This window comes from Primulina eburnea, chromosome 9 (genome assembly GCF_022965805.1).
Source record: "Primulina eburnea isolate SZY01 chromosome 9, ASM2296580v1, whole genome shotgun sequence".
Classification (NCBI taxonomy): Eukaryota; Viridiplantae; Streptophyta; class Magnoliopsida; order Lamiales; family Gesneriaceae; genus Primulina; species Primulina eburnea.
The window spans coordinates 595078-666744 of NC_133109.1; the positions used below are offsets into that span (position 1 = coordinate 595078).

Below are 71667 nucleotides of genomic sequence, written 5' to 3' on the forward strand. Positions count from 1 at the left end.
AAATTATGTGATAACGTTTGATATGTGGGAATTTTCTTGTACATTTGAAAATTTTATTTGTTTTTTAGTTTACTTGTTATTATTAGTTAATAGTCCAATTAAATTTAAAATGTATTTATTTCATATTTTAACTCAAATAAACATAATCTTAGAAGTTTAGCTTTTTTATAAGTTGCAAAAATTTGTAACCTGTATAAGTATTTTAATGTATTCATTAAATTTATAATAATTATAGTTCATAATCAAATAAAATATTCACTTAACTTCTATTAAATTCAATTGCTACTTTTTTAAAATTAAAATATCTCATACACCAATTCACTATGAAGCTGAAAATTTAAAATTAGTCATTGAAATCGAAATTCATGGTTCGATTTGTTTTGTTATAAAAATTAATGGTTTGGTTTAGTTCGGTTTATAATTTATAAATTGGTTTGAATTTTTATCGAAAAGTTCAACACCCCAGTCATACATGTAATAATTAAAATATAAAAATGTGATTCTAAAAGTTGAGGCTGGCTAGCCTTGTAGGAATCACCATTTTTTAGAATATTACTTCATAAGATTCCTCACGACAATTACTCTAGAATCAAAAGAATGTAAAGGTGTCGTCAACGGCCGGACTTGGTCGAGTTCATGTCCAAATTTTGTAATACACCAGGCTAAAAAAATTTTAGCCTCAACTTTTAATCCCGTTTGTTTTCAAAATTTTATGAAATTATTTTAAACATAATCGAAACAAGTTACAATTTTTTTTAAGGAAATATATAAAACGGAAATTAATGGAACCGTGATAGAGTCGAAACAACATTGCTTAAGTTCAGTTTGAAGACTGATGATTTCATATTATCTCCTTTTGTTCAAAGTCTTCGATTCCACGGACTCACAAAAATCAACTGAACAATCATATTCGAGTTGATGAAAAATCAGATCACTTCCCAATCAAATCCATGGTGCCAAGTTAATACAGCTTTTTCCAACTCTTGTATATCCTCAGTTTCGTTCAGGAATCTGCCCCACAGGTACTTTCCTCTTACTTTTCGTCGTGAAACTTGCCGCCGAAACACTTAGTAGCTTATTAATCGACAACCCTTCGTCCAAGATCATCCGGTCATCAAGCTTGTAACCAAGAAAACAGGAAAACCCAGCAGCTCTCGCACATCACAACCCATTTCCTCGATCAAGTAATCCAGCTTCTCCTCTAATGACTCGTGGTTGTACTGCAAAACTTGCTGATGTTTCTTGCTCATATCTAAGATATCATCACAAGTCAAACCATAGTTCAAGAAACCTCTAGTAAATTCTTACAGCTGCACCTTGAAACAGATCCCATTGCCAAAGCCAATTCCTCAGTTCGGTTTTCGTATCCAATCTTCACCAAGAGAATCAATTTATGGGATAGATTTCCCTCAAATGACAGACTCAGAAAAACGGTGCTTTTATCAATAACTTAAATATGTCGTTGGAGCTCAAACGACATTGCTTAAGAAAATCGATTCTTGGCTGCAGCTTTCTTTGTCTGCTGGCACTAAACAGACTAGATAAAAAGAAAAATTATAAAGATTTCCTCGTTGCTCAACCCCGCATACAAATTCAAGAATTCAACATGATCTTTTACATGGTCCACAGTATAAGACAGCACAAATGGGAATTTACACAAAACCGAGGCAGTGGCAGATTCATCGCCCCCACTCAAGTCCAAGAGGAACCCGATTCTTGGTATCAACTGAGTGTCCAAATCATAATTCAGAACAGCAGGTTGTCGAAGAATTAAATGAACACCATCGTAAAGCTGCAAGTACGAAAGCATTCTCTCAATTTCTTCCAGGGATTTAAGACACAATGCTTTTGTCATATTAACGGTATTAAGCACATGAGCTTCTTTAGGAGTTCCATACAGAAAACACCATCGCACCTTTCTCTCAAAACCTACAAGAGATCGAGGCTTTGTTGAATTCAGAAGCCGCTCAATTCGCGGTGGCTCGATTTTCACTTTCAAGTCTAGATTCGCATAATCATTTACAAGAAAAGACAGCAACTCCTCTATTTCGTGAACCTCCAAAGACCGAAACCAGTGACTCCCAAAGACTGCAGGGCTTGACTTCTACGTCGAACATATTCGAAAGGCGTAAATATGAGAGATGTATGGGCCTGCAAAAGGGCTTCAGTGTCTTTCTCATTGAACCCCATTTCTTGAAATAATACAAACAGCATTGTACCTAAAATTAAAATAAATAAATTCAGAGGCCTTCCAATATCCCTATCATCTAAGTCCTTTCTTTTTAAACAAGGAAAATAGTATCATAACAAAAATGAATTCAAAACTGTATATGACATAAGATTTAAATTAAATACAGAAGCAATACTTCATCTTTCACACCCAAACAAAACAAGAGAGTTGCATTACGAAAAAGAGAGAGTCTTTGCATACTCGAATCATTGAAAATTTTAGAAGAGTGGTGTTGTTAGTGGTGCCGATTAAGAGAACACAAAATAGGATATATATTATAAAACTGAAATAACATATTCCGGTTACAACTCTCTCTCCACTAACAAGCTGTTAGGGAATCTCTCTCTCAAGTTTTAACTGAATGCCTTCTATCTATTTCTTCCCTCTCTTTTTATACATTTCTCTCACGTGCTTCTCCCTTCCTTCTTCTAGAATATACGTTGATAATCTTGGGCCCTTGTTTATTGGTTACTTCAGTCCCTGGGCTTGTTACTGCAGCAGCCACTGGGCTTACTGTATTTGGGCCCAATGTATTTGGGTCCGTAACATGCCCAGCCTCTTCAAGAATCGCCTTGTCCTCGAGGCGAAATTCTGGAAACTGTGCTGCGAAATCTTCTTTATCTTCCCACGTTGCTTCTTCCTCTGTCCTTCCTTTCCACCGCACCAACAACTGTTGGCACCAATGTCTTCCTTTGCTTTTCGTCCTTTCAGCTAGAACTTCTTCGGGTTCAAAATTGAGAAACAAGTCTGTGTCAACCTCTCTTGGCAACTTAACTTCATTCGGGCCTCGACCTACTGCTTTCTTCAGACAAGATACATGAAATACCGGATGTACTTGGATCCTTCTGGTAATTTTAGATGATATGCTACTGGCCCCACTTTCTTCAAGACTCGATAAGGCCCATAATACCGGGCTGCCAACTTCTGAAAGATCCTTGTACTGACAGAGTTCTGGCGGTGTGGTCGCAACTTCAGGTACACTACATCACCTTCTTGGTAATGGACCTCACGACGTTTGTTGTTAGCATATTTGGTCATTCTCTGTTGGGCCCTTCTTAAGTTGTATTTAAGCTGCCTCAATAACTCATATCTATCCTCTAATGCGTGCGAAACGGCTGATACCTTGGTTTCTCCAGGAAGAAATTTAATGAGAGTCGGGGGTCTCCGTCCATACACCACTTCGAATGGAGTCATCCCCGCCGCCGTTTGATAGGAAGTATTGTACCAATACTCCGCCCAATGCACCCACTGCGACCAGCCCTTCGGTTGTTCTGAGCAGAAACAACGGAGATATGTCTCAAGACATTTGTTCAATGCCTCACTTTGACCATCTGTTTGTGGATGGTATGCCGTGCTCATTTTGAGGCGAGTCCCTTGTAGTTTAAACAATTCCGACCAAAATAAACTCATGAATACTGCATCTCTATCACTGACAATGGTTCTTGGAACCCCATGCAACTTGATTATGTTGCGGGTAAACACTTCTGCTACTGAGCAAGCCGTGTATGGATGCTTGAGGAGTAGGAAGTGCCCATACTTAGAAAGCCTGTCAATCACTACCAGGATCACCTCGAACCCTTTTGACTTTGGAAGACCTGTAACAAAATCCATAGCTGAATCCTCCCAAATTGCCTCTGGAATAGCCAGAGGTTGTAGCAAGCCAGCCGGGGTAGCCGCCTCATATTTTTTCTTTTGACAGACTTCGCACTCTGACACAAACTTGTAAATATCCTTCTTCATTCCTGGCCAAAAGAAGTTGTTTGCTATCCTTTTATACATCCTGAAGGCCCCCGAATGTCCCCCAACAGGAGTGGCGTGGAATTCCTTCATTAGTGCCGTAGCCCAGTGTGATGTTCGAGGAATTACTATCCTTCCTTTGAAGAGTAAACACCCATTAGCCAGTGAGTAATGCTTGCTACTGCCTTGGGCTGTGTTCATATTCTCAATGATCTTTTGACAAGTTGGGTCATTTTCCACTGCCTTTTTAATCTCCCGTGCTTCCATCCACTCTGGCCTCTGCTGTGGTGATAGCAGCCAACACCCCAATGTCTTCCCTCCTTGACAAGGCATCTGCTGCCCCATTTTGAATCCCAGCTCGATGCCTTATTTCAAATTCATATCCAAGTAGTTTTGCCAACCAATATTGTTGTTCCGGGGTGGTTATACGTTGTTGCGGCAAATTTCTCAATGGCTTATGATCTGTTACTACTTGGAACTTGCGTCCTAGTAAATAGTGACGCCAATGTTGAACTGCCAAAACCAGTGCCATCAATTCTCTTTCATAGGTTGACTTTGCCAATGCCCGATCTGCCAAGGCCTTGCTATAAAAAGCTATAGGCCTTCCCTCCTGAGCTAGCACTGCCCCTACTCCCGTACCGGAAGCGTCACATTCTATTACAAATTCCTTAGAAAAGTCCGGCATCTTTAACACAGGGGTCGTCACTACTGCTTGTTTTAGCAGCTCGAAAGCTTCTTGAGCTTTTTCATTCCACCCGAAACTATTCTTCTTCAATTGTTTAGTGAGTGGTCTTGCGATTTTTCCATAGTTCTTAATGAATTTCCGATAATACCCCGTCAGCCCCAAAAATCCCCTCAATCCCTTGGTGGTCTGCGGTTGCGGCCACTGTACCACACTCTCAACTTTATTAGGATCCACCTTGACCCCCTGAGATGTGATGATATGCCCCAAATATTCCACTTGTCTCAACCCAAATTGGCATTTCCTTTTGTTTAGAACCAACTGATGTTGCTTTAGCAACGCCAACACTACTTCGATGTGTTGCATATGTTCTTTCCAACCTTTACTGTAAATCAAAACATCGTCAAAGAAAACTAATACAAATTTCCGTAAGTGAGGGCGGAATACCTCATTCATGGTTGCTTGAAATGTTGCCGGGGCGTTTTTTAGTCCAAAAGGCATGACTAAAAACTCGTAGTGGCCTTCATGCGTCCTGAACGCTGTTTTGTGTATGTCTGTAGCTTGAACCCGAATCTGGTGGTATCCAGATTTGAGGTCCAGCTTGGTGAAGAACGTTGCTCCATGTAGTTCGTCAAAAAGTTCCTCCACCACTGGAATTGGATACTTATCAGCAACAGTGATTTCATTCAAAGCGCGGTAGTCAATGCAAAATCGCCAACTCCTGTCTTTTTTTTTACTAATATAACCGGGCTTGAGCAGGGGCTGTTGCTGACTTGTATCACCCCTGATGTCAGCATTTCTCTCACCATGCGTTCAATCTCGTCCTTCTGGTGATGTGCATAACGATAAGGCCTTACTGAGACTGGTCCACATCCCTCTTTTATGCATATAGCATGATCTTGCTGCCTACAAGGGGCTAATCCACTATGTTCTTGGAATACCACCTCATATTTGGCAAGGATATTGTTTATGGCTTCCTCTGCACCCGTCATGTCTCTCCCTCCTTCCTTGTCTCCACTGTATTTGAGCAATATTGCCCCGCAAAACTCCACCTCACTAATCTTGGAGATACCCTTGAATGAGACCATGGATCGGCTGAGGGAGGGATCCCCCTTTAGAACCACTGTTTGGCCGCCACAGCTAAATCTCATCTCCATCTTGCTCCAATTCAGCAAGAATCCCCCAAAGTGCGAAGCCAATCAACTCCCAAAATAAGATCAATTCCCCCTAACTCGAACAAATACCCTTCAATCTCGATTTGACACTGTCCCATGTCCACCTCCAAACCTCTGCATACCCCCTGGCAGGACACTCGACATCCATCCCCCAAACACACTCCAAAAAGAACGCCTCTGTCACACCCCAGCCCCAACTCCTCAATTAATTTTTTTGAGACGAAATTGTGGCTTGCCTCACTGTCAACCATCGCTACCACTTCTTACCCCGCCACCTTCGCCCTCATTTTCAATGTTTGTGGATGGTTGATGCCATTAACAGAGTACAAAGGTAGTTCTAACGTGTTGTATTCAACGTTGGGTCCACCTTCTTCCCCTGTTGCTTGCATCGCCTCATCCTTTTGTTCTTCTAACCCCCCTGCTCCCACTCAGCATCTTCTCCTTCTTCCTCTGCCATGATCGTCACCCTCAAACTTTTGTTGACACATCGGTGCGTTGGGTGGTATGGTTCTCCACACTTGAAGCACAATCCCTTTTCTCGCCTTTAGGAAGTCAATAGCTATGAATATTAAAAAGATTTATGTTTTATTTAAGAATAATCAAGTGCATCTAAAGAGAATCAGTGAACATATTGACCGTCGTAAAATCAACTAAAATGAAGTCCTTTGCTTTTACATAACCAAACCTCCATAATATATGTGCTACATCCATCATTTCCATACAGGATGACAAACAGAACAAAAATGAGATATTCAGTTCCATGACGGAGGAAATCGGGCGAGGTTAGTTACATTACCAGTTTACCACATGAAATGACAATCTATTGATTCCGGAACGCAGGAAGATGAAATTAATTTTCCCGTCATTGACTGACACTGCATAAAATGTCCCGTGTCGCACATGACAAAATTCAGTAAACAAAACTAACCCAAAATAAATCCGAAGTTGATCCTTCAAACCCAATAAAATCTACATCTACAATAATGGGAAACGACTGCAATTTAACAATAATCAATTAATTCCTCCAACCATATAGAAAGAAAAAAAAGGAACCAGACCACATGAAAACAGTTAAAAAGGGGAAGGAATAATCCAAAAGCTAACAAAATCAGCCGAAGCTCTCCGCTACATAAACAACTTCAGAAAGCAATATGATCCATCAACATATATCGACCCCAACTCCCAACTAAGATTTTCACATTCACAAGTAACCACTGCGGATCATCAATCCCTGAGCAAGTTGATCAGTACAATACAATACGCGGATACAGTAATCAATCAACAACCGAAGCTGAACTCCACTAGATTGCAACGAAACATAATAATACATCAAATAACATAAAAACAAAAACAGCTCAACCAAAAATTACCTGAGGAAAGTTGTTTGCCAGCAGAAGAGATTCCACTCAAGGATCGAGGAAATCCAAAAACGGCGCCGACCGCAAACCCTAAATGAAGTGGTTCCTAGAGAGTGAGAGGTGCAATTGTACAGCAGAGCTGAGACCTTAAAAGCTTAAATGAAATACATCTGCCAGTAATCATTCCATATTTCCACGTATTTCCCTCCCAAGTGGATTTATCGACTACGGATTGGACCAGCAATTTTCCATTTATAGACAACATTTAATACATTTTTTTTAAAAAAATTATTACAAGTATTTTTTTTTTCTATAAAAGTCTTTTTTATCTTCTTTTCTCATCTTCGTTTTTACCGATTAGATTTCGAAAGCAATTTTACACATTATATTCTAACGTAATATATATTTAATTTAATTTAATTTAATTCAATTCAATTCTTCATGTATTTTCAACAATATTAAAAACTATTTACCATGAAAAATGCCTCTTTTATAATAATCATTCTAATTTATCAAGCAAAATGTCATCATAGTAACTGATGGTCTCTTTGGTCGGCAAATTTTAATTTATAAATCTCAATTATATTTTTTAAGACAGAGAGATAAACACAAATTATTCTAAATTCACTTCAAAAAAAATCATTTCCTCTTTTTACACATGCAAATCACGTGGCTAGTAATATCATTAAAGATACGTATTATTCAAATTTTATAACTTCTTCAAATGTGGTTCTAGAGAAAGTTTAGACATATAGTTGAGCTCTAATATTAATTGTAAGATTGAGTGTTGCTGTTTTATTCAAAATTATAACTGATAATAATATTGTAACAAAAATATTGTAATCATAATGAGGAGACTTTAATCGGCAGTATTCTATTAATTTGATAGTATAATCCAAACGTCACGTATCGATCCTGATAACATTACAATTCACATAATTTGAGCATGTTTCAAACTCCTACAACTTACTCATATAATTTATGAATAAAAAAGATGTTATGTCACATTTTTTATATCTTTTTTTATATCCATAGTGGCAAAACAACAAAACAAAACAATAACACTTGCATGGTTAGTGTTATCAAAAAAAGCTAGGGGCGAGTTGAGATATTGTCAATCCAACCAGCGCTATTTGACGGGATGAGGCGGACAAATATGTCAATTTTTAGTTATATTTGACGGGTTGATTGCAACTTGTCATAACCTATAATTTGACGGGCAGACATCTATTTTGACAACTATAGCGACGGTGACACGTGGCGTAATCTTTCAGCCATGTACGCTGCTCACGCTATCCCACCCTTCATTCACTTCCTTTCCAAGTGATGAACATCGAGCCCTGAACACAGGCTAGGTCAAGTTTTAGTATTCCTTTGGCAGTCCAACCTTAGAATTGGACCATCAATCGATCTTCTAGCAAATATAATTATCTCCACAGTTCTTTGATCTTTTATTAAAAATGACAGAATGCAACTTTTAGGAGACTAGTTCTGTTGAGCAAAGGTTAGGTTGTGCGGGCTATTATTACCCTTAATTATTTATATAAAAAATTATTAAAATTAAACATTTTAAGATAAAAAAATCACAATTAAAATTATGTAAGTTTCACAATATTCAATTTTTACTAAGTTAATTTTTTTAAAAAAGATTCACACACGCTTTTTTTGGAAACAATTCAGAAAATTTTAATTACACTGCTGAAAATTTAAAAAGCTTGCAAATTAAAATTTTGGATCTAAGAAATTAAAATTAAATATATATATACATATAAAAAATGAAAATTTATTTCTCTATTTTTTTTAAAAAAAAATTCCTAATAAATTGTTTAATTTGGATACAAGTCAAACTAATCAATTTTAAGTCGGTTTGATTTTTTTGGTTTCAATTTTCGAATCAAATCGGTTCTATTAATCATCTTGATTTAATCAAAATTTTGTTCATCCTTAACTCTGATAATAGTATTATTTGATTTTGTAAATTTCAAAAATTTTAACATCATTATTATTTTATTAATAAATTATAAATATGATTATTATCAACATTATTATGTCTCTTTAAAAAAATTAAATTTTATAATAAAAATAAGTTTCAAAAATAAAAAATGGGGCACGGGGTTTCAAATCGCCGCCACTGGTAAATAATTACAATTTAATATTACTTATTTTAATTAATTAAGTAAAAAAACTGGTTATGATTATATTTCCATTAATGATTTCGTCAATTGAATAATGATATAATTAATATTATATATATAAATTGATCAACAGAACTAGTTCTCCAAACCAACGGTCACGATGATCCCAACTCTCAGACGAAGCCCATTGGTCAGCTACTCAACATTCCGATTCTGATTGGTCCACGTCAGTGCGAATGACTCGATTATCCTCTACAGGTGGCGTAGCGAGCACCCGTTTCCCGATTCAATGGTCACACGAAGACAAACATCATACACGAGAGATCATTGGTCCACGTCATCACCTGTGGCGAGCCATGTCTGCATACTGTTTTGCTATATAACATCCTCCACCTTCAGTCTCCCCCATTCCAGATTCATTCAGAAACCCACACACAAAGCTCACATTAGAAAAACATAGTATTCTCCATTGTTGAGCTTCACGGATATGGCTGCCGCGTGGGAGAGACGCGCATCTTCGGTCGTCTTCGGGATCATATTGATCGGTTCGGATATTCTCTCCTATTTCCATGGAAATCATCATGTTTAGCTGAAATGTTTGCGTACTGATTTGATTTTGGTTCATATTTCCTTTTTAGCTTCTTGTGTTGCATTTCTGAGAATAATGCTTTTTGTTGTTGAGGAACTGTTATTATATGGCTTCTAGATATGTCGATCCAAATTTATGTCGTTGTGAGGGCTGCCATTTTGTAGATCTGAAGTCGGAAATGATCTTATTTTGATTTGGTGGTGATGCTATGATGATTTACTGGTGAAATAATCGTTGATCTGGCGTATTGCTTCTTGTTTTCTAGTCATGGTTGTTTTTTCTAATGTGCTAATTATGACAGATTTGGTGTGGTGGTGTTGCCATTTTTTTCCTAAAAAAATATCCGTTTTTTGAAGGATTCAAAGTGCATTTATCGTTTATGGATTATCTTGTGTGTTTATTCGGTGTTTTAAGGTGATGAAATTATTAAATATCTATATAAATCAAATGAATTAGGAGTAGAATTTATGAGATTACTTTCTGACGAGACGGAATGTATTTTTTTGCTATTTAAGCAACTCATTTGGTTAATTGATGTGATTGCTCTGACTTGTACAATACAAAGTGGCGTATCTTATGTCATGATAAAATTCATTGTAATTAACGTGTCGATGTATCTCTTGAAACAGGAAGTTTATTTGCATTTTCCATAGCTAAAGAGGAGGCCGAAAAAATTGGAACAGTTATTGGCATAGACCTTGGGACAACTTATTCATGTGTTGGTGTCTACAAAAATGGACATGTTGAAATCATAGCGAACGATCAAGGAAACCGCATCACCCCATCGTGGGTTGGCTTCACCGACAATGAGAGGTTGATTGGAGAGGCTGCGAAAAATCAGGCAGCTGTTAACCCCGAAAGGACTGTCTTTGATGTCAAGCGACTTATAGGAAGAAAGTAATAAACCTTTTTTTGGTGGCATTAATTTCTACGTATTATGTCATCAATTGTTAATAAGAGTAAAAGCACGATTGTTCTAACTCTTGCTATTAAACAGGTTTGAGGATAAAGAAGTTCAAAGGGACATGAAGCTTGCCCCCTATAAGATTGTGAACAAGGATGGTAAGCCTTATATTGAAGTCGAAATCAAAGACGGTGAGACTAAGGTCTTCAGTCCTGAAGAGGTCAGTGCCATGATTTTGACAAAAATGAAGGAGACAGCAGAGGCTTACCTTGGAAAGAAGATAAAGGATGCTGTTGTCACTGTCCCTGGTAAATAGTTGGTCCTTATGTCTTTTACTTGGAGAGGAAATATTATGTCATTTATTGATGATTTGTATCTTCTTTTCTGCAGCTTACTTCAATGATGCGCAGAGCAAGCCACAAAAGATGCTGGTGTAATTGCTGGGTTGAATGTCGTAAGAATAATCAATGAACCCACGGCAGCAGCAATTGCTTATGGTTTGGACAAGAAGGTCGGTGAAAAGAACATTCTTGTCTTTGACCTTGGTGGTGGAACATTTGATGTCAGTATTTTGACCATCGATAATGGTGTTTTTGAGGTTCTTGCTACAAATGGAGACACTCATTTGGGAGGTAAGCTGTTTTTTGAGTTTCTTTGCTTTGTTTTTAAATATTGATTCCATGATATAATTAAAGCCAAAAAAGGAGAGAAATCATTGAACTTTATATTCATCTGAAGCCAAATGGAACCTTAGGAGGCTATATACTTATCCACATGTATTTCACTACAAGGCCCTCTCTATAATAGGAATTGAAAATAAAACTACCAATATGATTGTTAAATGAGTCGAGCTGATGCCCCAACCTGTAAGATATTATATTATTGTCTCTTCTTGATGAATTTTCTTGTCTACTATTTCACTACTGCAGCAACATCTTGAACTTGGGAGTTTGCATGTGGGATAAATGATGTCTGGTTTAGCGTTTTGTTTTTTTCCTGGGGTCTAGTGGTAGTTTGAGTACCATATTAGGAATCTCATATCAATATTGACACATTTGATTGCTCCCCCAGGTGAAGATTTTGATCAGAGGATCATGGAATACTTCATCAAGTTGATAAAGAAGAAACATGGAGAGGACATCAGCCAGGACAAAAGAGCACTTGGCAAATTGAGGAGAGAATGTGAGCGAGCTAAGAGAGCATTGAGCAGTCAGCACCAAGTCCGAGTGGAGATTGAATCTCTCTTTGATGGCGTAGATTTTTCAGAACCTCTCACAAGAGCTCGGTTTGAAGAATTAAACAATGATTTGTTCAGAAAGACCATGGGGCCTGTAAAGAAAGCCATGGAAGATGCTGGATTGGAGAAGCGCCAAATTGATGAAATTGTTCTTGTTGGTGGAAGCACCAGAATTCCTAAGATCCAACAGCTACTTAAGGATTATTTTGACGGGAAGGAGCCGAACAAGGGTGTTAACCCAGATGAGGCAGTTGCTTTCGGCGCTGCTGTTCAAGGAGGAATCTTGAGCGGAGAGGGAGGTGATGAAACAAAAGGTAATACCTAACATTTTCTTTTTTTTGCTAGCTGATTTTATCTGTGAGTTGAATTTGTGAAAAGTTTGGAAAAAGGATTTAGTCTCTAACTAGTAAATCGTGCCTATGTCAGATATTCTTCTATTGGATGTGGCTCCACTGACCCTCGGTATTGAAACTGTTGGTGGGGTGATGACCAAATTGATTCCAAGAAACACTGTGATACCAACCAAGAAGTCCCAAGTTTTTACGACTTATCAGGATCAACAGACTACGGTCTCAATTCAGGTAACTGACATTTCATTCTTGAAAAGTCGAATGAACTGTAGTACTCTGCTTATTTTGCAGTTGATGACTTGAATTCAAATCCATGACAGGTCTTTGAGGGTGAACGAAGTATGACAAAGGACTGCAGATTGCTTGGGAAATTTGACTTGACGGGAATGGCCCCTGCCCCAAGGTTCGTATGATTGTATTTTTTTGGTCTAAGGATGCAGAGCTGAATTTAACCTGACTTGCAATTTTTGGTTTCGTGGAGTCACGAGACAAGCTTTAGCTTAAAAACAGTTCATTTTCCCCCTTACGCGCGGTTTTTATCGTTTGAAGACTTGATCTTACTAGTTATGCATCTTTTCTTTCTGAACAGAGGAACCCCTCAGATTGAAGTCACATTCGAGGTTGATGCCAATGGTATTCTAAATGTCAAGGCAGAAGACAAGGCCTCTGGTAAATCGGAGAAGATCACTATCACCAACGACAAAGGTCGTTTAAGTCAGGAAGAAATCGAGCGGATGGTAAGAGAGGCCGAGGAATTTGCTGATGAAGACAAGAAGGTCAAAGAAAGAATAGACGCCCGTAACAGCCTAGAGACCTACGTCTACAACCTGAAGAACCAAATCAACGACAAGGACAAACTCGCCGACAAACTGGAGTCAGATGAGAAGGAGAAGATCGAGACAGCAACAAAAGAAGCCCTCGAGTGGATGGATGACAACCAGAACGCCGAGAAGGAGGATTACGAGGAAAAGCTGAAGGAGGTCGAAGCAGTATGTAATCCTATCATCACAGCTGTTTATCAGAGATCCGGTGGCGCCCCGGGTGGAAAATCAGAGGAAGACGACGAAGATGCCCATGATGAATTGTAGAAGATTGGGTATATGGTAAATCTTTTAGGTTTGGTTCCTTGATACTGATGACTGAGGGATTAAGAGGAACTTGAATTTTTGTTTACAGGAGGACAGTGTATTGTATTTTAAGGGGATTTTTCATTACATTTCACGCCCCGATTGGATTTGGATTGGGATTATTCGAGGTCAAAGAGGGGAATCCTTTTGTGTTTGCTATGATTGGGAATTGAATGAATTTGGGTCCTTCAACTCTATTGTCTCTCTTCAATGTTGTAACAGACATCATCCATCAAGTGTGCATATGTGTGCGTGCTATATACACTTCAAACAGCCATCATCATGAGTTGTCCTTGCTAAATTAAATTAAAATTCGACCATGTTTGTGTGCTAATCTCTTATTTAAAAACAAAACATGATATTTGAAAGTTGAGATCATATATATATAAAAATAAAATTTGAAACTCAGGTTCGATAATTAAAAGGCAAAAACTTGTGTGAGACGGTCTCACGGGTCGTATTCGTGAGACAGTTCTCTTATTTGGGTTATCCATGAAAAAATATTACTTTTTATGCTAAGAGTATTAATTTTTATTGTGAATATGAGTGGGTTGACCCGTCTCACAGATTAATATCCGTGAGACGGTCTCACATGAGACTCACTCTAATTAAAAATATAGATCACATTATAATAATGAATTGGTCGACCGATTTTTTTTTCTTCAAAAAATTCTTTATTTGAAACATGTTAGGTGATTTATTTTTTAAAATAATTTGTACTTTTTTCATTATTTAAAAAATTTGTAAGATCAAGCGCTTGCCGCTTTACAAAAAGCTAGTGGTAATGATGCAACTTAAATCTTTTAAACCGCACAGCAGCTCAAGCACCACGGTTCAATCGCTCTACCAAGCAGGAACAATTATTGCACCCAACAATCTTCTTCCCAATAATTGCACTATTTGTAATCAATGGGAATTGAATCTGTGACCTTAGCTCTGATACCAATTGTAGGACCGAATGCTTGCCGCTTTACCAAAAGTTATAGTTATAGTTAGTGGTAATGGTGCAATTCAAATCTTTTAAACCGCACAACAGCTCAAGCATCACGGTTCAATCGCTCTACCAAGCGGGGACAATTATTGCACCCAACAAAATTTATTTATTTATTTAAATAATAATAATAATATTTGGAATATTCTTGAAATTTTTTTGTTTAAAATTATTGAATTTGTGTATTTTTTAAAACAAATTATTTTTTTATTTAAATATATGTTGGTTTATTTTTTTTAAAAAAATAGAACACGTGTATGATGCACTTATTGTTTTATTTTTCGAATTTATAAATTTGAGCTTCGACTTTCATTTTTAGTATATAAACTAATTTGAAACATAAATCATCTTAAAATAGCGAATTGATCAACTATTTAAAAAAAAATTTGTTATTTTCAAAATATTACGGAATTTATCTTTCGACAAAATATGCTATCTTTTTTAAAAAATTAAATTTATTTTATTATGTCTTGGATTAGTATTCGAAAAAATAAAAGATAGTATATTGTGTCGGTCTACTTATTATTATTTTTTCTACTAGTAATATGATTAATAAAAAATGATGATAATAATAATAATAAATATATTTTTTAAAAAAATCACAAATTCGTTTGCAAGAATTCAAAAAAAATTATATTCCAACTATTACTATTTTTATTAATAATATTAATAGTAAAAATAAATAAAAAAATAAGTGGATCGATACACATATATCTTTCTTTATTTTTCGAAAACTAAACCAATGTATATTTAAATAAATAAAGATTTTTTTAAAAATATTAAAAAGATTACTAGTTTTTTTAAAGATAGATTAGCTAATATTTTACAAATAAATAATTTATTGAAAAAAATTGGTTGATCATTTATCATTTTAAAATGATTTATTTTTCAAATTATCAAATTTGGATTTAAAATGACATGGACTCTCAAGTCTCATTTTTTTTTTAAATTAAAGATTTGTCAGGTTCTGAAAGAAATTTTTTTTAAAAAAATAATAAAAAAAGAAGCAGCTAATAAATGAATAATCTTTAATCGCGTATTTTAAATGTTAATTTGAATCTGAGGGTTGGATTGACTTGTAATGTTGATTAGCATCCAAATGTCCAAAAGATCAAACATAGCCAAGAAACAAGACTAGATGAAACTATGATATCGACAGTGGAAGAAGCAGGAATTAGATTCTTCAATCGATTTCGTTCTTATTCTTCATCTATACAATCAAAAACTTGTCACCAATCTTTGAACATGACCAAATTCTGGATGGTTGAAAAATAAAACAGCCCAGAAAGTATACCGATGTAACCATATACATGAGTGGAATAGTAACTCTACGAGCATTATATGTTAATTATAATTAGCTGGAGTCATTGACTATGCGTTGCATCCAAGGCCATGGGCGGATTTAGTGTAGGGCGAACGGGGGCCACGGCCCCCCAAAAAATTTAATTTTTTTTTTAGTATATACCTAATAGCGACGGTTTTGTTTATACCCGTCGTTATAATAGCGACGTTGTTTACACAAACTGTCGCCGATCTAGATCGGCGACGGTTTAGTTAAACCCGTCGCAATATAGCGACGGGTTTGCAAAAACCGTCGCCGATCCAGATCGGCGACGGTTCTTGTCAAAACCGTCGCTATATTGCGACGGGCTTCTTATCACTGTCGCTATATAGCGACGGTAACATGTTTTACCGTCGCTATATAGAGATGATTCTTAATAAAACCGTCGCTATTTTTCTATATATACCGCCCTTGCCGAACATTTTTTTAAACGATTTCGTCCATATCAGGTAGTTGTTATACTCTTATCAATTTTTTCGGAGTATCGATTTTTTTTATTTTGTACTGACATTATTTCGTATTTATCTCGTAGATTTGCTCGTCGATGCGATCTTCCATCTGGTTCTTCGTGGGCTGTATTGCTGTAATTAATTAGTTTGTTCCATCTTTTAATATTTTGCTCTTTGTTTTATTGCTGTAATTAATTAGTTTGTAATTTGTTCCACATGTTTCCAGATTGATTTCCTCACTATTTCCAGTCACCGGCAAAGCTCCGGCGTCTTCTTCGGCGAGCCGCCGTCCCGGGTCAGCTAACAACTGGATTCAGCTGCGTTTTTAGTAATTATTGCTGGAAATAATTGACAGTATTCATACTTATTTTCAGAAAGCAGATAATTCTACATCCTCTTGAACTTATGGATTATTGAATTCATGTTTGATTTATGAGATTTTATTGTGTTATGATGTTAGTTGATTTAAACGATCAGATTTTATTTATTGTTTCAGGTGTAGTTTTTTTTTCATAAATGGGAAAATCTGGTACAATTGATTGTAAGTCGGCTTATTATGTTCATTGCTTTGCCCATAGACTGCAGTCGGCTCTTGTTGGAGCAGCAAAAAATGTAACTCTCATTCATCAGTTTTTCGAAAAATTAACTTTCATAGTTAATATTGTTGGTGCTTCGTGCAAGCGTAATGATGAATTGAAGGAAGCTCACACAGATGACATTGCTCACTTGATTTCTATTAATGAACTTGAGACAGAGCGTGGACTTAATCAGTTGTCCACTTTACAACGGGCAGCTGACACGCGTTGGAGTTCTCATTTTAGATCTGTGTCGAGCTTGATCAAGATGTTTAGTGCATCATGTACGGTATTGCTCAAAGTTATGGAAGATGGGCTTCCTTCCCAACGAGCAGATGCAACATCTGTTTATGATGAAATAACTTCATTTGATTTTGTATTCATCTTGCATCTTATGAGAGAAATTATGGAGATCACAGATGTTCTTTGTCAGACATTGCAACGTAAGTCTCAAGACATTTTGAATGCAATGGAGCTAGTGTCATCTACAAAAAAATTACTTCAAGAGCTAAGGGATGACAAATGGGATGATTTGCTTGAAAAAGTGAATTTTTTTGCGTGGCTCGTAATATTGATGTTCCTGATTTTAGTGCTCAATATGTTGATAGGCGAGGTAGAGCTCGTCGTCATCAAGGCAATTTCACCAATGAGCACCATTATCGGGTAGACTTATTTTATGCTGGATTTCTCATCCGCATTCATTATGTAACTTTTAACATCTTTAATAAAATTTGTTTCTTATCAAATTTTTTTTTTTTTATGCTACGATAGATTCAAAAATGCAAGAAATTAAATTGCGTTTTAATGAAGATGCGATGGAGTTATTTATGCTTAGTTCTGCCTTAAATCCTCAAAATGCATGTGACTCATTGAGATATCTGGATATATGCAAATTGGTTGAAAAGTTTTATCCACAAGATTTTACTAGTGACGAAAAAGAGCGACTAGAGATGCAGTTGAAGCATTATGAGCATAATGTAGTTATAGGGTCATACTACAAAAGTCTTTCAACTCTTTCTGAGTTGTGTCAATGGTTGGTGAAGACTAAAAAAGCTGATATATACGACTTTGTTTTTAGAGTGATCGTGCTTGTGTTGACTCTTCCAGTTTCTACAGCTACTACAAAACGATCATTCTCAGCTATGAATATCGTCAAAACTCGGCTTCGGAGCAAAATGGAGGATGTTTTTCTCTCGGATGCATTGATGATATTTATTGAAAGAGAAATTGCTAAAAATATTTGTATTGATACTATCATTGAAGATTTTGAAAACTTTAAGGAACGTCGAATTCCTTTTAGTTAGAAATACTTTTGTTAAGAAACGTACGGTTGATGTTTTGTTCAATATAACCCGTAGAATTTTTGTCTTCTCCCTTCTAAATTTTTGTTTGTCTTTTGTAAGCAGCCCCCAGTGTCGAAATCCTAGATCCGTCCCTGTCCAAGGCCAGTTCACCTCACAAAGATCGGATGGAGTGTTTCCCTCATTGTCTTTTATCTCTAAATCACCACCATGCTTCACTAGTAACTCGGCAATGGCAGCTCTCTCACAGATAGCAGCATAATGCAATGCAGTTTGACCTTCATTATCCTTCCAAAAACGGACATATGTTAGAAAATTTGGCCAGCAGCTCTCATTTTCTTCGCGCTTAGGGTAATTTGAAGAGTTTACGAAATCAGATAAGAGTGTAAAACAGTCGAAAGATGGAAATTAATACTCATGAGCAAATCTTATAATGAGGCTCAAAAAAATTCAAATCCTCTACTTATTTATGTCAGGGTGAATAATCAATTGGGGGAGGTTTCCCATTTCAGAAGTTGAGATTCAAAAAGAAGTATCACAAGATAAACTATCATCTACCTTCGCATTCACATCAGCATTCTTGTTCAGAAGCAATGCTGTAGTATTCATACGGCCTCGATCTACAGCCCAATGCAAGGGTGTGCGACCCTCTCCATCTACAATAATTTAAGAAATCTGTTTAAATTAGAGGCTCTTATTAGATCCAAATACATATATTTGACAGCAAAAAAAACTTTCATACCCATCCCGAAATTCAAGGCTGGCATTTAATTATGTCGAACCACTAATGCTGAACAGAAATGCTAATTGATTCTGCTAATTTCTTTTCAACTTTGCAGAACATGTAGGACATACAAAGGACATTGACAGCTTAATATCAGTTTTAATATCTCATCTTTTTTTCTCTCCTGTTTAGAGATATCTGACTTATAGATAGTCACCAACTGATCCGAACTTTACAGTGTTGCATTGTTATCATAACCATAATTATGCCAAGGGAAAATAGTCGAGGGTTTAGAGATTAAAGTCTACCTACCTTTCAGATTCAATGGGACACCGTTATCCATGCACTTGATCAGATTCTCTTCATCTCCTTCTTGTGCAAACAAATGTATAGAATCCAACGCTCTTCAAGAAAAACCAGAGAGATTGAATTTAAATTCTTCTCTCCAGATCATTGCAAATGAAAGGCACTACTAATAAGAATGGTTTCATTGAATTATATTTGATGTTTTAGGTGCATTATATTCCTATAAAAAATAACCTGTCTGTCCAGTTAATAATTGATGAAAGGAATGCGAATTCACCTGTTAAGCTTATACGCAAGGTCAGCAGGAAGGGCATGGATATAGGGTGCCCAAGAAAACAAGGAAATCTGAATTGTAATTTCAGATATACCACTTTTGAACTAAATATTGACCTCATTCAATTTGAAAGTCCATGGTAGTATCTTGTCGTGATTCGAGAACATGGTTAAGATCTCCATGAATTATTGTACGACCAAGTATGCAGCATCTTATCTTATGCTTGCATATGGGGGGTTAAATATTCTAAGGAAAGAGACTGACATATGCAAATAGCAGACTCTCGTTGATGCTCACATGCAACCACATAGACGATAATGAGACTAAGCTTAACATGATGTAATATATTGTTAATGATCGTAAGCATATAAGATAAGTTTGGAATCCTTACATCTCGCTTCCAGGTTCTTCTTGATATACAAAGGTGCTAAATACAGGACCCATCGGTCCTTTGGATCCTGAATTAGAGACATCACTGCTCTCATTTTCTCTCTTCTTCTGCAACAAGTGACGGCCATAGTAACCGAAAAACGACAATGTTTGAGACGAGCGTATCAACGGATAAACTCGTTAAAAATAAAAAATGACTCTATTCTCACAGTTGAACCAGCAGCCCAAGAGGGATATAACTCCGTAACAATGTCGATGTACTTCTGCATTGCTTCTTCAGGAGGCATGGCACCCAACTTTTGCCAAGCTTGCCTAGCAGATGAAAAAATTTAGCCAAGAACAGTCAAAAGACATCCAGTTGCAAAAGCAGTACATTACGCGTGGAAATTCCATGACAGAGAAAAATGAAAATCGGCATTGATGGCGAAAAGTGAGAGTAAAACTCCTATAAACACAAAAAGATTCAATTTTTCTTTACCGCTAGTATCAAACAGCAATCAAAGTCCACAGGAAGTCATTAACTAGCACGAATAGAGAATAAACGTTGCATTATTTAAATGTCAATACCATTTGGCACGAGCGGTCATTTTCAGAGCGGAGGGCTGTGGAGCAGAACACGGTCCTTCGGTTGCAATCTTATACAACCCATAAAGCTGCAATTGCACCTCATTTGATGTCTTCACCGCCGCACGATCAGCTGCCTTGGCGGCCACAAATGCTGTAGCAGCACTGAAAGTTTCATCCAGCTCGGTGCTCTCTACTCCCTCCCAATCATCATCGGTATCACTGTGATCGTTGATCTCAGCTGCGATTCTATTACCCGATCGCACATCTTCATCAATCAACGGCTCATTTTCTCCCAGAACACCGGGTTCAGGTTCGGCTTCGGGTGTATGAGATCGAGTGATGCCGAGGTTCTCTTCACGAAACGCAAAGATCACAGAGAAGAGTTTCGCGAGGAGAAATGAGAAAACCACCCCGAAGAACACCGATTGAAGGTATTGTTGCCAGTCAGCCATTAAAAAACCAAAAAATAAGAATCCAAAGCAAAAAAAATAAAAATAAAAATTGAACCCTAAAATGGAGAAATGGAAGAGAAAGAGAAATTATATAAATATATATATGCTTCGTATGCGTTTATTCAGAGAACATTAATTAAAGCAAAAATCTGAAAGCCGGCAGTTGTGCTGACGGCGGAGGACCCGACAGCGCCGCTTTCGCCACCTGGATGAGTAACTGCTTTCGGGGCAATGCTTCTGCTGTTGTCTTCAGTGCGGTTCTCTGCAGTCCAAATTCCAAATTAATCTCAAATTCCTTCGTAATCGTGAAAAAAGTGGTGATGATAACACGATTTTTAAGGAGAAACAATTTTTAAAATCCCTAATAATTTGTCAAATCCGTAACGTTATCATTTCGAAAAACCCCATTCATTCATCATGTTTAACTAAAGCTCATTTCAATTGTAGGACCGAGCGCTTGCCGCTTTACCAAAAGCTATAACTAGTGGTAATGGTACAACTCAGATATTTTAAACCACACAACAGCTCAAGCATCACGGTTCGATCGCTCTATCAAGCAGAGACAATTATTGCACATAACAATCTCCCTCTCAATAACTGCACTCCTTGCAATCAATGAGAATCGAACATGTGACCTTAACTCTGATATCAATTGTAGGATCGAACGCTTACCGCTTTACCAAAAGCTGTAGCCGGTGGTAATGGTGCAACTCAAATCTTTTAAACCGCACAGCAGCTCAAACACCACGGTTCGATCGCTCTACCAAACAGAGACAATTATTGCACCCAACATCAATTTTTTTTCTTTTAAGTATATCAAACTAGTACTTTTATGTTTTAAGAAAGTTGCTCAAATCGATCCTTAAAGATAAGTATTTTCAAAAAATATTCAAGATACCCTTGATTATATTTTATTAAAAAATTATTATACAATGCTATAAAAATGATATCAGAGCCGTAGTAAAATTATTCAAACATACATAGTTATTGTACTATGTGATTAAATATTTGAGGAAGAGATTTTCAAAAAAAAATTATAGATCTGAACCTAGGTTCGAAATTAAATATTCATAAAAAAATTTCCAATACTTTGTAATATTTACAAGAATATCTAACTAAGATTAGATATTAGAAGCAAAGATGAACAAATCAGAATCCTAAGGTGAATTTATAATTCAGAGTAATAAATTTCTAGAAATAGTCTTGGATTTCTCTAAACTCTCCGGACATCTTATAGAGATCCAAAGAAAGTACAAAACTATGACAATTAGTTATGTACCACGTAAAATTGAAAAAATTCTTGAAAAACAATAAGAAATTCTTGGAACAATAAAGAATATTCAATCAAGAATCCAAAATATAAAACAACAACTCAGTTTTAGTAAAAAGATCTCGAAAGGAAGATTATCACCACCTTTGGTACTGAACCTTTAATACATCACAGATGGAAGACCAAAGTGATACAAAAACATTTAACTAACGATGAGAAATTGATCTATCTCATCAAAGTTGTCTCAGAAAAGTCAATAATCTGATGACAACTATAGAGAATATCGGTTTGAATGATCTACAAGGCCTTACAGATTCTTTTGTAAATATTAAGGTTGTAGATATGAAAATAGCACAAACCGAGGTGGTGAAAAACCCTTAGTTAGTAGAATACAAGAATCACCAAGGGAAAGTGTGGGATCCTCTGACATAAACATGGAATGACCCCAAAATGATTTTTAGATTGGTGGAGAAGCAAACCCAACGGTAACCAGGTCAAGGAGAAGTTAAATTCCCTTACACTAAACACCCTATGAGAAATCTGTTTTGGAATCAATACATTCTTAAGTGGTTATACTTAACCATGATATATTGGACTTCAAAAATAGAGAAGATCTTATAGATGATACATCGGCTATGAGAATCGCAACATGAACACTTGAAACTTTTAGAAATGAGTCTTATGAGATCAACTAAAATTGCAGAAATGATTTCAGTAGAAACCAAAGAGTTAGTCCTAGTCGGAGAATCTCTTAGCGAGATATCAAGAATGATGACTATCTTATTTAAAACACAATTAATAGGGGTATATTATTTTAACAGTCAAGATATATAGAATTTTAAAAAAAATACTCAAGCTCTGTATAGTCTTGATTTATATGACAAATATACACTAGATGAATACATTATGTTAGAGAGAAATGCTAATAAGAGAGTACGTCCTTGGAAATCCAGATACAATTGCTAGACGAGCCTATTTTCTTGAAGGAAAATTGACAGAATGATGTCATATGACAACAATACAAAAGAATTACAAAATATTAAAGGATATAAATAAGCATACTCCTTTATGTTGTAAAAAAAATATTCTTCCAACGATAATTGGAAGTAAGTCACAAAAAAAATGAAGAGCTTTAAATCTCATTCTTATACCATAAGTGAAATAAATAGAGATAGTTCTTGGAAACCAAAAATAGTATGATCTAGACAAAAATTCAGAGCTTATAAATCTAGGCAAATAAATCGACCACCAAAAAGCAGGATGTCATCCCAAGCATAGAACACATCTTGAAGGGGCTGATCATCTATTATACCTTCGTTTGTTGACCCAGAGTACACCTCTGGTGATGATTCAGAGGACGTCGATTATGAGTTTGTTCCTAAGGAAAATACTGCTCATGTCCCCGCAAGTAGCTCCACCGACGAAGATGAAGAAATTTCCTCATCCACTGAAGAAAAAAAGGTTCCCAAGGAACCGAATTTCTTTGACGAGGAGGTTGTTTCCCTCCCTCGGTTTTTGGTCAATTTGAAAAAAGAAAAGGGCTCTGCATCTTTGCCTATTACTGAAGAATCCGATGACGAACTGGATCCAGAGATGCAAATGGAATTTGTCGAAAACAGGCATGACCAGACTAATAGTTCCTCTTCCACCTCTGATGATGAAGAATTTGTTGATGATGATGATATTTCTGCTGAGAACAAGGTTGTTGAGGGGAATGTTGCCGACACAGAAGACAAGATAAATGAAGAAGATTATGAGTTTTCCCTCGCATTCTCTCAGAAGTTCTACTTAGAGAAGTCCGTAGCTCTTTGGCCTCTCTACACTAATATAGGACTTATTGATGAGAAGAATATTGATCCAGATGAGTACGAGAGATATAATTTGGATGAATTCTTCAAAACTAGAGGATTTTTGTCCATTATTTCTGCAGTTGCTCTTTACTGCCACTAGCCATCTTAGAGTTCTTCGCCAATCTCACATCCAGCGTGAGTGATGAGAGATCTGCCAAGTTTGATATAGATTTTGTTTTGAGATCATGTCTTTCAGTTCAACCCCGACACCATCAGTGCTCAATACAACACTCCCGCCAAGAATGAAGAAGGGGATTAGCCCGACATTAATGAGGTTACTGTTGTACTCACTGGAGGGTTGATGACACAATTACCTGGTCATCCAAGCCGTTTCTCCACCACCAACCAAACTTCATTATACTATGTGCTTCACAAAACAGCCGTGAGCAACTTGACACCGTCAACCAATTCCACTGTGGTCACCAAGCCACAGGCTTTTGTGTTGTTTTCCATTGACACTAGCAGAATTTAACTTTGGAAAGATGATTTTTAAGGTTGTGTTACAGTTTTTTGATGGAGGATTAAAGTCAACCAAGTTGCCTTTTCCTTCGCTTATCTATGGGATCCTGGAATCACAAGGATTCATCCAAGACATCGATGAACATTTGTCCATGGTGACGGAAGATTTGAAGATTTCCCCTGCCCTCTTTAAAGGAAATCGGAAGCTAGATCTTCCTTGGTCAGAATACAGTATTGCCCCAAATGTTGGGAACACATATTCAACCTATGACTATATATAGCTTGCCCTTACTGTTTTACAAGTCAAGATTGACTTTGCACTTAAGCAAATCGTTCGAGCCAAAAGATTGATTATTCACTATGAAGCTCAAGTGGATCATTCCATGCTTTTATTGGACATGGGTGTCCATCTTGGAAAAAAAAGGGAGATAGCAGTGCACAAACTTCAAAGGCTGGACCTTTTGGTACTCATGAATATACCGAAGAAAGATGAAATTGACCGTTGATATTTCGTCATTCCTTATATTCTTAATTGTGCTTAGTTTTGTTTATTATTATTTGAATAAGGTGTTAGTTTTTTTCTTGCTCTGATTAAATCTGATTGATGAATGTTTTTATCTTCGTGTTGTCAGCACTGTTAACAACACCTAAGCTAATGTTTTAAAATTCAACGGAATATATGTTTTCAAATTCATGAGGAGATAAATGGAGTTGCATAAACTTGAATATGTGCTTATTTTATCCCGAAAGACAAAAGAGAGAGATTGAAATGAAGTGTTTAAAAACAAGACACAAATTTATCTCCTGAATTCTTTTCTTTTTTGATAAAATTTTGCATATGAATTTTGTCTTTCTAAAATATCGAGTTTCTTAACTCTAGATTATTTATTATTTAGAAGAATTTGTTTCCTAATTAAAGACTACTTCCTTATTTTGTAGGAATATATTCAAGCTTAGCAAGATCAATACAAGTCTATATATTGAAGAATAACTACTACACAATCGTTGAAAGTGCTAGAGAGGAGAGACAAGCGAGATACACGAGATTTTTTTGAATAACTCGTAAATACGAATGATCGATGTTTACTGTGTTGTTATGATGTGTTAGAGACATTTTAGGACAACACCCGTACAAAGTGTTGATTGAATAATTATTGTTGCTCCGAATTTTGGCTGTACAGATTTGCATTCTTGTGTTTTGTAATTTTTGTTATTGATATTTTAGGTGCAATTTATTTCCTTGACTTGTTAAATATGATAATTTTTCATTCTTTCAGTACTAATATTGATTATGTGAACTCGATTTTTTTTTTCTAGTGACTATTTTGCCTCGAGACATTGCACAATTGTATTCACTTGTGCATAAATATTTTTGTTTTATTTTTATTAATTATGTGTTATATTATTCCGTTGTATGTTGTCATAAGGTGTTACAACATCCGAAACAACACTTATTTGTACACACAATTATTTTCGTTCATGTTAAACATAATACTTTCATACCCGAATCATCCTCCAACTATCAGCAACTACTCGAGGCGATTAATCACCAGCGTGATTCAAGGCATGACTGCTCTACGACTGCATATGTTACGTGAATACAGGCGAGAGATGCACGTGGTCAAAGATCAGATTGGATGTGAACTAATGCAGGTAGACAACATCACAATCAGGGACGGAGCCACCCCAAAGGCTGGGGTGGGCTCCGGCCCAGGCTTAATTTTTGGGCCTAATTAGGAATATGGACTGAGTTTTCTTTTTTTAAAATTTTAGTGTATTTTTAATTTATTAAAAAAATTTAGCCCATTTGTTGAGGTTTTTTTCCGTAGCCGTTCCCCCAAAATAGAACAAGAGGATGAGAGCTGCTAGTCTCCTACTGGTTGGAAATTTCACCGAAGCATGTTGTTCCCCCCACAACCTTCGTTGGCTCAGAGTTCAGGTTTGTTCCCATCTCAATACTCTTCCAAAAAATGGATGGTCTCGTCATTGTTGCCTTTCTTGATTTTAGCCCAGGATCAAAATATTTTCTGGCTACGTCCCTGATCACAATGAGATCTTTGGCTCCTTGCATGAAAATGTTCACGACATTATTGACATTCGCTCTAAAAATCGGAGTCAATTTAGCAGTAGGAATGGGACAAATGATTTCTGATCTCGGCAGGGAGGTTGCACATCTGATGGATTCTCCACCTCTTCATGGAGCAGCTGGCAGCAGCGGCCATAATCGGAAATAGAAGCAGAAACATGAACTCAAAAGATACGTAGCAAGAACTTATCGCTGCACAACAATCGTTAATGGACTTTTTGAGGGACCAGAGATGTTCAACTGCAAAAGACATTGCTGAGAAGTTTGGATTATGGCGAATTCGGTACATGGATGTGTTAGAGTAGATGCCCTGTAAGCCAACTGTTGGCTGGGGAATTTATTGACTCAAGTGAAATAAACAATCTTTATTTTAATATAATTTAACTTTTCATGGTTTCGTTATACTTTATGGTATAGTTTGGTACATGGGATAAGAGAGGGATTGATAAATAATCCTCTCTTATCCCATGTTTGGTACATTTTTAAAAAGCCCATGATATTATCTTGGCCCTTGATAAATAATTTTATATAAGGATAAAGTATCCCTTTTATGAGATGTGATAATTTTAATCTTATGATAAAAACACCACAAATGACTTAATTGCCCTCAATATATAAAAATCTTAAACCCTATTGTTTTCTCATTTTATTTGTAGGTAAAAATTAAAATCAAATAAATATTTTTATTTATTTTTATATATTATATAATATGATAAATATATAAATGAACTCGATATAATTATATAAATGATTTGTATAAATCTCAATAAAATTATTATTATCACTCGATTAACCTTAAAAATTTATATTTGACTTGACTCACAAAATTAAATGCTCAATTATCATATTATATAATATATAAAATTAGGTAAAAAAAATAAATCATGCAAGCAATGTCGACGCATGAACATATAAGAAATATGAACTCAAGTAATACATTTGAAATTATAAAATTTATTATGATAAGGTTAATTTTGTCATTACAATCTACTATATAAATTTAATCACTCTTATTAAAATCATACCAAACATTAAATATAATATCATACATCTTATTTATCCTTAACTTATCCTTATATTATATATCACATACTTATCCTATCATGTGTACCAAACTATGCCTATCTGTATATCAATGCAAGCAGCATAGATAAAGTCCTTGATTATGCTTTAATACAAATGAATCGTAATTCGATGTTGAAACTCATTTGTAAACACTGCATATTCTAAATTCGTTCCTAGTCGATTCAGCCGCCTAAAACATGGATAAAGGTCGCTTGAGCTCGAGACTAGCATCTGTGATGTTGTGTACTGCGTTTCTTGGTAAGGGCATAGAGATGTCCAAACATACAGATGGGTAGTCATATGATGATTATACCGAACAACCCTCCCTCGGACTTTCCAAGTGGTTCTCATTCATCGAGAGGATAAGTCCGTGGTTATGATTGTACACCATTAGTCCTTATGACCCGGGACAACTCTGAGGCTCTATATGCTAGGGCTGTGCTTTGACTCGTTTACCGGCTCCAGGAGAGTCATCAGGTGGCGAGGTTGGGTACAGTCGCGACACATATAGGAGCCAGTGCATTGTAGTCGGGGATTCACCGCTCACCTACGGGTGTGGATATCCTATGTGATCTGATGTAATAATAGTGCATGGAATCTCTGGCCAGAGTATGAGATGTACGTTGGAGAAGGAGTTCTCCAATAGTACACGCGATGCCACTATTATATGTAACACATAGTTATCGAATTAATATGCAACCCTCGATGAACCAATGGTTGCAGATTCGATCGGGATATTTGAGATGAAGGGACCGTACTGTATGTTAATCATAATCGACTGGTTCTTGCAGGCACTATCAGTGATACCTAGGGGATCATGGGGCGATGCTACTAGACGCTCTTACCATGATCCGATGGGTGCAATCAGAAATGAGTTCTGACATTCTTGATCAAAGTGTTGATGAAAAGAATGGGGCTAACTAGGGTAAGCCCGAATAAGAATAAATGTTATTTTGAATCACAAGGAGTTGTGAACCCACGGCTAGCTGTATCCCTTAACCATTGAGGGTCACACAAGTACTGGATTGTTTGTTCCCGTTGAGAGAATAATTTCAAGAAGTTGAATTTATATTATATAGTAAATTCAAGGAGTTGAATTTATGATAATTAAATTTTGAGAGAATAAATTCAAGGAGTTGAATTTATAAAATTTGAGAATTTAATTTATTAAACTCAAATGTTTGGTTTATTAAATATTAAATTTTGGAGGTGATAAAAATTCAAAGAGTTGAATTTATAATTTAAATAATAAATTCAAATGTTGAATTTATAATGTATTTAATTTATTAAGCTCAAAAGTTGAGTTTATTAAATAATAAATTAAATATGGTGGGTAATATGTTTAATGGGCTTGTAGGAGTACAAGTCCAACATATTAAATAATTAAAGTTATTATTGGGCCTTGATTAATGGATTAAACTAGTGTGACTAGCCCAATAAATTAATCAAGCTCATTAATGTTAATTAAAAGGCCCAATTATTATACTATGATAATTAGGTCATGAGTTAATTATAAATAAGAGTTGAGAAGAAAAAAAAAAAGACTAACCCTAGCCACCACCATAAGCAAGTTTCGAGAATCACAACCAAAATTTCTCAAATATTTAGTTTACTTAATTAATGAGATTAATTAAGTAAATCATGATTAAAGAAATATTAAGATTTCTTTATACCAATTTGAAAAGCTTCCTTCGTGAGTTTTCAAGGGAAGATGGCAAGAAATTTTCGTCCATTCAATTTTTCTCTCAAAAGGTTTTGAACCAAATTGTGTTATATCTCTACGCAAAACTTCTTCTAGTTTTTCTAGTGCAAAATAGAAGAGGAACAAATCATCCAGTCGTGGACCTAATTAGAAGGATTGAAGGAAACAAGCTTTTGAAGAAAGTTCGTAGGGATTTCATCAAGAGCTATCTCCGCTAAACCCGGAATAGTTGGAGCCTTGTGATTAATTCACCAAAGGTATATTACTAAACATCCTATGTATGTTTAATTATGAAAATCATACGAGCGTCCAAATCAAATATATTTTGATTGTCAAAATAAAATAAAAATTTTAAAACTTCCGCTGCGTTTGGGCGCGTAGAAAACCGGGATCCAACAGGATGATGGCTGAGTTGCGTGGATTTGCAGGAGGCATGTGTGTACACGAAGAAATGAAATTGTGGAAGCACCAATTTGAAGTGTATCTTGTAATCTCAAGAAATGTTTTGTCTTGATTTATCATCCAAAGACATAACAAATGGAAATAACATGTCATACATTCATAATCACTTTCCATTCTAAGTAAATCTTTCTATAAAATCATAAAATATTTGTTAGTTTTAGTGCGAGTCAAGACGAGACATTAGTTGTTTACACATATTTGTTTCATTCAACGTTTGACTCAAGTTCTACAAAGCATTAGATTTATAAATCAGTATTTTTAATTATATATACATCTTTCTAAGTTTGTTGTCACTCGAGAACTAGTTTGATTTCAGATTTGAACTCGAGCTTGTGGGCTCGCTTTCAAAGTCAGCTGGAAGCTTCATTTTGGCTAGTTGACTTGGTAAATTGCTGCATGCTCTTCATTTACATATATATATATATATATATCCACAATTCCCCGCTGATCGATCCACCTTCGGCTCTGGTTCAATATTCATAGTAACATGCTTTAGAAATGTATCACCATACAGCTTAATTAAATCAAACTTTGGCTAAAATATTTACTTTATAAAAAAAACATAACTAAACTAATTATTTGGAAAATAAAAATACATTAATTATTATATGTTATACTATATCATACAGATGCTCGTCGCGTGTGTTGTGATCATGCTGCATCGTTAATAATGAGAATTTTTTAAGAGGTGAAGCGATTGTCTATTTGATCAGATACAAGATCCTCTATGTTTTATCACATTCAAATCAAATATTAATCGTCATGTAATTATCACATTGTTCCCAATATTTTTAACCAATCATTTAATTATTTGTTATCTCGTTCATGTAATAACTATACATAGGATCACATTAATTATGAAAGTTATATCCAAATACTAAAAAAAATTTAAACTAACAATAGTCGTTCAGTCGGCAGCTTGCATTAATTTTATCGAATTGAAATCCACACGGCATTATTTATTTGATTGATATATGATTGGTTTTTTGTTTAAAACAATATGATTGAAATTAGCTGTTAAATATCAGATATTATAATTAATAATTTTAATTATAAATATTATAAATGTCAGGTTTCTTGTCTTGTTATATGAGCCGATTTTCGGTGTCGAATTAATTAAAAATATACCTTATAATTAAATTTAAATCAAGTTGATAAAAGGGTGTTTTGGGAACAAAAATCATATATTTTGATATTTGGTTCTCAATAATCGTCATTATTTTTAGTCATACAATTCGTATATTTTTCATTTATAATAATATTATTGGACAAAAATAATGTATATAATAAAATTTTAGTTTTAATAGACTATCATCGTTGTTTATTTTGATCTTTTCTTCGATGTTACAATGATGTGACGTCGATTTGAATATGATCACACGTGATTGGCGATTCACATCTTCAGTGCCAAACATTTCCGATATAAAATGCCTAAAATTGTCAATCAATGCTTAATTTCGATAATAGAAATTGTAGTGAGTGAGTGAAATTTGACTTGTTGGGTAATAAATCAAAGAAATCTGTAACGTAGCATATGTAGAAACCATAACATTAAAATCAACAAATAAGGCAATTTGTCTTAACCCAATGTTTTCAAATGTCGTGACTAATTTGTCTGTACTAATTAAACACCTACGTTGCAATGATTTGGTCGGGAAATATATAGTAAAAGGGAAACATTAAATGGAATTAATGATTAAAAACAACGAAGCTGTTTGATTAAATTGAAACCAGGCTACTTAATTATCACCTTTTTGACTTTGTTAATCCTCTTTCAAAAGTGGTGTTACATGTTAATATAAATCAACTAAATAAATCATTTTGTCTAACTTGCTACGTACTTTTCCAAGACCAACGGCTAGGAAAAAAACAAAATTTTATTATACAAAAAATGGCATAATAACTCTGAAACAAAAATAGTCGAACGAGGATTGAATATGTGATTTAAGGTCGATTCAAGCTTTCATTATAACTAACTTGTCCACACGCATATATTCATGTCAAATACGGGGAAAATATGGAGTGAGAGAAAGTTATTTTATTCATATAGGCACATCCAGGGGGCGGAGCCAGGATTTAAAATTATCTAAGGCTGGCTCCGTCTCATGCTGTATTTAATAAAATAAATAATAATTAACTAAAAAATTAAAATAAAAAATATGTAAACATTGACTTCATGAAAACATAGAACACGAGTATTTAATATTTAATACCTTCAAAAACATGGAGCTAAAACACTACTGAATATAAATTCGAAAATCACATTTACATAATTCTGAATTTTTCCAAAATTCATACAAAATTCCATAAATTCGCATTTATATTTTCTATAGCATCTAAACATCCAAATAATAAATAATCAACACTAAAAATTGACAATCATCAATATAAAATCTGGAAATTCGAAATAATGCTCAAATAAATTCTAAAAAATTATCAATATCATCAATAGGCTCAAATATAGTACCTACAATCAAAAATTTAATATATATCAATTATCGAAATTAAAAAAAAAAACCAAAATACCCAAATTTTGAAATACTAAAATCTGAAATTACCTATAAAAGTCAAAATCTAACGAATACAACAAGAACGAGCGGTAGAAAGTCTAACATTAAAATTTCCTCATATATTTTGGTGAAAACGACGACCGATGGGCGACGGCTGATTTCAAGACGACAAAGAAACTTCGAAAATTTGGTATTAAAAAAAAGCTTATTCCGTGGGCTTTCCGAATCTACAATCGATTTTTAAAACTGAAGACCAATTATGAAGTTACGGCAATTTGAAGTAATGAAAATTGTGATGATTTGTGAGAGAAGAATAGAGAAGTTAAAAAGAAAAAAAAATACAAATTGGGGCCAATTAACAAATTTTTTAAAATAAAACATATTTATTTTTTTTTAAAAAAATTTAGGTGGGGCTGGAGCCCAACCCAGCCCCCTTAGTGCCTCCGCCCTTGGCTGCCACCACACCTTTCCGGAACGAGAACGTGCATGCAAGCGACAGCGAACGGCCGACGTATGGCCCGTCCAAGACCGTGACGGGCGAGGACATTATGGTCATCTCACTATCATCATTCAACAATCTTGGAGGCAGGTCCAAACGCCTTGCCACCACGTTTTTGGAAGGAGGACCGCGTGCAATGGCGGTATATGGTGGTGTCGCAGTGGCCTTGGCGGCCCTTGCCTTCCCCGGCGCCACCTCCCACTGGAATGGAATGGAAAGAGACTGATGAAGTGGTGGTGTCAGCATTTGAATCGGCTCCCTTGGCTTGGTTGGAAGTTTGGATAAAGAAAGTTTAGGTGTGCAGTTTGGCCCGTTCTCATAGTGATCATCTACTTTTAACCCCATTGTAATAGCAACATGAACTTATAAATCTAGTTCTCCTTGGCTTGGAGATTTTATACGCATATATATACATGTATATGTATATAGTCTTGTGTATATGTATATATACATTTGAGAGGGGAGGGGGGGGAGGGGGTGGGTTTGAGTTAAACTTGGTTTGAATATGGAAAGGCTCCCCGGCATGAATAATAAAGTAAATTGTGAGTTTGTAACGGATACTCCAACTATTTATGATATTTGAATGATTTTAATGACCTTTTAATGAATAAATATACTATAGAGGCTATTCATATGGTTAATGTGATAAATTTAATTATCCTTAATTTAATAGTTATTTTTTTAAAATAAAAAAATTAATTGTCATATCTCTCGTGATAATTATTTTTTATTTAACTTTCACTTATCTAGAAAGTTGTTATATTTCAATACAATGCAATATATTCCAAACTTTATAATACTTCATATAATATTTAAAATCTATCACCAAATACGTAGTAAATTTTATTTATTCTAAAAACGTAATCTAACATTTATTCCAAGCTCCATGAAATCTTTTTTTTTAATCACGATCCATCAAATATTTTAAAAGCTATTTTGAAGAAAAAAAAATCCAAACACCCGGAAATACACACTGATTGAGAATTATTTGATACATCAAATATTCACAATTGCTAATTATTTGAAATTATTCGAACTGATCAATTCTGTCGAGTTTGAGCTTTGTTATAATCACTCAAAAGCTATTGAGTTAGCTTATGTTTTTTTATTATTATTTTAATTAATTTATAATTGAACATATATTGAGAAATATATAAATTTAATAAATAATGCAAAGGTTGACAAAATAATATTAATTGTTTCTTGGGCTTGTGCTTTGATATTATTATTTTAATCTTTTCTGTTATGATACATGATTTGTTATCTTTGACTTAAGCTACCATGCGTTTATTTATTTATGTGGACCGACTTCTTTTTTCGTTTGCACGCAAGTTTTCTTCAGAACAAATTGAAAAATACATCATTTTTAATGAAAATGGATACAAGTTTCAACTGATGTAAATATATATATATATATATATATATATATATATATATATATATATATATATATATATATTTTGCACATTTTACAAGATAAAAATTATAATTTTGTTTTTCTATATTAGTCTTTGTGCAATTTTAATCCTCTTTTGGTCTTAGTAAACTATTTTTATTTTTCTAATTTAATCATTTTTTTTATGTTGTGTTAACGTGGTGCTAAAAAATAATTAAAATTGTCAAAAAATAAAAAAAATACATGAATAATACTGAAATTTGACAACATAGAATACCAACACTGCAAATAAACAAAACACGTGATCAAAATTGTAATTTTCCCAAATATTTTGTCCTCACTTTAAGAATGTGGAAAGATATTTTGTCCAAAAATTTTATAACATGAATTCCTATGGAGGTACATTTTCAAATGCAAAATAGTGAATTAAAGTGTAGTATGCATATATATATATATATGCATGTGCTTGTGTATTGATTGGACCTAAAATAACATGTGTTGAGAACCCTTTTTTTGCCTAGACTTGGCATCGATGCATTATCAACTCTTTATTTGTCTTCTAAACATCACATCATACAAGTAAAGTTTTTGCATCATTAGTCACCCAAAAAGTTGATCTATGCTGGGCTTTATATAATCAGCAACCAAAATTTCAAGAACATGGTTGTTCACGACAAAAGGCAGATTAAGACAAGGTTCACCAAAGGAATTGTTTATACTGCAGATGAAACACGAATCGATATGGTAGTTGAAATGCATGTTCAGTCCAAAATCTATATGATCTTGAATGAATTGAAAACGAGATCTTACACTAAACAAATTTGTATAAAAGCTCTAAAGCATGTGGATCGAGATATAAATATACCTTAGAACGTTATGCTACATTGGCCTCTTTTTCATATTATTAACAGGTCTGAGCTATTTTTTCAGATGTATGATCCCATTACACGCAAGGGTTCCCTCAAGATCCCCGATGATCCGAGATATCTGTACCTCGAGTCCTCTTTGAACTTCTCGGAAAAGGGTTCGAATACTATCAGCGAACCTTTTCATGTCGAATGTTGCAGGCTTTTCGATATCTTCTGTATCACAAACGAAACCCGAAGCAATCTTGGCTTGAACTTCCATTAGTTTTTGACCTGTTGCAACGATATATCTCTGTAGTTGAAAGGTTTCTTCAAGAAACTGCTCCAGTATTTTGGTTTCATCCTCTGTTTTAGCAATGTTGGAACCTCCATTGTTCAAATTCAGGTTCTTCTCATGCTGCAATTTATACAGATAAGAGGATAAGATAAGATGGCTGACTCGTAAAAGTCTAATGAAAAGTAGGTAAAATTAAGATAAACTTCTTCTTATATGTTAAGAATTAGAGCTTACCATTCTCTTACAAAGATCATCATTTTTGGCATGAAGCGACTGATATCGATCAACCTGTTTGTTCAAGAGTGATATAAGAGGATAGAATCCCTTCAGTCCACAAACCCCATTTTTGTTTCCACCATTTTCATTACTTTCTTGCTTTCCTGTCAGCCTCTCAAGCATGAGTAATTGCTGCTTAAGTCTCTTAATCTTGTATGATACACCAAGAGCGTGAATATCCATTTTCCAGTTATTTTTGTTGCTTAATTCTTGGCTTACTGATGTCGATGTTTCCGAACTTGCAACATCCTCAGACTCGACACTCTTTTGCTGGAAAATATTGGTCCCTGATTGAAGTGTCAATACTATATCATTGAGCGGTTCGCTAGATGGGATTTGATCAGCCTTATCATTCTCCATTTCCTGAGAAATTTCTTCAGCTATTGCCTTCATTTCTGGCTTTCTCTGTCCTGGTTTTCTTTTAATAACCTTTACATTCGACCAAACGGGGTCACGAGCTACGACCACATCATGTAGAGAGGGGTTGACATTTATTTTATGGAGATTTGAAGGGTTGAACTGCCATTGCAATTGCTCTTTAAGTTTATTTAATTCAGCTTCCCGGTCCAATAGTGCGGCTTTCAACTTCATCTCTTCTTGCTTCAGTTGAGTAAGGTCATGATCTAGCCCTTCAAAATGAGACTGTGACCTCTTTGACTCGAGTTCCATGCTTAGCATACGGCAACGAAAAGCTTCTAACTTTTCATCTTTGAGTCTCAGTTGTTCTGCAAAAGCTTCTAATTCAAGATAGTGCCTTTGTTCAATAGCAAGCTTATATTTTTCTGCCTCAGAGTTGACCCAATTCTTTAAGGGCTCTACATCAGATGTTGACTCTAGGACATTGAAATGGCAAAGTTAATAAGAAGAAATTCTCAACGACTAGAATTTAAACAATTTGAACTATATGAAATCTAATCAAACAAACAAGCTTGTAAGTTCCATATAAAGAAACAATCTTACGTGTTTCCTCCGTTCCATCAGTTGAATAAGGATCGGATACTAGGGAAAGAACTTCTAGCCCTTTTCTTATCTCGGGTTTTTCATACTCTAGATGGTAATCCTTTTTCATGGATCTGAAATTCCCAGCATCTAAAGACATCATGGCCCTCCCCGCAAATGCATGTGACTTTGAACTTACGTGCTTAGACAACATGTTTCTTAACGAATTTCTCTCATTTTTCAATACAGAAACTGCCCTCAACCTCGCTGTTTCTAGCTCAGCCTGCTTTCTCTTGGCCTTTGATTCTTTCACTTCTTTTAAAAGCATTTGCTTCTCAGCCGTATCAAATTTAGATTTCCTTAACATAGCCGACAAAATCTGGTCTCTCTGTTCTGAATCCTTGCGCATTTTAACAAGTTCCATAGATAATCTTTGAGTCGTCAAGATAGACTGCTCCTTCTGCGATAATACTGAATCAAGCTCTTCTCTTGCTGCTTCGACTTGCTTAAGGGCTCGACCCATCTCCGCCTCAAGCTGTCTTTGGTTAGACACAAGCTCAATAATCGCTGTTTTATGTTTTGTGATTTCACCAGAATGACGTTGAGCCTCACGCTTAACGTTTTCTTTCAACTCCTCAACAAGAATCTCAGCCTTTTGTAGCCTTTCTTCAACCTCTTCTCTCTTCTTCAGCTGTTCATCAAAAGATCTATCCTTTGACAGCAAAATAACCTCGTTTTCATTCAATTTTTCGTTCAATTCAGCAATAGTCTTATCCTTGTCGTTCTCAAGAACTCTCAAATCATTAAGTAAAGCGCCTATTTGCTGCCTAAGTTCCTCTCTCTCATCCAACCATTTCTGCTCTCTAGATGAAATTATGCTCACAACTTTTTCATTAGCTTTTGCATCTTCGCTTCGCCGTTTCTTTAATTCTTTTATCTCTTTCTGTGCATTCTCCCACTTATGCAGAAGCTGAGTTTTAACGCTATTATTAGACTCCTCGGTTTGAACACTCCAAACTAGCAATCCCAGAAGATGGGCACTGCATTGAAGTATCCTATTTCTTATTTCTGACCATTTAGCATCACAAATTTCAGGCTCTGGCAAGAATTTAAGAGCAGAAAACGCGCAAGAAACACCGTAAAATATCGGATATAATCCTTCATTTTTCTCTTCAGAAACACCTTTTTCATCCATCACTCAGTGTCTATATCAGCCACCTCTGAACAAAAGCCACAAAAGGGAATAAAGATTTGAAAAAATCCACCTCAACTGGGACTAAATCAATAACTCTATCAATAGATTCAAGGTTTATACATATTATCCATTACACAGAAACCGAAAACGAATGAGTAAATATGAAAACTTCCACAAATTAAACAGCACTGCAACTAATGTCCAAACAAATTGTGAAAATAACTAAAACAAGTAAACTTACAAGAAGAACAGAAGGGTAAGTGCACTTCAATCAACGCAAGAGTCCCTCTTTTGGTAGACATGAGTTTCACCTAAAAACAAGCACCCTATTGGGAATCAATTTCTGCTTTTCAAGAAACAAACTAAGCAGAAGAACCCACCGGAAACGGGCTGGAAGCATCTGTTTCTTGCTCAAATTATCCCTCACAAATCATCAGAGAATGCCAAAGCCCAAAGGCGTTAACTTTACACGTGGGAAAACTGCAAAGTCAGTTTTTAAAAAAACTATACTGTGTAACAGAATTGCAAGAAAAAAGAAAAACCAAATACAAAAATATAATTCGTTTCCCTGGTTTTCAGTGCTGACCCCTTAAAAACCCCACTCTAGCAAACAACCTTTTTCCCACTCTGCTTCAGTTTATGGCTTTGAATTTAAGGAGCAAAATGTGCAAGATTCCAGGTAAATTGTCGCCATTGATACATAGGAAATCGACGTAAAAACCAAAAAAAATGCTGTATCTTCATCAGAGTATCAAGAATTTTCTTTGAAAATATTATTATATATGTTGTATTCTTTCCAGGTTGGCTTGGCTGTTCTCCATTGCCCCACAAGGAACATGGATTCAAAGCACAGAGTTTGAAGAAATTACCACAGAGGGGCCATGATTTATCAGTCGCATATTCAATCACATTTATTTTTGCCCTTCAAGAAAATAATTCCTTTTTTAGCCAAAGTGTATTCGTTAATATATATGATTCTGCAAATTTTGATGCTCATTTGTATATTTTGCAGAAGTAAATAATAAATCCCTTTTTTTTTACCAGTGAAACATCCATTTGTTTCATATTTGTTTTATTTTTTAAAACTCAAATTGAAATTCACTTGTATGAGAAATTTTAGGTAAAAAGAAAATAAAATAATGAAAGAAAAGCGCATTTTTAAACAAAAGGGACTTGATCGTCGCTATTGACAAAATTGGTTTCAACAATTTTCGGAACCAATTAAACAATGTTTCTAGTTTCAACTTCCTAAAAATCCTACAATATTTTTAAGTGTTATTTCACAATAACATACCTTTGTTATCTCCCTTAAATTCTTCTTACTTCAAAATCCTGGTTTCAGTTTTGTATGTGAAAGAATTGTTTGACATATAAGTACTAAATATATGAAGAATAGTGTGTTTCAGATATATATGCTATGTGCGATGTTGTAGCACTTACACAACATTCAACCGAATAAATAATTTGGCATACTGATACTTTATGTTGGTAAATTAAGATACGAGTAATTATACACAAGTGTTTACACTTGTACGGTGTCCCAGAACAAAATATTCACTAGAAAATATATCCAGTTTACGCACAAAATTAATACTAGTGAATAACAAAAAAAACTAACTACCTTAACACAACAAGAAAACAAAGTGCATCCTAAATTTCTATTAAAAAAATAACCAAATAACAGTGGATGCAAACTCTATGAACCAAAATCCAGTTTAATGAACAACACTCTCGCAACACTTTGATTACGTGTCGTATCCGAAAGTCTTGAGATATGTCAACATTTCCATATTTACAATAAAAATTAATATTTTTCATAGGTGATCCAAATAGAATATCTGTCTCACAAAATTGGCCCGTGAGACCGTCTCAAAAGAGTTTTTGTGATATAAAAAATATTTAGGATTAATGAGTGATTTTGATCAATCATCAAGTCATATTAGCAACGGAATACACTATTTCATCGCTAATATTAATGACTCAACGACGTACACTGTCATTATTATTAGCTTAATAATTATATTATAAAAGAAAATTCTCTCGTAGATCCCTAACCAACAAATAACACTCTTGTAACCATTTTTCAAACTACCAATAATTAATTTTAAGAAAATAAAAAGACATATTTATACTAATAATTAACCATTTTTAAAATGATGTTCATTGTAATAAGGCTAGGGAACGAGTTCGAGATCACCTGAAAACTGTATTAGCCTAACTCTAAGTACTTCTTTTTGTTTTTGCTTACTTAAAATTTTTTATAATAAAAATATTGTAAAACCATTTTCCCTAACCTTGATTTTTCATTCAATTTATTAGCAGTTTAATTAGTTCACTTTCTATAATTTCTTGAAACTATATACTTTATATATTATTGCATGATAATTTTAATAATATTTTCTATTTTAAAATTTAAATGTCACTTTCTAATCACAAGCTATATAAATACAAATTCAGGCACAAGTAATATTGTATATTTTCCAAATAATAATTTAACATATACATAGTAAAAATCACGCAACTGATATAAATATAAAACCAAATATAACTTTTCAAAGTCATTTTAAAAATATCCCCCAAAATATTTACCCCCCACACACACACACAAATATATATATATATATATATATATATATATATATATATATATATATATATATATATATATATAACAATTAATTAAAAGAAAGAAAAAATAAGAAAGGAAATGGCCTCGTGTAAATAAAGCAAAATAGTTCTTCCAAACCTTGAAGATATGATACAAAATTACAATAACAACAAAAATAAAAGTTTATATCCGTCTCAATATATAAGTTTGTTTCATTTCCATACATTAAGAACATATTTGGAATGTAAATTATGCAAACAAATGTTTTATTTTATTCTTATTTATTGATTGTTTTTTTTAAGGTTGTAAAAGGTTGTTGGAAATGTTTAATGCATTTAACTATATGAGTATAATAGTAAAATATTGGAAAAATACAGACTATTTCCAAATATATATTTAAGATAAAAAAAAATACTCTATATATTTTCCAATTATATAGATTTCTTTTTATTTTTCCATTTTCTCAAATATATAGTTCAATTTAATAACATTTTTCTTGTTTTTTTAAACTAATGTTAATTAAATCTTGAAAAAATACAATTTTTTTTGAATGAATCAAATAAAGATAGAATAAGAAGTTTGTTTGTAAACATTTTTTTTTACTTGTGTGACACAAAAAAAAAACTTATATATTTATGGAGGAAATAATAATTATTGTACATGCCATAGTTTTGAAATTTCAATCAATGAAATAATAATTATCGTACATGCCATAGTAAATGAAGGACGGGCATGGCAAGATTAAGATCATGCTCGAGGATTGTAACGGCTCGGGAGGTCGGGCTAAACCACGGGACGTACCAGACCCAAGTTTAGGGACATCAAAATTAATTGGTTTCATATATTTTTCTATTATTAAGATGAAACTTTACAACTTCAACTTCCTAACACATCAACAACTAAATATATATATCCATCCGTACTTAACAACATTATTAGGCAATATAGTTTATAAATAGACAAACAAACATTAAAAAGAAATATTTAAAAAAATTAGGCAAAACTACGTCTCCAACCATGCATGGCACTCTGACTAAGGCCTTCTCCTCGCTACTTTGATTCCGGGCTACGGTTCCACTTACCGGGCCCATTAGTATTATTATCTTTTGGATTTGGGCTTCTGGGGGCCAGATAAGTCGTTCCTCCGCCCGAACTCGACGTCTCATAACCTAGCCCGAAACCAGTTCCAGTTCTCGTGGATGAGTTCCAATGAGCCATTAGCGGGCTTCTTTGTTTAACCGGGCCTTGGTTTCGGATCCTTGCTTTGGCGGACTGAGTCGGGGCCATGTAGCTAGGTACATCATCGGAGCTCAATCTTCGTGGTTGTCGGGCTGAATATGGGCTCATTTCAATTGGATCGCCCCTGAATCGGCCCATGTTGACATTTTGTAGGCGCAATTGTGTAACATAGTCCATTTCAACTGTTTTCTCAGACATGCCATCTACGGTGGTGCCACGCTCCATCTTATGTCGGGGATAGTAGGGCTGAGTCGCCATCCACTGCTCGAGCATGTTCCAACCCCATGGGGGCTTGTTCGTTCCGTAAAGTTCGGTTTCGTCCCTATTCATGTGGGATTGTAGTAGCAAGTGCTCGTTTTGCTGCAGGATCACATATGGTAAGGCCAAAATGTAAGTATAAGTCGACATAAATAAACATGTCATGTTTGTTATAATGCATTATTAGCTTACTTAGGATAAATGGCAACGACAACCCTTTACACTTGTCTTTGTGAGGCTATGTATAGTTCTTAGTTGCACGCACATTCACTTAAAAGATGGCCTCACCAGGTTAACCAAACTTCAGCAGTTGTCATTGTAATGATCCTAACGAAAAAGGGTGTGTGTAGTGTAATTAACTAGACCAAACTTTAGGTGTGTCGATCGAACCGTTAACTCGGTCACAACCAATGAAATAGAATGCAAAAAAATTTCTAGACTAATGTCAATGATAGAGCAAGATTTGGTTATAAAACAATAAAAAGAAGATTAACCAATGCATAAAAATTTCAAACCTGGTAAGCAAGAGCATAAGCCAGAGTCCTTTCCCTTCTCATTTCAAGATCAGGCAATTTTCTTGAAGAACTTTCCCTTATTTTACTCATACTCTGATTCATCTTGTCCCATTGTCCATTCTCAAACTTTTCTATTTGATTCCTTTTCTTCATGAGATGATCTTCACCCGATTTAAGCCTACCTTCTTTTTCGAGCTTGGATTGGAGCTTTTCCTGGACTAATTGAAGTCTATTAGCCCGGACTCGTGCCTGGACCCGTACGAGAGCTTGCATACACCGCATCGTCATCTGCGCTTGCTTACGCACATTGTGACCCCTCACTAGAGCTTGAAGCCTCACCAAGCCCTTTAAGGCGCGCAATGCCCGTCTTGCCTAAAAGTTGAATATAAGTAAAAGATTATTGTGACATTGTTGAGATTGATAGAACTTTGGAAATAGGAAAAACAAAAAATGTCCCTCTTAAGCCAAAACACAAACTAACTTACAGTACCAAATTACAAAATAGGCGAACTTAGAAGACCATTTTGGCTATTATCTCATCCCATATCATATATTCATATTTAAGTCCATAATTGATTGCACTTGCTTGACCTTAAGTCTATCCTCGAAAAGAAGTAAAACGGATCAGATAAAATTACCAGATATCCTCTGTAATAAGATTGTATGAGAATTGCAGCCCTTTCTTCCTTAGACTTGCGGCCATAACCAGCTAATCTAACAACTTTAGCAGCTGCCTGAGCTGCTGCAACAGCTGCCTCAGCCGCTGCAGCAGTTGCCGCAGCCACGACTATGGCACGATCTTGATCCTCAGCCACCAGAGATGAGTGATCACTCCCTCCATTTGTCAAATCTGGAGAACTTTCTGCAGGGAAATGCTCAAGGGACACGACCTCTGGTGCTTCGTACTGCCATTTTTCTTCATTACCGACCTGAAAAATTGTGCGTAATTCACAGAAAACATTTCTACATTACAACTTTTCTAGACCTAACAAGTAATATGTCAGCAAAATTAGATAACAGCAACAAAATCAATTCTGTGTGACAGTAACATTAATTAATGTGCACGTATTCATATTTCTCTGATCCAACCAAATCCAGAACGTAAAAATTATTCAAGATCATTGGAATCAGTTTTGCCACATACATTTTCCTCATGAAAAACCAAGAAATGACGAACGAAACACGATCTCATCACCAGATTTCCAGAGATAAAATTTGTGTTATATGACCAAATAATATGCTTAAATTACATCAAATATTTTTGTAATCATAAGAAAAGGGATCGATCAACGAGCAGCACATGAATAGCATGGTTGGAAAGAAAGCAACAGGGCATGATCCCCTGCTGCCTTTTCCCCAGTCCATAATGATAGGGGACCATATAAACGAGCCAAATTTCATGAAATTAATGTTCTTCCATATCATCAAAATAAAAATCAATCAATCAATCACTATGGATACAATCCAAAGTATGCCCAAATAGAAATGGTCCTAAAAATTGAACTTTTAATTTGACTTCAAGATTTTTTTCTTTTATCAAGTCTTGTGCTTCATTATTATCATATCTATGAATTTAACCTCTTGTGTTACAATGGTCAGCCGCAGTATATCATGGCATTCATGCATAATTTGTATTAAATTACAATTTTCACCTCTCATGTAATTGGATCATCAACGAGTATATTTTCCTATATCTGTCCCATTTCAACAAAAAATTAAAAAAAAATAGTCATATCTACGCAAAATCAAATCTACCGAACAATGATCAAACCTTCTTGTCTGGCAAATCTTTACTGGGAGATTGCTTAAAAACTTTCTTCACAGTCCAAAGCCACCCGCTTCCTTTCTTCCCCATTTTCAGCCCAAATGATCAGACACCTTCGAAATGAAATAAAAAAAAAAAACAAAATTCTGAAACATAACACCAGTAAAAAATAATAAATCCTCATAGAAATATGACACGACCAAACTCGCAAATTACCCGGAGTCCTCGATTCATGCCTTATAATCTCCGAAACCCATTTCTTGAAACACAGAATACAGAGGCCTTTTCAAGAAAATGTGATCAATGTCTGTTCTATAAAGGGAAGAAATGTGATGAGGACTAAAAAAGATTAAAGGGCTGATAGAGAAAAGTGTGTGTTTTTTGAGAGAAAGTGGTCTGTACTACTGTGTGTATTGAATGAGCATTAGCAGCAGTTACTGCTGCCTTTCGCAAATCTGCCGTTGCTATTTAATCTTTTCACGAGGTGTGGCTGATTCTTGGAGTCCTTTGGGATCGGCCAATTGGACATTGACATGTGCGAGACTCCTGTTTTACTAGTGTGTCTCAGTAGATATCTTTCGTCTGTTCGATCGTTCTCTTCTTATATAAGCATTTCCGATTTGTATTTTCTCTTTCACATCAAACGATATTCGGGTATCGGCTCTTTGGAGAACAACGGAATGTTGGGTCAGCTCTATTATATTATCACGTATTAGTAATTTTCGCACATTTTGGTTTGTATGACGAAATAATAAAAGATGTATAATATAAGAATGATAAACTAATATTTATAAATTAAATAATGAATCGTGATTATATTCATAGTCAAATTGGAATGAAACAAAAACGTGTAATCGTTTGTCATTCACATCAAACATGACATTAATATTTTAACGACTGATCAAAAGGATTCTCGTTCATATATTATCAAAATTCTTGCTTAAACTCGAGTAATTGAAGATCTATATAAATCGATACCAAGTTTGATTACATTTCAAATGTATACTATATATCCTTTATCATCCAAATTATTATAATTTTTATCGGATATGGCATATACATATCTATTTTGATATATAATAAATAAATGAGTAGGTCTTTCATAAGACGGTCTCACTAATCTTTATCCGTGATACATATCAATCATGTACATATTTACAATAAAAATTAATATATTTGACATAAAAATCAATACTTTTTCGTAAATGACCTATATAGGATATATGTATCACAAAATTGACCTGCGAAACCGTCTCACAGGAATTTTGTGTAAATTAAATACCACTAGCCATTAAAAGACTATTTAATATAGATTTAATTTCATTTGACGTGCCAACTATGTTTCTTAATTTGTCAATTTAAGTATCTATTATTATTATTATTATTATTGTTATTATTATTATTTCTACTATCTTATTTAATTTGATTATAGTATTTTTATGAGCATGTCTATTGTGAGATGATCTCACGTATTTTTTTATGTGAGATACGTTAATTTGATTTATCTTAAAATTTAATATTTTTTAGCATATATTGATATTAAAGATTTATTTCACAAAATTAAATCACGAAGCAATCTCACAATTTTATTTTTTTCATTTTTATTCCAACAAAAAAACAACTATAACTTATAATTACACTTCAATTAAGAAGATCGAGGTGTGAATTTTGTTGCACGCATTTCGAATCATCAAGTTAAAGTGTCGTGGAGTTCGAGGGATAACTGAAATTTTCAAATCTAATAATTGAACAAACATTTAGTATCTCACGAGCGTTGTAATAAAATTCTTTAATAGCTCAATTTACTCAGCATATCTACTCCATCGATTTAAATTTTTGAATGAAATATTTATTTAATTATTAGTATAATTCAAACAAATATGTAGATGGAAAGATAAAAGAGGGATTTACACACACACACACACACACACACACACACACAACTTATTAAAATTTTAATTTAATATGAAGTAGTTTTTATATTGTATTTCTTTAGTGAATATAATAATATTGGAATAGTATTTTTATTCGAAAATTAATATTTATTTATTTATTTTATATATTTATTTAAAATATAATGATATTATGATGTTTTGGGAAAAAGAAATTGGTTACTTCGAAACCGGTGTGGTTTAATCTAGTTCAACATGGAACAAATTTATTCAGCACCAATTTTGATTGGATTGAGTTTTTCAAAAGAATAGGTCTCTTGTGACATAATCTCACTAATCTTTATCTGTGAGACATGTCAATCTTACTGATATTCATAATAAAAAGTAATATTCTTAGCACAAAAAATAATAATTTTCATGGATGATCCAATAAGTCACAAAATACAACCCGTGAGACCGTCTCACACAAGTTTTTGCCTTTTCAAAATGGGGTTGAAATTATTTTAATCTAGACCTGGAATAAATAAATAAATACTATATTTAATTTATGAAAAATGATATTTGTAATATTTCTAAATGATTTTGAGCATTTATCCTATTATATTTAAGTCATTTTTGTGTGTAAAAACGGTATAATAATTTTTTGTGTGTAAAAAGGTATCATGATTATGATAATGCCCTATAACTGAAGATGTGTTATAATTTTGAATTTTAGATTCACATAAAAAAAAATTAATAATTAAGATTGGCCAGCCATGGAAGTCTCATTTTCACCAACAATTTGTATTCCAACCTCAAAAGGTGGTTGAGAGATTAAAAGTAAAAAAATCAATGAAGGCTGTCCTTTTGGCTTTGGCAGATGGCTGCCTTTTGCTTGAATTTAAAGGGATATCGACTCACAAATTTGGAAGTTTTTGAGTGATGCCAAATCATATCTACCATAGCAAGAATATGCATGATTGATGCCAAATCGACTCTACCATAAATTTGTTCATTAATTGTGAAATCGATTTCTTTTGAAATAACTTACATTTTAAGTACTAATGTAATATTTATGTTTCACAAATTTTTAACAATCAAAAGACTTGTGTATTTGTTTCAGAATTGTGTTGTGTCCTGCAATTCAAAGTGACTCTTATACACATAACTTTTTTCTCAACATAATATTTATCTCTCAGTGTTCTTGCTAGTGATTATATATGATACCTTTTTGTCATGCCCGTGCGTGCAAATGCGAGTGCTCAATGGACCGGACCCCTTATAACAAGTATTTCTTATTCGTTCTTGATGCATTTATTTTTATATTTTGTTTTTTATAATACAAATATTAATAAGTTATAAAAAAATTAATTGTAATTAAGACTAATTAGTGTATAGGGTGGACACAATGAGAAGAAGTGGGAAGTTGTGGATAGTTAAAATATATGTAAAAATAAATTGCAATATAACCTATTTATTTCATCTTTCTTGATCAATACCACCAAACGAGCCTAATGAACTTGACTGCTACCCTAATCAAATTGGTTTCAAACCATGGAATTTCTTGATAAAATGACACTCAACTCTCGGGCTACAATTGACATAACATAAGATGAGCTTTACTGTTGGATTGCGAAACCGTTCACATCATTGATTTTGATGACAACAAATTTTTTTATTGTGTTTCTAACATATTTACTCAAATGTATAGTTGCTAGCTCAACTTGAAAACTGAAACTCAAAATTAGCCAAGTTAAACATCTTGTGCGCTGAAGTATTTTGATGATATATCACAGCTCGGCGATGCAAATGACCAGCCACCAAAATAATTTATTAGAAAACTTAAGTCGTATTTTTGGTCATTTGGGTTAAATCGAATGTTAAGGCAAACTAATAGTTGCAAAAGCAAATTGAGTATAATAAAAACAATCATCATTTGGATATGACCAGTTGTAGTATTTTAGTCAGCCTAATCTAAAATCATCTTCACAAGTCGAAGTTTGAATCGGAGATGAAGTAGCTGATAAACTGCGATGAAATTGTTGGTTCTTCACAAAATGAAATCAACAAGGCTTGAACCTCAAATTAGCAAGGCTCAGCCTAACTGAAACGAGTCTAGCTGATTGATCCGCCTAGCCGACGAGCCTAACTGACACCAAGGCTCAAAATCAGTATGGTTCGGGAAAACATTAAAAAGACGGATTTGACTGTTTTAGTGTCAGAAATTATCCAGAACCTTATCAAACAGTGATATTATTGTATCTAACATACACACACACACACACACACACACACATATATATATATATATATATATATATATATATATATATATATATATATATATATATATATCATTCTTGGAGCATATAAATACAACATCTTTAATATCAAATACAAGCTTTTGAAGGAAATTCCAAAGATGAGCATTCTATATGAAGAAAATTAGCTTGAATTAAAGCAAACTCAAATGTGATGATATATATGAGAGAGATATATACACTATAAATGATTAAATCATCACACACACAAATCACTCACATTATACATGAGAGTTGAAATTCAAAGTTTATTTGAACGATAGTCTTTATACAAAGACATTGGAGATTAAGTTTGTAATCTTGACATAAAACACATTAAATATTTTGAATATTGTGAGGTTGCAACCTACAATCGAGAGTATGGTAGGAGTTTCGATTATACAATGTATAAGTATTAAGTTGAAATGAGTTTGAACAAGAAGTTATATAGATCAAAGTTTTCTAGGGATACTAAAAACTCAAATGATATGATATAAATCCCGCGCGTCGTTGCAATTACGGGTTGAATTAGAGGATTACCTTATTTTTTTTAAAAAATTCATTTAATATTAAGGCATTTTACAGGTTATTCGAATTCGGACGTAGTGACATCTCTTTCGACCTTCATATCTTACTACATGTGCTTATCAATGCAATTGAAGGGTATATTAATGTAAGTACACAACACAACTACGAAATTATATGCATTAATTTTTCCGACAGTTGTCTACAAACTAAATGGTGAATTGATACATTAAAAGTCGTGAAGTATACAATGTTATTAATATTTTAAAAAAAATAACTATTTATATTATATAAAGTTTTAGTGAAATTTTTTAGATGTGGACAAAAATACATTATAACAAAAGTTATATTAAATCTTAAATTTATTTATTTATTTATGTTATGTAATAAATCACATGTTATTTAGTACTAAATTATTAATTTCTCTCAATTAAATATTATTCTTAATTTATTAATATTATTATAATCTCATATATTTATTATAATTATAATTTTAATTTAAAATACATAAGAATAGAAGATTAGAAGTAAATAATATATTTTGTTTTACTATTACGGTCTTCTCCCTCTTCAAACTCAGTGCGTCACTCTCTGCTCTCCCACCCCTCCCTCCCTTCCCTCGGCGGCGCCACCCCCGCCGTCCGTCGATGTTTGGCGGAGGCGATCAGAAGCGGACATCTGAAGATTCCGAGGTATCACCGCAGGTTCAATAATTAAGATGTTTTTCTGTTATTAATTTGGACTTTTACACTCTTGGTTTCTTTTCTGAATTAAGTTTTGAATTGGTATTTTATGTTTATTTGAGGTGTTTCCAGTTCATTTCTGTACATGGGATCGAATATGTCGAGCATGCAGCTTGTATTTGTGGACAGGGTGATTAGAATTTATGCGAATTTTGGAAATGCTGCGACGGAGAAAGTGAAATTTTGGGTGTTGAACGATTATTTCTTTTTAATTTGTTATAGTTCGCCTAATCTGTTTCCAGATGATTTATTTGGTGCAGCGTAGTATTTTTTTTGTTCTACCATGTTTGTTTATCTCGTGTGCTTGAATCTTGTCTCTCTTTTACGATTTGATGTTTTAAATGACAATTAATTTTTACAGAGTTCGTAAAAATGTATTTATTTTGGGTAAAGTAGTTGGTTGATGCAAGGACAAACTTTGAATCTTGGCTTATAATTCGACTTAGTAGACATGAATTCGCCTTGTATATGACGCTGAAAATTGAGAAACAGTTTGTTCCATCGATAACACTTTGAAATTTAATCTAACTGAGTTTATTTTGTACCATTTTGTTTGTTTCTTAGCTCTAGAGTGTATAAACTTCAGCAGGAAGGAAATAATTCTGAAGAGTGAACATTTTTATATCCGACGTTACAGAATAAGTTTAGTGCCTACTTTACTTTCTTACTGGATTTTAGACATATACTTCAGAATTTTTGTGTTTTTGCCGTGTATAAACAATAACTGAGTAATGTACTTTATATGCCAGCTGCCAAACAATCCAGCGGCAATGGTTATCTCCAACCCGTCAGCAGCACTTGATCATGCTGGTCAGAATTCGCCCCATGTGTTTGCTGGAGAGGATATGCAAAATGGAGCGCTTAGTCAGCAGGATGAATCCATTATAATTCATTCCAAGGTTTTTCAATAATTCTCCTTGAACCTCTGATGATGCTGTTTATTGATAACGCATAGATGATGCGATGACTGTTAATTGCTTCCTGATTTGAAAAGAGTATCTGTATCTTACATTCTTAATCCTTTCTGACTTTATATTTGTTGCTTGATGGACAATAATGAATTGAATGAAAATACGTGGATGTATTGTTGCAGAAACTTCAGGATGATCTACAGGAGCTGGGTCAAAAAATTAAGCACCATGAGGACAACTTTAGATACTTGGCAACTCAGAAAATTAAGTTGGAGGAATCAATTCTGGATATGACAGGTATCTATCTTCTAAAATCCAGGTGCACTTGCTCTGAAATTTCATGCTTCAATTAGAGAATCAAGGGATTTTAAGATTGTTGCTCTGAACTTGTACGTTATTGAACATGTATACTGCTTATGACGAACAACTTTGTGCATCATTAGACTATAACAAAGTCCATTGCATATTTAAGTGATATATATGCGACCACACATCTATTTTGCCTTAATTTGCATCACTCTTATAAGTATGTGATCATTGTGTTCTGTGTCTGCATTAAGTTTACTTATTGATTTATCTCTCCTTGTTGAGTAGATCCTAATCTATTCTTTTACTTTTTCACTCACTTGTTCCTGTAGCAACTCTTGAAAAGTATCATAAAACAAGTTTCTCTGCAATACAAAACCAAGACCTTGACCTTTCGAAGAGTGAGCAAGAGACGCTTGGTAATATTCATAAGCATGAGAAATCCGCTGCTGCCCTTTTGTGTATGATAAAAAGTCAACCTGAATCTCAGGCTTCTGATCATCCGTTGACAAAAGACGTGCTTGGCATTGTTGCTACACTTGGAAAAGTTGATGATGACAACCTTAGCAGGTTGGTTCACTTTTCTTTATCTTTGGTTTTCCTACAGGAATATTTATTATTGACTTCAAATATTTGCTCTTAATTTTGGGTCTTAGAATTCTTTCCGAGTATTTAGGCCTGGAAACCATGCTAGCAGTGGTCTGCAAGACCTACGAAGGTGTCAAGGCATTGGAAGCATACAACAAAGAAGGTTTAATAAATAAAAGCTTGGGCCTTCATGCACTCGCAGCTTCAATTGGGAGGTCCCTTGATGACCCATTTCTTGTCATTTGCCTTGAAAGTCTGAGGTATACACTTCTAAAGTTATGATTTTCATCTATGAAATAACTTTTCATTAATTACTCAATTCTTCACTCCGTTCTCTGGATTTGTATATAGGCCATATCCTGGCGAGTTTATAGCCAACGACCCTCAACGGAGGCTTGATATTCTAAAACCAAGAATAATCAGTGGGGAAACTCCTCCTGGATTTCTTGGTTTTGCGGTGAATATGATAAATATTGACAGAACTCACTTGTACCATATTACAAAGAGTGGGTTTGGCCTCAGAGAAACATTGTTTTATAACCTATTATCAAGGTTGCAAGTGTACAGATCAAGGGAAGACATGCTAAAGGCTCTTCCTTATACACCAGATGGAGCCATATCACTAGATGGAGGGATGATTAGAAGTCCTGGAATTTTTCGTTTGGGTCCTCCTCGGTAAAAGCTTGGCCTTTATTCAGTAATTCTCCATATTATGAATTGCTTCCTTGAAAAATGCATTAATGAATTATTTGTGTGTGCGTCATGTGTGGGCAAGTAAATGAGTCAGATGCCTTACTTTGAAAATCCGAACTCCTATTCTCAAGAAACTTAATGTGTATACATCTCTTACTTCATTGCCTATATCCAATAATCTAATTGATCACTTGAATTTTTTTTAGGGAAGATGTCAAATTTCCTATTGGCTTTGAAAGCTTGAGCCTCCCTGAGAAATACTTGGAGATTAAAAACCAGATAAAGGAAACAACATGGAAGAAGATTCGAATGGTGGAAGATCTTCATAGAGAGCAGTCATACTTAGACCATGCGAGGGTCAACTATGAGATGAAGAAGCAAGAGTTTGTCAAATTTCTCGCTGAAAGCTCAATGTATACGGCTCAGGTAATGCTTCAATTGTACAGAATCATTCAATAAAATAACTTTGATCTATAGTCCCCATCTTGATCTATAGCAGATGAAAATTTTCCCATCACTTGATTTTGGCCACTAAATAGGATTAAACAGTTCCAATTTATGATCACTTGGTTTCCTCAATGACCACAAGATATTATGTCATTGAGAAACATTATCTAATATACCATCGAATTCTCCTTGGCCTTTTCGCACTTGTCATGTTAAATTGTTTTATTTTTTTCTTTTGTTATTCGTGATTTGTATATTGGTGTTATAATAAATTTGTTGGTTTTTGTTGATCATTGATATCAGGTGGCACGTGCCTCGGCTCCTAGATGATTTCAGCAAGCCAACAATATAGGAGATGAGATCGAGGATGCTTCACATAACCAGGTTACTAATTTTAGCAACTAATATTTGTTGGGACCTTGTTTTGCATTATAGGATTGTAATTTAGGACATACTTCTTTAAATTTTCTGATATGTTATGGTTTGTGAAGACATCCATCTTTAGTATTTTGCTGGCAAATTGGATAGATTCATTGAAATGGTCTCTTTTCTTTTTTGTACATAATTTGTTGATTGTTGGATAATTTTTTAAAACCTTACTAACTGCTTACGAAATAAAAAACTTGTGAATTTTAAAATTGGAGTTTCTAATGCTTTGGTTTCGGCCTTTATTTAAATCTAACCAAATTTGGCCAGATTCGAAGCCAAACAAACTGTACAATCAACTACCAAAAGATCAGTTTATGCTATACTTGATCCACAATATTTTTATTTGTATTCAGATAATCAGTTGATTTTTTTATTTTTTTTTTTGTATTACAACGGTAGCACATCTGATGTATGAAGTTTGCATACTATCTTTATTTATTTATCCACAATTAATTAGGTTGATAGTGCCTTTTTTTAAAAAATAAAATAAAATTTGGGAATATATAGTCATGAAGAAATGATCTTATATTTTGGTTTTTGAATTGTTTCTGTTTGTTACTTTTACAAATTAAATTTATTTTTAAATCATTCAAATTTTATCAAAATTCCATCATTTTTTTACTTATTTTATTTATTTTATATTTGTCTTTTCTTTCTTATTGTCATTAAATATTTCACATTTCGATTATTAAATTATTTCGACTGAAATCAGTCTTGTCTCTGATCACCCTCACATGGTTTTGCACATTTATTAAAAAAAAATTGGATATCATATTATCAGTAATATATTCTTCTAGAATTATTTTTTTATATTTCAAATATTTATGAATAAATTTTTACCACTTTAATCATTAAGTATAGCATTAATATTTTTTTATTCGATTTGTAAAATAAAATATGAGGATTCCTGTAAAGAGTTCTTACGTATTAATTTATTATCCAATATTTATAAAAGAAAAAAAAAATCATTTACCAAACATTACTCAAGCTGCTCGATTTTTTTCACACTTGTTAAAGTGAATTGGGGTGGTAGTTGACAGTTTTAAACTCGAGATTAGGTAGGGATGTAAACAAACCAAACTGTTCGCTAGCTATTCGGAGCTCGGCTCGATAAAAAGCTTGTTTGAGTTCGTTTGTTAATCATATCAAACTAAGCTCAAGCTCGATTTTGAGCTCGACAACTTAATCAAACCAAGCTCAAGCCTAAGCGTATTCGGCTCGTGAGCTCACAAACATGTTCGTTAATAGGCTCGCGAGCTCGAACTCGGCTCGTTTAGGTGGCTCGTCAGCTCGAGCTTGACTCATTTGTTGAATTGACAAATAAAAATATTAGTACTAATAAAAGTTAAACTTGTATGTCTAATATAAAATTAGTTCATAGATATATTTAATTTTAATAAGCTCGAATCAAGCTCAAATTCGAGCTCAATTGTATGTTTTACGAGTTCGAAAACGAGCCGAGCTCAAGTCAGACTTGTTATAAATGATAAACGAGCAATTAATAAACCAAGCTCGAGCCCGGCTTGATTAACATGATAAACGAGCTTTTAACGAGTCGAACTCGAGCTTTTCACAAGTTTAGTAATATCAAGACAATTCGAAATCTAGCCTGATGATAAAAGCTCGAATAAAGCTCGAGTTTGAGCTCGAGCTCTATCAATCTGAAACGAGCCAAACTCAAGCCAGATGATAAAAGCTCGAATCAAGCTCGAGCTCGAGCTATAGCTTGAATTAATCTTAAACGAGCCAAGCTCCAGCCTGATACTGTTCGGCTTGATTTGGATCGTTTACATCCCTAAGATTAGGGTTGGGTACGGTACAGTATACCGTACCGAATTACGGTATCGTATATCGTATCGAAAATATCGGTATTGAATTTTTCCATATTAATACCGATATCGAAAATTCGGTATACCGCATATTCGGTATAACGAATTTTCGGTATGAAAAAGTTCATACCGGTATCGTACCGACACCGAAATTTTTTTCGGTATACCGAACTTAAATTTAAAAAAATTAAAAAAAATTATTTTTCGGTATTTCGGTAATACCGAAATACCAAAAAAATATTCCGTACTGATATCGATACCGAAAATTTCGGTACGGATACCGTACCGAAATTTTCGGTATACCGATTTTTTTCGGTAAGTTTTGTATTTTTTTCGATACGATTTTTCGATATTTCGGTATTTTTTCCCACCCCTACTGGAAATCTGTCCTATTTTTTTTAACATATCTCCAAAATAGCACTTGTTTTAACATCTGTTTAAAAAATCATCGACACAAATTTTTTGTAAAACTATTTTATAGATCATATTTGTTTGACGGATCTTCGACTTGACTCGATCAATAAAAAATATTATTTTTTCCAAATTATTATTTTCATTGTAAAAATATAATTTTTTATTAGTTATGTTACGAAGAATTATTGTGTAATATAAGATATTTTGAGTGAAACTGTTATTTTTATGTCAAAATGTTTACTTATTTCATGTATGAATGAAGTCTATATATTTCATAAATATAGATCCGTGAGACCATTCTCACCGAAAATCTAGTTAATAAAAAGACATTATATCTTTTTAAAGAAAAAACTTTCTTCACCCTTCCCTTCCAACTTTTTCCTCGTGCGCTTTTTCGTATTTTAAAAGTCTTTCCGAAAAATTTGTAATATCTATTAGAAGCCTCCATTAATTAATTAATATATATATTTATATATATTTATGTATATTTGATTATTTCAATATCCAATTATATATATAACCCTGAGAATAATTATTGTTAACTAATAGTTAATGGAAAAAAATGTCAAAAAAATATATTCTTTCACATTTTATTTCACTAAAGGTTGTAACTTTCCACTGACATCAATATCCCTCAACTTCCATTCGATATAATCTATATTTCATTTATTCTCATTCTTTTTTCTCCTAATATGCTAATGCTAGAAACTCTAATTTTATTCGCTCGTCTATTTTTTCTGCATGTATTATACTACACATGCATCACATGTGATTAGTTACTAGTATATATAAAATTGGCGATATAAAATAATAAATTGATAAATATTGAAGTGGTATACTGATTGAACGGAAATTAAAGGTGGAATTTTAAATAATTACTTTGATTTGTGAAATCATCTCTTAAATTTCTTCCCCCAAAAACAAAAGATCGATAGCAAAATTTTCATAAAAAATTTAGACACTAACATGTTTCATCTGTGGGTCTTTGAATGTCTTTTTGTCAAAAATAGTTTTGCAAGAATATTATAAATATTCACATATGTAATTGTTCGATCTTCATTTGTTTTGCGACTTTCGTCCTTTTTTCATGGGATTGTCGATGTGTTATCAAACACGTCTAGCGATACCTGATAACATATTAGTAATTGTGATCAATGTTATGTTCGCAGCACTCTTGTAGAAAAAAGAAATAAAATAGCAAAACAAATAAAGGCAAATGGATTAAAACAGGAACTAACTATTTAAAATATCAAGATCGCAATAAGACAAACATATATGACTAAAACTAAAAAATTTCTGAAATTAATATTAAAATCAAAGACATCCACAAACTCTTCAAACCTTTTGGGATTAATTTTAGAGTCAAAGGATGCGGGCAGGAATAATCATCCCTCCAATTTTCTATTTTATTACAAATTTATAAAATTTGACCTAATGTAATGACAAGAACATAAGTAGTGCATATTTGACTTCTTTTAACTTCAAAATTTTAGTTTCGCCCTTACTGAGCTTGACTGAACTAACACTGCAAACTTATCCAAGATTTGGGAGCAACAAAACAAAATTTCATTTGCCAAAAACTCGTTTAATAAATTTTTGGAACGATTTTAAATTTTAAATCTTCAATAATGTACTAAAACTAAACGTACGTCAACTACTTGAAAATTAAAAAACGTAAGGGGACCAAATTTGAGGATCAATTCACAAGCTCGGTCACGCCCCGTGACCGGGGTTAGTCGACACCGACGTTGTTTAACAATCACACAATCGAAACAACAAGCCTTTCGTAGCACAGTATAAACCGAACCAGTTTATATATCATAATTTCAATGAAATAACATTGTCTTTACAAAACCGAAATAATTTAAACGACAGAACTAAATGCGGAAACGTCTTACAATTTATTTAATCATAAATTTCGAAGTAAAATCTATTACTAATCTTGTGAATCACCAGTCTCAGAACTGTTCGGACTCCTCTTCCTCAACCTGTTCTTCGGACTTATCTGGGAAGGATTGTAAGGGGGTGAGTATTTTGGGAATACTCAGTAAATGGGGGAGTTTGAACACAACATAACTAATTTACTAACATTTTCGAAACATATCATAAACGTACACCATGCTTTTTCATAATCGTAACGTAAATTCCATAACATAATAACACTGCGATTTTTCACCTTTCAACGGTTTACTGACGTCAGTCCCTAAGTTTTAATCCTCTAAGGGGGCGAGGCCATAAAACAGTTACATCCCACTGTTAAGGGCCATATGTTGGAATTCCACCCATTTTCAGGAAATCCTCACAGTGTCAAACATAAACATACCAAAAGTTCGTAAAAACGTATAGACAAAACGACGGTACTCGACCGTATTTTTTTTAAACCAAAAACCGAAAGTTTCTCACATATGCATAAACCGAAATTATAAATTTTAAAACATCCCACTTACAATGATTATTGATACTAAAAACGTGGTGGCTAGGCTCGAAAATAGGGTCGCTTCTTGCTCCTTCTTCGGACAGACCTTCGGCTTGAATTCTTGAACGATTTTCGGGCAGAGTTTGACTATGGGGAGGCTGCTGAATTTCGTGAACTTCAGCAAGGGATTTTTCGAAAATATAGTGTAGGATAATGAAGGGATGGTGTGGTATTTATATGGCATGTTGGGGGGTCTAAACATGGAACTTAAAGCATACAAAAGTTTGCTCCAAATCTCTCCATATATGACTTCAAATCCTTGCCCAAAATTCGAAAATTCTTCTACCTATATTGTGAGATTTCTTGATCTCATGGCCCTTGATTTGGCTTGAACATATGGTAGCTTGATCTAACGGTTTCGGTGCAAAGTTGAGATGATTTCCTTCCAAATAACCAAGCAACTAATCTTTACCAAAATATTGGCATTTAATCTAAGGGGATTTTCGACACTCCCATGTAATATTATGTCTCAATTCTTTACTTTGTGTGATACTCAAATCTTGCAAGAAAGTTCCCTTCCTTATTTTCGAAAATTTACTTGTACTAGTGCATGAATAATTCTTTTGACAATAAGAAATTTCCCATAAAATGTTTCCAATACAAGAATTAACAATATAATTGTCATTTATTCCAAGAATCCACTATCCCAATAATTCCCTTGAAATAATGATTTAAATTGCTTAAAAGACTCGATTCTCACATTCCTCCCTCCTTATGTGAAGTTTCGTCCTCGAAACTGGAGTTGGCTTGGTCTCCAAATAGGTAGGGATCTTCCTTTCCCTTACAATCTACTACCGCATTGTTTATTGCTAACCAACCCATTCCTAAGATGATATCGAAATCGACCATGATCAACTGTATCAAGTCGGCTCTAAAAATATAATTACCAATACTGATTTTTTTTTTCAAGCTCTGTAATTTCGTCAGTCTCAATGGCTCTACTAGTAGGTGTGGCTAGTTGGAAAGGTCCGGTTAGCTTATCGGGCTTACGTCCTAACTTCTTACCAAATCTCTTAGATATACAAGAATGTGTAGCGACACAGTCAAATAACACATAAGCAGGCACTTGCTGAAAAAATATGGTACCTGACAAAACATCGCTTGCACCATCTGCCTCCTCCTGCGTCATGGCAAACACCCTGGCATTTGGTTTGTTCTCCCGTGGTTTATTGGCATTCGCCCCTGGGCTTGACCCGTCTCCTTTACCTAGTCCAGTTGTTTTGTTGCTGGCGGCTGGACAATCTGCCATACGGTGTCCTGGTTTTCCGCATCCAAAGCAGACGCCGCTGGCTCTACGACATTCTCCCAGGTGTCGTAAGTGGCAAGTTGGGCAAGGCATAATGGTCTGGTAGCCTGAGGCAGGCGGAGTCCCTTTAGATGGTTCGCCGGAATGGTTCGGTTTCTTGAACGACTGACTACCATGAGAGGACTGATCATTCATAGGCCTTTTGTTCCTATTCTCCTTCTCTCTGCGCTGAATATCAGTTTCAGCTCGGATAGCTGCGCCCATCAAGTCTGAGAAGTTCGCAGGTTGGTGGACTGCCAAAGCCGACTGTATTCTGCTGTTCAAACCATTTTTGAAGCGGTGAAATTTTAGAACTTCGTCCGCCATGATTGCCGGAGCATAAGATCCTAACGCGTTGAACTGGGAGGTGTATTCTACAACTGACATATCCGGAGTTTGAGTGAAGTTTTCAAACTCACTCAGTTTCTGCAGTCTGACCTCGGCTGGATAATACTGTTTCAGAAAGGCTTCTCGAAATCGCTGCCAAGTCATTGGTCCTGCAGCTGTCATGGCTGACGAGATTGCTTCCCACCATTTTCCTGCTTTATCTTCCAGGAACGGCACAGGCACGTCCACTTTCAGTGCCTCGGGAACTTCCAATAGGCGATGTTGAGTCTCTACACCTTTCAGCCAACTCTGGCTAACTTCAGGGTCAGCGGCTCCACTGAAGGTTGGACACCTATTCTTGCGTAGTGACTCATAGTGGAACTTGATTCCATTTGGTGGTGGTGGTGGTGGTGGCTGATTGGTGTTCAGGTTTCCCAACCCTTGCAGTGTTGTCGCCACAATAGTGGCTATGGCCATAAGATTAGCTTGGCTTAAGTTGACTGCTGGCGGGGGTCCATTTCCTTGCTCGTTCTCCTGTTCGCCTTCACGGTTGATATTAGCATAACGCGGGTTGCGGTTCTGTCTTGGGGGTCTGCCGGCCATTTCCTACAGATTGCAAGTTCTAAGAATTTGTTGTACGAGTAAAGTTCATACAATAGGTTGTGCTGAAATAAATTGAAATCAATGAACCAAATAGAACAAATTTTTATTGATTTCTAAAAGAAAGAACATGACCAATCTAAAGGAAATAAAAGTCGTACTGAATAAAATAGCAACGGAAAAAGAAAAGTAAAATAAAACTCCTAGAACAAAATCACTAAGACAGAATAAAATATCAGGATAGAGTAAGATACTGAAAATTATTTTTTTTTTGAAAATTTCCAAAAATGGAAAGTTTTGAGATAGGCATTTGGATTTGAAGAGTATGCCGAGAAGATTTCAGATCAGTTGACGGAACCGAATTCGGAGTTTCCTACGAAAAATCGAAGGACACATGCTGGCGGGTTGACTCGTTGACTCGGCCGAGTTGACTCGCCGGAGTATGGTCGGAGCAAAGGCGTGTGTCGGAGAAGGGGTCAGCATCACGGAACCGGTGGTGGCACGGCCAGAATCGGTCGGAAAACTACTTAATTGGCCGGAACTCGCTCAAACTCGGTTAAATCACTTGAAATTGGGCGTTTCCGATTAGTTGATCCAATCTCAAAATTGATTTGTGGAAAACGTTACCCATGGATAGTATAATGTTTGAGTAAAAGTAATTGAAAATCGGAGTAGGATTGTTAGGGTAATTGGACAAAATAATATTCGGCGTTAGGGTTTGTGCGCCCAAATCCGTAGATCCTAAATCCCGGTTGCATCTTAACGTCAAATCTGAAATTGATTGAGGGCTTTTGTTCGTCTCTTCAAGACGATTGTGGAACTGGTAGCCGATCGAAGAAAAACTACCGGAAGCGGCGAAGAACGCGGCGGCGCGCTAAGGCGCTGTTTGGCCGAAAATTTCCGAAAAAAATATATACTTTTTTGAAACTCGATTTTTCGATTTTTCCCACTCGGATTATGAACCTGTCGGCTCTGATACCACTTAAATGTCACGTCCCGTGACCGGGGTTAGTCGACACCGGCGTTGTTTAACAATCACACAATCGAAACAACAAGCCTTTCGTAGCACAGTATAAACCGAACCAGTTTATATATCATAATTTCAATGAAATAACATTGTATTTACAAAACCGAAATAATTTAAACGACAGAACTAAATGCGGAAACGTCTTACAATTTATTTAATCATAAATTTCGAAGTAAAATCTATTACTAATCTTGTGAATCACCAGCCCCAGAATTGTTCGGACTCCTCTTCCTCAACTTGTTCTTCGGACTTATCTGGGAAGGATTGTAAGGGGTGAGTATTTTGGGAATACTCAGTAAATGGGGGACTTTGAACACAACATAACCAATTTAATAACATTTTCGAAACATATCATAAACGTACATCATGCTTTTTCATAATAGTAACGTAAATTTCATAGCATAATAACAATGCGATTTTTCACCTTTCAACGGTTTACTGACGTCAGTCCCTAAGTTTTAATCCTCTAAGGCGGCGAGGCCATAAAACAGTTCTATCCCACTGTTAAGGGCCATATGTTGGAATTCCACTCATTTTCAGGGAATCCTCACAGTGTCAAACATAAACGTACCAAAAGTTCGTAAAAACGTATAGACAAAACGACGGTATTCGACCGTATTTTTTTTAAAACCAAAAACCAAAAGTTTCTCACATATGCATAAACCAAAATTATAAATTTTAAAACAGCCCACTTACAATGATTATTGATACTAAAAACGTGGTGGCTAGGCTCGAAAATAGAGTCGCTTCTTGCTCCTTCTTCGGACAGACCTTCGGCTTGAATTCTTGAACGATTTTCGGGCAGAGTTTGACTATGGGGAGGCTGCTGAATTTCGTGAACTTCAGCAAGGGATTTTTCGAAAATATAGTGTAGGAGAAGGAAAGGGATGGTGTGGTATTTATATGGTATGTTGGGGGGTCTAAACATGGAACTTAAAGCACACAAAAGTTTGCTCCAAATCTCTCCATATATGACTTCAAATCCTTGCCCAAAATTCGAAAATTCTTCTACCTATATTGTGAGATTTCTTGATCTCATGGCCCTTGATTTGGCTTGAACATATGGTAGCTTGATCCAACGGTTTCGGTGCAAAGTTGAGATGATTTCCTTCCAAATAACCAAGCAACTAATCTTTACCAAAATATTGGCATTTAATCTAAGGGGATTTTCGACACTCCCATGTAATATTATGTCTCAATTCTTTACTTTGTGTGATACTCAAATCTTGCAAGAAAGTTCCCTTCCTTATTTTCGAAAATTTACTTGTACTAGTGCATGAATAATTCTTTTGACAATAAGGAATTTCCCATAAAATGTTTCCAATACAAGGATTAACAATATAATTGTCATTTATTCCAAGAATCCACTATCCTAATAATTCCCTTGAAATAATGATTTAAATTGCTTAAAAGACTCGGTTCTCACACGTTTTCTTCAAGTTTGAAACAAAAAAAAAATAATCCTTGGACATGTTGACCTTAGATCTTCAATAATTTTAAAACCTCGCGCTTTATTCAAGTTGAAATTAAAGATGATCCTTGGATGTCACGCCCTGAGCCTGAGCCCATGCCTGCGTGACTGCACAATGAGCCCGTATAGCAACTACTTCGTATTCGTCCTCGCTTTACGAACATGATTAACCCAAGTTGCTAAGAAGTCCATTGTATCCCTTTATAAACTCATTTTAAATCTTTAATTTTTTAGATGTGAGACAAGGGTATCACATTGGACATGTTAACCTTAATGTGTCTCGCTTCTTGTTCAAATTAAATCATTTTCAAGGGAAAATTTTAATTTTTTTTCTTGGTTGTGTTTGTCTAATTGTAATTTTGTTTTTGTGTTTTAGTCATTTATCATTGGGAGTGTCACATCCACGTTGACGCTATGTCAGCATCAATTGAAAAAAAAAAAAATATAACGAATTAAGATTGAAATCAGATAACGCAGAAGATCAAAAGCGTGAAAAAGCAAATATACAATATTAAAATTTCAATTTTCCTTATTTTTTAATATAGTTCTAAGTTTGAAAATAATTGTGTATACATTTGCTAGTATGTCAACTCTTCTTACTGTTTTAAGTTACTGATGATAATAGTTATTAAAAACTAAGACCAAAGGTCAACCTTATAAAAATAAATCTAAATAGGATTTAAACGAGGGGAGCAGAGCCGAGCATAACAGTAGCAGACTCGAACTCGGTTCGTTTAAGGCAAACATAGGCTCGAGCTCGATTCGAGCTTTTATCATAAGGCTCGAGCTCGGCTCGTTTTGAAATCACTAAACTCTCTAATAGCTCGAGATCGGTTCGTTAATAGTTCGTTTATCATGTTTAACGAGTTAGACTCAAGCTCGTTAAACACGCTCGTTTTCGAGCTCGAAAATTCTTACATTCATTTAAGAGATGTGATTCTCCATTATAGTTTTCAATCACTCCAATTTTACTATGTTAATCGATGTGGGACAATACTCACATACCAACAAATTAGCCCAAGAAACTAGCTGAGCTCGAGCTCGACTACAAACTCGAGCTCTAGAACAGATTCACGAGCTGAATACTGTTAGGATCAGAAATAAATTTAGAGGGGGTGAATAAATTTATCTCAACAAATAATTCGGTTGAGTTAGCAACACTGAAATTTAATTCTTGTCAGTTGAGTTTTCAGTAAATCAATTAATATGAACTGTGCGGAAATAGACTGACTGAGACTTGTTTGAACAAAATAGCTTATCAAGAAAATTAGTTGGGTTGCCAAAAATATAAGGTAGGTAAACTGAAAATTATATTGACACGATGTTGTTTTTGGATGTTCGGAGACTTCAATACTCCTATGTTACTCTTTCTTCCTCACGAAAGGTTTGCAGTAAAAGACTTATTACAAACAATTTGAAATCACCAAATTCAGTAGGACTTAACATTGTCTAACTAAATCTCTTAGTAAACTTCAATCTTGATCAATTTGAGTAGTAAGTTTTCTTACTCTCAATTACATAGATTTCATAAAAAAAATTCTAAAATTAGAATTTGATCCTCAAAATGATCAAATAATAACTTATCGGCTTGTGTTAGCTTTTTCAGTTTGACTCGCAAAAAGCTTTTTATTCATAGAGAGTTCTCGAGCTTGTCGAACTGATCTATTTATATACTTAATCTACAATGGTAATCTTTTTAAATATATATCTGTTTCCAAATACAGATGTCGTTGTTGTCATGTCATCATCCTTTCTGATGTTATGGTAGTGCGCATGAATCCTGATATTCTATTGAGAATCAGTGACTGTTGGTACGAAAAACTTTATCCTTTGTTTCAGCTGGACTTTGATTCTTAATCACTGAGTATTCTGATATTCTTTAGAGAATTTTTGGAATTAGGGTTGATTGATTGACTGAGATAGAATTTTATTTGTGCTCCATCAGTTTTTCTTAAATCAGTTTGTCTATCAAAATCGATAAGATCATTCAGGCTGAGAATACTATCTATTAGTTATGTTGTGAGGCTAACTATCAGTTGGTAAACCCAAAGACTAATTGACAACTGTCTTATCAGTAGAGCTTCATGATTCGGTATCCTCCTTAAATTCATGCATTCATGATAAATCAATAAGTCTTAAAATATTTCTAAAGTAAGAAAACTTATTCTCCGTGAGTGGTTTGATGAAGATATCAGCAACTTGTTGTTCACTTGAGACATATTCTAGTCTAATGCCCTTCAACACCCGATCTCAAATGAAATGATGACGAATGTCAATATGTTTAGTCTTATAGTACAAAACTGGATTGTAGGCGATGACTATTGCACTTATATTATCGTAGAAGTTTGGTAACTCATTGGCATCAATTCCATAGTTTTTCAGTTGTTGAATCCATTGCAAATGAGCACATTAGCTTCCAGTAGCTAGGTATTCAACTTCTGCAGTTGAAGTGACAACTGATGTTTGCTTCTTACTGAAACAAGAAATCAGTTGATCTCCTAGAACCTGACATGATCTGCTTGTACTCTTCCTGTCAAGCTTACAACCTGCATAGTCTGCATCAGAATATCCAACTAGATTGAACGATGTGTTTTTAGCATACCATAATCCAACATGTTGTGTTCGTTTTAAGATATTTAAAAATTCCTTTGGTAGCTGAGTAATAAGATTGTTTTGGATAAAAAAACGTCGCATAAATTTTTTTTATATCATTTGAGATAAAACTCAATTGAGGATAACAATGTTTTGTCGTTAAATTAAATTCTTTATCATTGTTGAGTGCTAATAAAGAGAATAGAAAAATATATTTAAAAAATCATATTATTTTATCTATCAAAATTATAAAGACTAAATATTTTTTTTTCAAAAATCAAAATTTTAGTAATTTATTGTATTTACAAGTTTTGATAAAAAAATTTAATTATTTTTTAAAACATATTAAATAATAATAATAATAAAAATAAAAATAAAAATAATAATAATAATAATAATAATAATAATAATAATAATAATAATAATAATAATAATAATAATAATTGTTAGACATGAATTGTATTGTGGCGATGATAACTAAAACCAGTAGACCAGCAGACCAGATCAAACGTCTAATTTATCAGTAGCTGCTGTTCTAGTAAAACTAAATCAGGAGAAGAGATAGTTATACAAAACCAGTAGAAGACGTTGCCTAACGTTACTTCTTTAATGTTACCGTTAAGGGTTCCAAGTACTAGTATTAATTGCGGCATTAATTGCTATACTGAATCATTTAATGAACCTTACCCATTTTGGTATAAAACAGAACTGATTGTTCTACAGTCTTGTTGCAGGAACTTCTTTTGGCAATATAGCTGACTCTATCAGACTATCTGAAGACTATTCTGATTTATGGACGTTGAACTCAGTTGCTCTTATATAAGGGTAACAAACCTTACTTAAAAGCAAGGTTACGAAAACAGATTTTCAAGGATCAAAGCTTTTACATCGAAATCACTCTTAAAGTTCAACAAAAAGAAAAGTAGCACACGCTTCATAGCATTTATCTGATCATTTGAAGATCATCTTGTGCTACTGATCATCACACTCTTCACTATCACTACACTATCTATACTTCATCAAGAAGAGTTTGTAATCTGAAAAGAGTCTTTTCAGAACCTTGTGTTACGCACATTTGTGAGTTGAGAAACTAAGAGTTTCAGTAGGCTGAAGTGTAAGTCCTTCTGAAGTGGGTGTGTACAAGAGTTGTACTGTAATATCCAAAGTCTTTTAGTTATACCTTCTGGAAACAGAAGAAGGGGAGACGTAGAAGAGTTTATCTTCGAACTTCCATAAACAACTGCTGCCTACTGTTTTACTGTTTTTCTACTACTTCATCAGATTGTTTCCGCACATTTTCATTGTAATCAGGTGAAAGTACACGCACAAGATCAACTAATATTCTTAACAGGATTCTAGTACTTCATCAGAACGAAAAACGAGTAGAGTTTATTCACCCCCCCTCTAAACTCAACTTCGATCCTCAACAATTGGTATCAGAGCAGGTTATTCTTGTTTGTCAAAAACTACAACAAATGGCACATTTCAGCAAGATCCCTATGTTCTCTAAGGAAGATTTTGAGGACTGGAAGATAAGAATGCAAGCACATCTTGCAGCACAAGACGATGACATGTGGTATGTCATCACAGATGGTCCACTGAGAATCTTAAAGCCTAATACAGCTATTGCTGTCACTGACGGAGCACCACAGATGGTCGAAAAATCAAGAAGTGAATGGACCAGTGAAGATAAGAAAAAGGCCAATCTTGATAATGTGGCGAAAGATATATTGTATAAAACTCTAGACAAGAACACCTTCAGCAAGATAAAGATGTGTTCTACTGCAAAGGATATTTGGGAAAAGCTCATCCAGATATGCGAAGGGAATGAGCAAACAAAAGAAAACAAACTGTCTGTAGCCATGCAGAAGTTTGAAAATCTAAAAATGAAAGCTGGTGAAACTCTAAACGAGTTCGATGAAAGATTCAGTAGCCTGGTCAATGAGCTAGCTGCTCTGGGTAAAGAGCATAGCAACAGGGAAATAGCCCTCAAGGTGATGAGAGCATTACCTAGAGAATGGGATGTTAAAACAATGGCTATGAGAGTATCCAAAGACTTGAACAAATTGGAGCTGCACGATTTATTTGCAGATCTGAAAGCCTACGAGTTCGAATTGGAAGTGAGAAGTGGAGAAGAGCCTTCAAGCCTACCAACCAAGGCTCTTGCTGCTACTGCTACTGCTACTGCTTTTACTGCTACTGCCTCTACCTCTTCTACTGCTGCTGCAGTTGTACCTCAGGCATTACCGACTGTGATCACTGACAATACTCTGGAGAAGACTGCTGAACAAATCAGTAGTGACGCTATGTCTCTGTTTGTAAAGAAATTCTCCAGGTTCATGAAGAAGAACCATCGAACTTATCAGGGTCCCAATCGCAACTTCAAGAAAGACTCACCATCTGGTGATATGGGATGCTTTAACTGTGGAAAGATAGGTCATTTCATTGCAGATTGTCCTAAACCAAAGAAGGATGACCAAAAGAGAAAGGATCACAAAAGGAATGACAAAAAGTCCAGAAGAGATCGAAAAGAGATGATTGCAGAAGAAAGCAAATCCAAATGGGCGGACTCTAGCTCTGAGTCATCTGACTCAGAAAGCCATTCCAGTGACAGTGATTCAGAAGAAGTAAAATGTCTCATGGCAGACACTGACTCAACCTCGACATCTGGAGAGGTATTTGATTTTGACTCCGACGAATTTACACGAACTGATCTGATTAATGCTTTACATGACATGGTAGAAGAGTATTCTAGACTTTCTCAATCATTCGAGGAAATTAAGATAGAAAATCATGACTTAAAGAATCAGAACAGTAAGTTAACTTGCGTGCAAGTAGACAGCTGTAATGATTTACAAGTTGAGATGAGTAAATTGATAACTGAGAATGAAATAGCCAAAGCAGATTACCAGAAGGTGCTTTCTGAGAACCAGAAGTTGTCGCTACTGGTAAATGCTTGGAATAAGTCTTCTGTTTCATTGGAAAAGATGCAAGAATTACAAAAACAGTCTGGAGACAGGAGTGGTCTCGGATTTTGTAATGATGAAGGAACTTCTGAAACGAATACCAAGCCAAAACTGGATATGTGCAAAGGGAAATATATTCATTTTGTGAAATCCAGCATGGTACAGGAACCAGTAGTACCTACTGCTTCAGTTGAAAGGAATGTAAATCTAACGAACAGAAGAACGCACTATGGTCTGGGTTACGTTAAACCTAAGGAAAAAGTTGACCAGAGTTACAGATTCAGAAGAGAATTCAACTCTGGAAGACAACATCCTATGAAGGTTAAAAACTACCAGTACTACAACTCTAAGCCTGTTCAGAAGAGATACAGACTGGAAAACAGAAACAGAAGGGAAGAACACCATTTTGATATGCATACCGTTAGAAATAACAGATCTTCTGTTGCACACACATCTTTGGATATCCGAAGTACAAAGTCCCCAAGAGTTGTACAAATGTGGGTTCCCAAAGGACTGATAAGGCTTGGACCCAAATAGATTTGGGTACCAGTTAATAAAATTTGTGTTTGCAGGAACAGAAGAAGGAAGCAGAAATCAGTAACTCTACATGGTATCTGGATAGTGGATGTTCCAGACACATGACTGGACAGAAAAACCTACTCTCTGAGATAGTGAGTTGTACTAGACCAAAGATAACTTTTGGAGACAACTCAAAAGGTAGAACCATGGGTAAGGGTAAGATTATCCATGGTAACATCACTATAAATGACGTGTTACTAGTTGACAACCTCTGTTACAATCTTATCAGCATTAGTCAACTGTGTGATAATGGTTATTCTGTAGCTTTCCAGAAGCATTCATGCATAATTAGAGATTCTGCTGAAACTACTGTGTTAACCGGAAAGAGAGAAGGCAACACTTACAGAGTCTCCTGGAACTCAAATCATGTCAATACTCCTACATGCCTAGTTGCTTCTCTTAGCAATAAACATTGGCTATGGCACAAGAAATTGAATCATCTGAATTTCAAGTCAATCAATTATCTCAAAAAGCAGAATATGGTTGATGGATTACCTGACATTAATTTTGTTAAAAATCATGTTTGTTCTGCTTGTCAGCTTGGGAAACAGATAAGATCCAGCTTCAAGACCAAAGATAGCAAATCAACTTCAAGATGTCTGGAACTACTGCATATGGATCTATTTGGCCCAATTCCCATCATGAGCTTAGGGGGAATGAAGTATACTCTTGTTGTTATTGATGATTTTTCTAGATTTACTTGGGTAATCTTTCTCGCAGGAAAAGATCAGACCAGTAGTCTCTTGATCAAGCTTCTGAAAAGGATTCAAAATGAAAAATCTACCACCATCATTAAAATCAGAAGTGATCGGGGCACTGAATTCACTAACAAGTATCTTGAGCTATATTTGAATGAACAGGGAATTCATCATGAATATTCAGCTGCCAGAACTCCTCAACAAAACGGAGTAGCTGAGCGGAGAAATAGAACTCTAAAAGAAGCAGCTAGAACAATGCTAGCAGATGCAGACATCTCTCAGCGCTTATGGGCTGAAGCTATCAATACTGCTTGTTACACGCAAAACAGATCGATGGTCAACAAAAGACACAACCAGACTCCGTATGAAATATGGAAAGGGAAGAAGCCTAACGTATCTTACTTTCATGTATTTGGTTGCAAATGTTTTGTACTAAATAATGGCAAAAATCATTTGACTGCATTTGATTCTAAATCAGATGCTGGGATATTCCTTGGTTACTCTGCTGTAAGCAGAGCTTTTAGAATCTTCAACAATAGAACTCTTAATGTTGAAGAATCGATTCATGTTGTCTTCGATGAAGACAGCAGTGCTGAAATCTCTAACATATCTGATTTAAGTAACAGGTTAGACAGGATTCATCTGGAAATTGACAACGAAGATGATGTAGAAGCTAATACCAAGGATCTTCAAAATCCAGAACCAGACATTCCATTAGTGGAACCAGAAGTACAGACTTTGGATCTACCAATACCAGCAGAAGATGTTCTAGAGCCTACTACTGATTTTGTGGAAAACAATCTTAATGTATCAAATCAGGAAGATGCTCAGTTAAATCCGCTTATCTGGAGAAAGTCCCATCCTCCATCATTGGTTATTGGTAATCCAGCAGCGCCTTTAAGAACCAGAAGGCAAATGCTTAATGAATACATACATGCTGCTTTTATATCTCAGGATGAACCAAAGAAAATTGAAGAAGCTCTTCTGGATCCTAGTTGGATTGAAGCCATGCAAGAAGAGCTGAATCAATTCAAGCGTAATGATGTTTGGTTTCTAGTACCTAGACCATCTCACCAAGCTGTCATTTGAACTCGGTGGGTATTTAGAAACAAACTTAATGAAGAAGGCACAGTGGTCAGAAACAAAGCCAGATTGGTGGCTCAAGGCTTCAGACAAGAAGAAGGCATAGACTTTGATGAGACTTATGCACCAGTAGCAAGGCTCGAAGCAATCAGAATATTCTTAGCCTTTGCTGCTTTCAAAAATTTCAAAGTATATCAAATAGATGTGAAAAGTGCATTTCTCAATGGTCTTTTACAAGAAGAAGTTTACGTGGAACAACCTCCAGGTTTTATCGATCATTTCTCTCCTCATCATGTATTTAAATTACACAAAGCACTATATGGTCTAAAACAAGCACCTAGAGCTTGGTATGACACTCTATCACAGTTTCTTATTGATCATGATTTTACCATTGGAGCAGTAGATAAAACCTTGTTTACTTTAGTCAAGAATAAGCATACTCTTTTAGTACAGATCTATGTTGATGATATCATTTTTGGGTCAACTAACCCCAAATTATGTGCAAAGTTTGGAAAATTGATGCAGGATAAATTTGAGATGAGTATGATGGGAGAATTAACATTCTTCCTAGGACTACAAATCAAGCAATCAGAAACTGGAATCTTTATAAATCAAGCCAAATATACCAAGGAGCTTCTGAAAAAATTTGGAATGGAAGCATGTTCTGCTGCGTCTACTCCAATGAGCTCATCTATTAAGCTTGATAAAGATGAAAGTGGTATTCCAGTAGAGGTAACTCAGTATCGAGGTCTTATTGGTTCATTATTATATTTAACTGCCAGTAGACCAGATATCATGTTTGCTGTTTGCATTTGTGCTAGATTTCAATCTAACCCCAAACAATCTCATTATATTGCTACTAAACGTATTTTGAAGTACTTAAAAGGAACTCAAAATGTTGGTTTATGGTATCCCAATGACTCATCGTTAAATCTTATTGGATATTCAGATGCTGATTATGCAGGTTGCAAACTAGATCGAAAAAGCACAAGTGGTTTTTTTCAATTTCTTGGTGATAGGCTGATATCCTGGTTTAGCAAGAAACAGACTTCCATAGCCGCATCTACTGCAGAAGCAGAATATCTGGCTGCTGGAAGCTGCTGCTCTCAGATACTGTGGATTCAACAACAGTTTAGAGATTATGGGAGTCAAGCCTCCGAATCACCTATATTCTGTGACAATACCAGTGCAATTTCAATCACTCAAAATCCAGTACTTCATTCCAGAACGAAGCACATAGACATCAGACATCATTTTATCAGAGATCACGTGCAGAAGAAGAACATTCGTCTGGAATATGTCTCTACTGATCAACAAACAGCAGATATCTTCACGAAACCCTTACCAGAGAATAAGTTTTCTTACTTTCGTAACT

The 71667-nt window shown here is 34.8% G+C and overlaps 5 protein-coding genes and 2 pseudogenes across 16 annotated transcripts; 2 read left to right on the forward strand and 5 right to left on the reverse strand.

Moving 5' to 3' along the window:
• Positions 1-689: 689 nt before the first annotated feature.
• LOC140840983 (transcription termination factor MTERF8, chloroplastic-like) lies at positions 690-7352 on the reverse strand (annotated as a pseudogene).
• A 2356-nt stretch (positions 7353-9708) lies between these two features.
• LOC140840984 (luminal-binding protein 5-like) lies at positions 9709-13719 on the forward strand (annotated as a pseudogene).
• A 4600-nt stretch (positions 13720-18319) lies between these two features.
• On the reverse strand, positions 18320-21227 carry LOC140840985 (acyl-CoA-binding domain-containing protein 1-like). Its single transcript, XM_073208128.1, has 6 exons — positions 20444-21227; positions 20086-20188; positions 19878-19984; positions 19219-19310; positions 18741-18857; positions 18320-18470 (listed from the first exon to the last, which is right to left on the reverse strand). The coding sequence occupies exons 1-5, from the start codon at positions 20893-20895 to the stop codon at positions 18754-18756; spliced, it is 858 nt and encodes a 285-aa protein (XP_073064229.1). The 5' UTR covers positions 20896-21227; the 3' UTR covers positions 18320-18470; positions 18741-18753.
• Positions 21228-34964: 13737 nt separating this feature from the next.
• Positions 34965-38600, reverse strand: LOC140840986 (uncharacterized). Of its 7 annotated transcripts, XM_073208133.1 has the most exons (6): positions 38334-38598; positions 38128-38227; positions 37989-38058; positions 36574-37772; positions 35572-36446; positions 34967-35457 (listed from the first exon to the last, which is right to left on the reverse strand). In XM_073208133.1, the coding sequence occupies exons 4-6, from the start codon at positions 37745-37747 to the stop codon at positions 35113-35115; spliced, it is 2394 nt and encodes a 797-aa protein (XP_073064234.1). In that variant the 5' UTR covers positions 37748-37772; positions 37989-38058; positions 38128-38227; positions 38334-38598; the 3' UTR covers positions 34967-35112. The 7 variants fall into 7 exon arrangements, with proteins under 7 accessions (XP_073064236.1, XP_073064234.1, XP_073064233.1 ...); XM_073208135.1 differs by having other exon boundaries at positions 34965-35457; positions 35572-36428; positions 38128-38600; XM_073208132.1 differs by having other exon boundaries at positions 37989-38227.
• A 2582-nt stretch (positions 38601-41182) lies between these two features.
• LOC140840988 (protein IQ-DOMAIN 21-like) lies at positions 41183-44713 on the reverse strand. 3 transcript variants are annotated; one of them, XM_073208137.1, is made up of 6 exons: positions 44535-44713; positions 44349-44444; positions 44139-44245; positions 43006-43296; positions 42368-42739; positions 41184-41954 (listed from the first exon to the last, which is right to left on the reverse strand). In XM_073208137.1, exons 3-6 carry the CDS (start codon positions 44220-44222, stop codon positions 41406-41408), a joined length of 1296 nt encoding a protein of 431 aa, XP_073064238.1. In that variant the 5' UTR covers positions 44223-44245; positions 44349-44444; positions 44535-44713; the 3' UTR covers positions 41184-41405. The 3 variants fall into 3 exon arrangements, with proteins under 3 accessions (XP_073064239.1, XP_073064238.1, XP_073064237.1); XM_073208136.1 differs by having other exon boundaries at positions 44349-44713; XM_073208138.1 differs by lacking the exons at positions 44139-44245; positions 44349-44444; positions 44535-44713 and adding an exon at positions 43512-44080 and having other exon boundaries at positions 41183-41954.
• A 4644-nt stretch (positions 44714-49357) lies between these two features.
• LOC140840989 (protein DEFECTIVE IN MERISTEM SILENCING 3-like) lies at positions 49358-53049 on the forward strand. Of its 4 annotated transcripts, none has more exons than XM_073208142.1 (9): positions 49395-49532; positions 50136-50213; positions 50321-50470; positions 50665-50779; positions 51121-51358; positions 51445-51636; positions 51728-52051; positions 52276-52495; positions 52820-53049. In XM_073208142.1, exons 3-9 carry the CDS (start codon positions 50342-50344, stop codon positions 52844-52846), a joined length of 1245 nt encoding a protein of 414 aa, XP_073064243.1. In that variant the 5' UTR covers positions 49395-49532; positions 50136-50213; positions 50321-50341; the 3' UTR covers positions 52847-53049. The 4 variants fall into 4 exon arrangements, with proteins under 4 accessions (XP_073064242.1, XP_073064241.1, XP_073064243.1 ...); XM_073208143.1 differs by having other exon boundaries at positions 49397-49520; XM_073208141.1 differs by lacking the exon at positions 50136-50213 and having other exon boundaries at positions 49358-49520.
• A 5498-nt stretch (positions 53050-58547) lies between these two features.
• On the reverse strand, positions 58548-59879 carry LOC140842098 (uncharacterized). Its single transcript, XM_073209910.1, has one exon. The coding sequence runs from the start codon at positions 59877-59879 to the stop codon at positions 58548-58550; it is 1332 nt and encodes a 443-aa protein (XP_073066011.1).
• Positions 59880-71667: the final 11788 nt, after the last annotated feature.

Excerpts from the sequence above, each read along its gene's own strand:
- LOC140840985 (XM_073208128.1), bottom strand. The coding sequence starts at position 20,895 with ATGGCTGACTGGCAACAATACCTTCAATCGGTGTTCTTCGGGGTGGTT. Across the intron at positions 19,985-20,085 it reads CTTGGGCTGCTGGTTCAACT|AAGAAGAGAGAAAATGAGAG; the intron begins GTGAGAATAGAG and ends CACTTGTTGCAG. Across the intron at positions 18,858-19,218 it reads TGTCCCATTGAATCTGAAAG|ATTTCTTAAATTATTGTAGA; the intron begins GTAGGTAGACTT and ends TAATTTAAACAG.
- LOC140840986 (XM_073208133.1), bottom strand. The coding sequence starts at position 37,747 with ATGGATGAAAAAGGTGTTTCTGAAGAGAAAAATGAAGGATTATATCCG. Across the intron at positions 36,447-36,573 it reads TGATGGAACGGAGGAAACAC|AGTCAACATCTGATGTAGAG; the intron begins GTAAGATTGTTT and ends TCAATGTCCTAG. Across the intron at positions 35,458-35,571 it reads ATGATCTTTGTAAGAGAATG|CATGAGAAGAACCTGAATTT; the intron begins GTAAGCTCTAAT and ends TATAAATTGCAG.
- LOC140840988 (XM_073208137.1), bottom strand. The coding sequence starts at position 44,222 with ATGGGGAAGAAAGGAAGCGGGTGGCTTTGGACTGTGAAGAAAGTTTTT. Across the intron at positions 42,740-43,005 it reads CTTATTACAGAGGATATCTG|GCAAGACGGGCATTGCGCGC; the intron begins GTAATTTTATCT and ends TTCAACTTTTAG. Across the intron at positions 41,955-42,367 it reads CTTATGCTCTTGCTTACCAG|CAAAACGAGCACTTGCTACT; the intron begins GTTTGAAATTTT and ends GTGATCCTGCAG.
- LOC140840989 (XM_073208140.1), top strand. The coding sequence starts at position 49,476 with ATGTTTGGCGGAGGCGATCAGAAGCGGACATCTGAAGATTCCGAGGTA. Across the intron at positions 51,359-51,444 it reads GATGATGACAACCTTAGCAG|AATTCTTTCCGAGTATTTAG; the intron begins GTTGGTTCACTT and ends TTTGGGTCTTAG. Across the intron at positions 52,052-52,275 it reads TTTCGTTTGGGTCCTCCTCG|GGAAGATGTCAAATTTCCTA; the intron begins GTAAAAGCTTGG and ends AATTTTTTTTAG.
- LOC140842098 (XM_073209910.1), bottom strand. The coding sequence starts at position 59,879 with ATGGCCGGCAGACCCCCAAGACAGAACCGCAACCCGCGTTATGCTAAT.